This window comes from Mus caroli, unplaced genomic scaffold (assembly GCF_978045245.1).
Source record: "Mus caroli unplaced genomic scaffold, Mus_caroli_1 scaffold_19, whole genome shotgun sequence".
Taxonomy (NCBI): Eukaryota; Metazoa; Chordata; class Mammalia; order Rodentia; family Muridae; genus Mus; species Mus caroli.
The window spans coordinates 18218642-18286915 of record NW_028227274.1 but is presented as its reverse complement, the minus strand read 5'-3'; the positions used below and the strand labels follow the sequence as shown (position 1 = coordinate 18286915).

General features: G+C 41.8%; 1 protein-coding gene and 2 pseudogenes across 2 annotated transcripts; 1 reads left to right on the top strand and 2 right to left on the bottom strand.

Annotated features, from left to right (window-relative positions):
• LOC110284825 (protein ECT2 pseudogene) overlaps window positions 1-260 on the bottom strand; it is a 2886-nt pseudogene extending 2626 nt beyond the window's left edge.
• A 35579-nt stretch (window positions 261-35839) lies between these two features.
• On the bottom strand, window positions 35840-61150 carry Rnf138 (ring finger protein 138). 2 transcript variants are annotated; one of them, XM_021150968.3, is made up of 8 exons: window positions 60886-61150; window positions 60255-60473; window positions 53191-53356; window positions 51309-51424; window positions 44285-44341; window positions 41206-41317; window positions 37643-37750; window positions 35840-36022 (listed from the first exon to the last, which is right to left on the bottom strand). In XM_021150968.3, the coding sequence occupies exons 2-8, from the start codon at window positions 60362-60364 to the stop codon at window positions 35954-35956; spliced, it is 738 nt and encodes a 245-aa protein (XP_021006627.1). In that variant the 5' UTR covers window positions 60365-60473; window positions 60886-61150; the 3' UTR covers window positions 35840-35953. The 2 variants fall into 2 exon arrangements, with proteins under 2 accessions (XP_021006627.1, XP_021006628.1); XM_021150969.3 differs by lacking the exon at window positions 37643-37750 and having other exon boundaries at window positions 60886-61148.
• Window positions 49276-49598, top strand: LOC110284958 (small nuclear ribonucleoprotein E pseudogene; annotated as a pseudogene).
• Window positions 61151-68274: the final 7124 nt, after the last annotated feature.

Genomic DNA, 68274 nt, shown 5'->3' with positions numbered 1-68274 from the left:
AACACTGAAGAGTCTGCCAAGCTAGTTATCTCAGTAGGAGATGGTAGCACGATATCGTCAGCCATTGTTTGCACTACTTTACGAAGGCACGCTCAGAGATTCTAAAAAGTAACTACTGCGGTGCAGTCCTCGTAGTCCTCCCTTATCATTCTCAAACACTGAGTCTCTTCACAGGTTCCGCCATGGCTCAAGGGATCGGGTGGACTGCCGATTGGTCAATCTCAATGTACCACTTCGGGAGGCGCCGGCTGATTGGCTGTGAGTGTGTTTCAAACCCGGTAAATGGCTGCAGAGTGCGAACGTTGGCAGGGTGCCCAGATGTGGGCTTGTGCGGGCGTGGCTCCGCAGCACCTCTGGATGCAGCAGGTGTTTCTGTGGTTACCACTTGTTTACTCCATAAACAGCCCAGTCCCTGATGAACGGTCTCTCTACCATCACCTCTAACTTCAAGAAAAAGTACCAAGGCCGGGCGTGGTGGCGCACGCCTTTAATCCCAGCACTCGGGAGGCAGAGGCAGGCGGATTTCTGAGTTCAAGGCCAGCCTGGTCTACAAAGTGAGTTCCAGGACAGCCAGGGCTATACAGAGAAACCCTGTCTCGAAAAACCAAAAAAAAAAAAAGAAAGAAAAAGTACCAAGCACCGCAAACCGATCCGCTCTCACTACTAACCAGATTTTATTTTTGAAGACAAGCTTGCATCTGTCTTAGTCACTCTGCTATTGTTGTGAAGAGACGCCATGACCAAGGCAAATCTTAGGAGAGAGGAGGGCTTGCTTACAGTTTCAGAGGGAGAATTCATGGAAATCGTGGTGGGGAACCCAGCAGCATGCAGGAAAGATGCTAGAGCAAGAGTTGAGAACTACATCTTCATCCCTGGGCAGACCGAGTCTGCTCTCTTGATTTTTCAGACACCACTACCACCACCGCGATGGTACAAAGGAGCCAAAGCCTCTAGGCACAGGAGGTCCCTGAGACCGCAGCAACTCATTGTCAGTGGAGCTGCACTGTGGTGGGTTCCAGGGTGGGTGCCTGGCCTTATTGAGTATTCACAAGGCAAGTGGACTGCTGGAGGCAGTCAATGCAGGTTTTTGATAAGAATGAAAAAAAAAAACAAAAAACAAAAAACCCACTGCTTCCAAGTTCAAATGTCCTCATTTAAGTCCATCTAAGCAAAAAGTTACACCAGGGCCCAGAGGCCAGTAGAGGATTCCCAGTCAGACACAAAGGACTCCACCTTCATTATTTGCTAAAGAAAGTGCAGATCACTGCTCTATCTACATCTGAGAGGGAGAAAAGGAAAGAGACAATTAGCAACCATGTGAAGTGTGCCCACAGGTACACATGGGAGAAGAAACTTAATGATTAGAATTCAATATTCTCCACTTGAGCAGCACAAACCAAACACAACCTGCATCTTTCTCAAATTAGCCCCAAAACAAATTCTTCAACATAGTGAAATGACTAGATTTGCTCTAATTGTGCTATAATTATCTAACTGGTATGGTCATTGATGGTCTTTTTAAATTTTATTTATTTATTTATTTTACTTATTTACTTCACATCTTGTTCACTGCCCCTCTCCAGGTTGCTCTCTGCCACAATCCTTCCCGTATCCCTCCCTCCCACTTCTTCTCTGAGTCAGCCGGCCGAGAGTTCCCCTTGGTATCCCCCAACCCTGGGACTCTGCCAGGCTAGGCACTTCCTCTCCCATTGAGGCCAGACAAGACAGCAAAGCTAGAAGAACATATCCCACAATCAGGCAACAGCTTTTGAGATAGCTCCTGCTCCACTTATTCAAGACCCACATGAAGACCAAGCTGCACATCTGCTTCATATGTACAGGGAGGCCTAGGTCTAGCCCATGTATCTTCTTTGCTAGGTGGTTCAGACTCTGAGAGCCCTAAGGGTCCAGGTTAGTTGACTCTGTTAGTCTTCCTGTGGAGTTCCTATCCCCTTCAGGGCCTACAATCCTTCTTCCTATCTTCCATAGAGTCGCCATGCACAACTGTTTGGTTGTGGGTGTCTATATCTGTCCGAGTCAGTTGGTGGGTTGGACCTCTCAGAAGACACCTATGCTAGACTCCTGTCTGCAAGCATAACAGTACCATTGAAAGTGCCAGGGATTGGTGTCTGCCATGGAGTTGAACTCAGTTGGGCCCATTATTGGTTGGCCATTCCCTCAGTCTCTGCTCCATCTCCAATCCCTGCATTTCTTGTTGACAGGATAAGTTTGGGGTTGAAAGTTTTGTGGGTGGGTTGGTGTTCTTATTACTCTACTGGGGTTCCTGCCTGTCCACAAGAGGAAGCCTATCCAGACTCTCTATTCCCAATGCTAGGAGTCACAGCTAAGGGCACCTCCATTGATTCTTGGGCACCTGCCCTATCCCGGGTCTCTGCCTCTTCTTGAAGATGCCCCTACTCCTCCTAACTGCCATCAACTGCAGATTTCCATTCATTCCCATGGCCCTTCACCCATCTCCCATGTCCCTCACCACACCTGACCCTGAGCCCCTCCACACCCCTCCCCATCCCCTCTCCCACCCACTTCCCTCTCTCCATCTGCCTTCCATAACCATTCCATCCCCCCTTCCAAGTGAGACTCAAGCATCCTCAATTGTACCCTCCTTCCTGTCCTGCCTCCTTGGGTCTGTGGGGTGCAGCATGAGCATTCAGTATTTTATGACTAATATCTACTTATAAGTACCTACCATGCATGTCCTTTTGGGCCTGGGTTACCTCACTTAAGAGGATATTCTCTAGTTCCATCCACTTGCCTGCAACATTCATAATGTCTTTGTTTTCTATAGCAGAATCGTATTCCACTGTGTAGATGTACCACATTTTCTTTATCCATTCTTCAGTTGAAGGGCATCTGGATTGTTTCCAGTTTCTGGATATTATGAATAAAGTTGCTATGAACATAGTTGAGCAAATGTCAGACTGTAAAAGTTCTATAAGGCAAAGGATACTGTCAATAAGACAAAATGGCAGCCTACAGATTGAGAAAGGATCTTTACCAACCCTACATTTGACAGAGAATTAATATCCAAAATTTATAAAGCACTCAAGAAAGTAAACACCCAACAAACCAAAAAACCCAATTAAAAAGTGGGGCACAGAGTTAAACAGAGAATTCTCAACAGAGGAATCTTGAACAGCCGAGAAGCGCGTAAAGACTGCTGAAATGGAATTCCCGATGAATTTTGAGCTGCCACGTTGGTACCAGGAGTTGAACCTGGGTCCCATGGAAGAGCAGCCAGTGCTCTTAAACTTCGAGCCCTGTTTTCAATCTTCCCAATTTGCTCTTTATTTAAGAGTTTTGTAAGAAGTCCATGGCTCAAGAATCTTGAGGAGAAGGCTGTCTCCTCCCATCATACTGCCCTTCCTGGATGAACACTGCCCTGAATTTCCACAGAGGGACAGAAACATTTGCTTGATAGTTCCAGGGAGCAGTCAGGGCACCAAATCAGAGGACTTAAGCAAGCTGCTTTATCCATTTGGTACCATAGAAGCAGGGCCTAGGGCCAAAGAGCCAGCACAATGGTGTCCACAAAACCACATAAGATAAACAAAGGCATGAAAAATAGCTTTAAACTGAAAATAGAGCTACAGTTGTAAAGTCAGCGCATGTCTAACTAAATGTTGTACCAAATATCATATGATAGGCTCATCACCAAATTTAATATTCATAAATATTTTTGCACTCAAAAAATCCACAGATCAGTTTTATTCTCACTTTTCAGGCAATTGCAAGTAAACTGCTTATGAAGAAAGGTAGAACAGATTTTTTTTTAAATTGCAGCCAGATAGTCCCAAAGCAGAATTATGAAAACACATCAAATATTTTATGAGGGGGTAAAAACTACACTTGCATCATGTGGAATGTCTGGATTTAAAAAAAAAAAATAGCTGATAGGGTGTGCGGTGGGAATAGAAGTTAAGAGCAGATCCGCCAGCAAAAGTGCTAAGCCCTGATGACCAAAATTATAACTTGTGCTCTTGCCTCCCACACGCAGCAAGGCTTCCAGACAAGGATGCTGAACGTTTTGACTTTATGACGTGCTGCAGGGTCTATAAGTCTGTAGGGCTGCATGCATAGCCACTGTGAGTGTTTGAATAGATACGACCCCCATAGATTCATGCGGTTGAATGCTTGGCTCATGGAGAGCAGCATTATTAGTAGGTGTGGCCTTGTTAGAGTAGGTGTAGCCTTGGTGGTGGAAGTGTGTCACCATGGAGGCTGGCTTTGAGGTCTCCTATGCTCAAACTTCACCCCATATGAGAGTCCAGACCCCTTCTACTGCCTGAGGATCAAGAAGTAGAACTGCCAGCTCCTTCTCCAGCACCAAGTCTGCCTGCACACTGCCATGTTTTCCACCAGGATGGTAATGGACCGAACCTCTGAAATTGTAAGTCAAATGTATAAGTCTGATGTAAGTCCCATTATAAGAATTGCCATGTTCATGGTGTCTTTCCACAGCAAGAAAGTCCTAACTAAGATAGCCATCCTGGGATAATAGTTTCCTTTACGTTGCTGTCATAAAAATACCCCTACAAAGAGCAAAACATGTTGCGGGGTGTCAACCAGAAAAGATTGCTGGGACACAAGTTTAAGCCAATAGAAAGTCTTCATCATCCAGCCAGCAACTATATTGTGTATTCAGGATCCCATGTCACACCAGACCTTTCTCAGGGTCAGCTTTTAAGCATACACACACACACACCAAAAAAAAAAAACCATGTCTGGGTTGACATACTTCAGTTAACAAGAACAGTTAGCCAGATGCAGTACTACAGAAGCTAAAAAAGCAAGGTTAGTAAACTTAGAGTCGTTCCCAGAACTACCGACTTTGATGGATTAGGTCTTTGGTTTTATTTTGGCAGGTGGTGCTGCCTGTGTGCTGAGTTTTACGGCCTGAATGGTACTTCCACCATGGAGTCAGTTGTGCTAAGGTCTGGGGGGCTGTTACATTCCCCAGGTTACATTCCCCAGTGGTCTTAGTGAATGACTCAAACCATGACTCATCCTTTACATAATTGGTCAAATAGTGTGAGATTCAGGGCCCCACCATTAATCAAACAGAATGAGAATCAAAGGCCCAGCCAGTGCTGATAGCAGAGTTTCCAGGGGGCCAAGAGAGCAGAGACTGGCATCAATTATCTGATTCATGTCTTTATCTCTTTCTCTTTTTGAGGTTTTGCCCAACTATGACAATATTTTCTCTAACTATTCCTGATCAATTAATATAGAAACAAGAGGTTTTTTCCCAAAGCCATACACAGTCCCCACTATATCATGAGAAGTAAGTTTCTCTCTGGTTTTGTTGGACCACTTCTGTGAGGGAATTTAACTGTTTTTTTTTAATTCAAAGATGGAAATATTTAATACTTCTTGGTCCTGACCAACCTGCCTACTGACTTTTTAACATATTTAACTCCCATGATAAAGGCTAGTGTGTCTATGGCTGTTGCCAGCTCCAAGCATGAATGGGATGAAGATAAACAGCTCTCTTTCTCTCTTTCTCTCTCTCTCTCTCTCTCAGATATATATATGAGAGTCCATGTTATACAGGTATACCTGGGGCAGAATGTGTACTAAGAAGCACAAAAGAAGTTTCTCAATTTGGAAAGCATTAGTAGAGACACTTTGTAGTTAATCTACTAATATATGCCCATCAAGTAGTTTCAGAGGCCCAGGAATATTGCTATTGCCCAGATGAGTTAACCTATAAGACACAATAGCAGGCAAGAGAATAAGGGGAGGTTCCTAAGTAAAAGATTTTGGATATTACACAATTTTCAACCCCTTGTTATTTCAGGCTGTCCCCCAACCCCCAGTTACAATAAGATTGGTCTGTCAATGGCTAACTGTCTGGTTAGTTCCTATCCCTGTGTAGTATGGGGATTCAGGTCTAAGCATTTCGAGCAGTCCTAGCTGGTTTCTGACTGGGAATGATTAACTAAGTGGTGGACCATGTCAGGAATGAAAAATAGGGATGGGGACACCTCTGCTTCCTGGACGGTAGAAGATAGGACTCTGGCCCTGGGTGTGTTAGGTGACTTGGAGGAGAGAATTGGTCAGAGCCTTGGCATAATTAGGAGATCTTTGTTAGGACCTAAATGTCTGGAGACCTTGAAAGGTGGTTTAAATCTATCCCTAAGATTCCCTTGCTGTGACATAAAGCCTGATTCCCATGTTTCTCCCTGTTTCTCAAAGGCTAGAATCTTTCTTAAGGAATTTTCCAGAAAGCATTAGTTTCATGACCCCAATTTTTACAATGGAAACTCCCTTGTTTCTGGCAACCTGAAGGCCCAGCCACAGGGCACACATAGACTTGTAAACTCTGTATTCCTATCTCAGAAGATAAACTCCAATATTTTTCCTTATTTCAATACATCCAGACACTTAATGTGAGCATCCATAAGCAAAGGTCAGGATGGAGTGTAGGTTGCTAGTCTGCAGTCACACTAGCTAATATCTTCCTGGTGTGAGGACAGTGGGGATTGGACCATAACCCTCTATTCATACCCATAGTGCAAAAACAAGACTCAAGAGGAGGCAGAAGGGCAAGGCCTGGAAGACCCTAGGAGACCAAAGGAACTTTAATTTTAATGGACTCACAGTCCAGAAACAGTCAATTTGGCAGCAACATCTGTGGCTTCCACTTTCTTGACCTAGTTGTGGTGTATGCATGGTGCAGTGCCAGCTACCTTCATGGTTGTAGGGATGGAGAGACTCGCCATGCTGAGTCCTTTTCAAGTTGGTTCTAGTGCTCCTTTGGCTACCTGCTTGACCCAGGCAATATCACCATACTCAAATAAGGGGAAACATGTGGTGGACTCAGAGGATGGCTGGGTCTCTCAATTAAATTAATAGCCTGTATAGAGGACTGAAGGGTCTGTAGTGACTTGAGAAAAAAACCGGGTTAGCGTTTTTTGTCAACTTTTTTTTTTTTTTTTTTTTTTTTTTTTGGTTTTTCGAGACAGGGTTTCTCTGTATAGCCTTGGCTGTCCTGGAACTCACTTTGTAGACCAGGCTGGCCTCTAACTCAGAAATCCCCCTGTCTCTGCCTCCCAAGTGCTGGGATTAAAGGCGTGCACCACCACGCCCGGCTTCGTTTTGTCAACTTTAGGCCTCTGAGGCAGATAAACAGTAGAGGAGGTCTTCCAAAACATAATCTCATAGAGGGGTCACCCTTCATTGGACTCTACTAAGAGTTTCATTAGGTGGTTGTTGTTGTTGTTGTTTAACCTGCCCAGGACTCAGAGGTGTGTCTGCACAATGAAGTTTTCAATTTGTGTCTAAAACTTTAGCTATTAATTGAGGAGGTCTTATCCATGAAGGCCGCTGTCAGACTCCATTGCTAGGGGGAGGCCAAATCAGGGGATCAGTCCACAGAGGAGGTTTTTAGCTGTTTGAAATGGATGAAGAATACTCCTATCCTTTCAGAAATGGTATCAATAAAAACTAGCTAGTACTGTATCCTCCCCTAGCAGGCCAATCTCAATGAAGTCAGTTTCCCAGAGTTCACTGGGGTGTTGGTCTCTCACTCAAATCCCTTCCTAGGTAAGGGCTCTCTGTTTTAGATTCACTTGAGCACAAACCTGGCATCTGGCTGAGACATTCCACTTTAAACTGTCTAATCTACGTATAGCATACCTTGGTCTGAGCAACTAAGAAAGTTCTGTGGACCCCAGATGAGCAACCTGGTAAAGGTTCATTACCAGAGTCCTGACTGCTGGTTCTGGGAGAATGACCTTCCCCTCTGGAATCTCCACCAACCTGGAATTTGAACTGTCCACATTTTCTTTTGTCATCCCCTATTTCTTCTTATAACATGGAGTCTCAGGCAATGCCGGGTCAGGGTATGTCCTCATTGGTCTTAGGGCTATCTGTTGGGCAGCCAGATCAGCACTCCAGCTATCTCTTCCCTCAGTGAAGTTATCATTTTTATGACCTCAAAGTGGAGCAGTAGAGGATAACAATTCACAGGGGAAGCCTATTCGGAGGAAGAGCAAGATGTTCTCTTTGTTTTGGGGTTTGTTTGTTTGTTTGTTTGTTTTTTGTTTTGTTCTCTTTTGTTTTCACTTTTTTAATCAAACTAAAAAATTTTATTTTAAAATATACAACTCAGTATTGACATTTTTTAAGTCATCAAAAAAATTTTATAATAGTTAAATGCCGTTCTCTTTGTTTTTAATGTCTGTTCCCCAGTGAGGAAACACCCTTTTTGCTCATACCATAGACATGCACAATAGTAAAATCATACCAACTGATGGTCTGTGTATATGGTGGTGGACTTGGCTCTTTCCCATCTGGGAGTCAGTTCTGCTCTCTGGACTGAAGTCCTGGACCTGGCTTGGGTCCAAATCTTTTTGGTTAAAGTAACTACTGTATCTCCCACATACCTGGTTTCATCTCATGACAGTCATAGATGAGCATCTATAGGTCCTCTTAAGGCAAGAGTGTAGCAAGATTAATGGTGGTGGGTTTCTTAAGCTAGACTCAAGGGTAGTTCAGGAGTAGAGACATATACTGGGTCACACAGGCCTTAGCCAGCCAGCGTTCTGGTGTTCCTTAGAGGAGGGCCTCAATGGAATGAATGGGATACTATGAGTATAAGATCTTGACCAGAGTTAACATTTTCGTTGCCCCTCAACCCCATCCTGCTCCTCCATAAACAATCCTCCATAAAAGGGACGGGGTTTTGCCATTCGCCCCTCTTCGCTCTCTGCCTCCTGAAGAAGTAAGCAATAAAGCTTTTGCCGCAGAAGGTCCCCACCACACAGGGACCCAGACCTACCAGGATCATGAGCAGGAGTCAAGCAACAAATACATGCAAGTGCTCTAGAATGGGACAGGCAGAGGGTTTGTAGGCTTCTCTGGGTGACCTGGGAGAGCCAGAAAGATTTAAGTCCACATCAAGAGTCACAGTTCATAAGCTAGGGTGGGGGTGGGGGCTCTCATATCAGAGAAATCCAGTGGTCAACACAGGAAAACAGAACTGTCAGAAACACATAGTAAAGACAACCAGGGGTGGCCACCACACATTCATACATCTAAAACAGACAGGTGGAATCCAGTGACATTTCACACAGATCCTAGACATTGGATGAAAGGCCATGTCTGACTTTCTTACCTGCCCAAACAGAAGATAGCAGAACCAGACCTATCCAGAGGTGACAGACCAGGTGACTTTTTTTTTTTAATTCACTTTACATCCTGATTGCTGTCTATCCCGAGCTTTTGTCCCCACCGGCAAGAACACGCTCAGGACAACCGGAATCTTCTGCGGCAAAAGCTTTATTGCTTACTTCTTCAGGAGGCAGAGAGCGAAGAGGGGCGAATGGCAAAACCCCGTCCCTTTTATGGAGGATTGTCCTCCGCCTCGGATGTGTCCCTCCCTGATTGGCTGCAGCCCATCGACCGAGTTGTCATCACGGGTAAGGCAGAGCACATGGAGTGGAAAACTACCCCGGCACATGCACAGATTATTTGTTTACTACTTAGAACACAGGATGTCGGCGCCATCTTGTAATGGCGAATGTGAGGGCGGCTCCTCACAGCTGTCCCCTCTCCTGGTCCACTCATCATATAGTTCTTCCCCATCTTCTATCTCCTTCTCCTCTGAGAGGATGGAAACTCCCCACTGAATGTCCCCCGCACCCTGGCATATCAAGTCTCTGCAGGGCTAGGCACATCTCCCACTGAGGCCAGACAAGTCAGACCAGTTAGGGGAGCATATTCCACACACAACAGCTTTAGGGATAACCCCCACCCCACTTCAGTTGTTGGGGGAGCCACGTGAAGACCAAACTGCACATCTTCTACATACATGCTGGGGTGCCTAGGTCCAAACCCCTGTGTATGCTATTTGGTTGGTGGTTCTGTCTCCGAGAGCCCCCAAAGGGTCCAGGTTGACCAGACTCTGTTGGTCTTCCTGTAGAGTTCCTATCCCCTTTGAGGTCCTCAATTCATCCCCCAACTCTTCCATAAAAGTTCCTGACCTCTATCCAATGTTTGGCTATGGGTATCTGCATCTGTTTTAGGCTCCTGCCTGCAAGCATGACAGAGTATCATTAATAGTGTTGGAGATTGGTGCTTACCCGTGGGATGGATCTCAAGCTAGGCCAGTCACTGGCTGGCTGTTATGTCAATCTTTGCTTCATCTTTATCCCTGCATTTCTTGTAGACAGGATAAATTTTGGGTTGAAAGTTTTGTGGGTGGGTTGGTGTTTCTATCATTCCAACAAGGTTTCTGCCTGCCTACAGTAGGTGGACTTTTTAGGTTCCATAACCCCACTGCTGTGAGTCTCAGCTAAAGTCACTCCCATTAATTCCTTGGGAGCCTCCCCATTCCCAGGTCTCTGGCATGTCCTAGAAATGCCCTCAAGGTGACTTTTTAATGTTTTCTTTTGTTAGACAGCGGTTGATCAAAGGGAGTCCTGGGAACCTGGAACATCTCAGGTTGCACACCCTGTAGAAATCTCCTGGCCACCAGATTCTTCCTCGCTTCAAGGGGCTCTGAGACCCCCAGTGTGTCTAGGTCTAGCCTCTGGGGATCTCTGTAGGACCTCCAGAACTGTTATGGGTTATCCACCAGGGAAGACTGGTTAAACCTAGATGTAAGCCAATAAATAAACTTAGCATTTTGACAGCACCACCAGCCAAAGTAAAAACAAAGACCTAATCCATCAAAGTCCACAGACATGGGAAAGTCTCTAAATGTGCTAACCTTGCCTTTTGGCTTCTGTAATTCTGCTTCTGGCTAACTGTTCTTGATAACTGAAGTATGTCAACCCAGGATATTTATGTGTGTGTGCGTGTGGTGTGTGTGTGTGTGTGTACACGTGAGTGTGCACGAGTATACACTTAAATGCTCACCCTGAGAAAGGCTTGGTGCTACACTAGGATCCTGAAAACTCAACACAGTCACCAGAGGGCTAATAAAGACTTTCTATTGGCTTAAGCCCATGTCTCAGGAGCCTTCTTTGGTAGACACCCCACAACAGTAAGAACTCACTGCTCAGACTGCTGATCCTGCTGTGGAGAGCAGCCTGCCCTCTGCAAGTTGGGATTCTTCTGGGTCCTCCCTTCGGGGCTTTTTCTATCAGAATTGCTCTTTGTTTGTTCCCTAACAACTCCAAACAAATCCATCACAGACAGTCACCTCCCACAGTGACAAGTTCCACTGAAGGGACAAATGGCTATGCCTGTCTCTCCTCCACTTGCTTGTTCCCAGCTGTCTCCCTGCCTGCTCTCACATCTTTCTGTGTAGCATTAATAAAATGTTCCTGCCAAGGGTGAGATAGAATATGGATGGCCCCAATACTGTGTTGAAGGCTTGACTCCCAGCTGTTGGCACTATTGAGAGTTCACTGCATCACAAGTGCTAACCAAGAGGATGGATGAGTCTGCTAGTGAGTGCATAGCTCCACTGGCTATTAACAAGTGGGGCCTGGTTGGAAGACTGTTGGTAGATAGATATTACTAGAACTGTATGATGGAGAGAGGGGAAGAGAGAAGGCCTGGGAAGAATGTAGAAAAGTGGGGAAGGGAAAGCTCAGATAATACTCTAACAGCAAGTTCTTTCTTTTGTAATATTTTTTTAAATTGTATTTATTTAATGTACAATGTTCTGTATGCATATATGTCTGCACACCAGAAAAGCTGACCAGGGCAGGTTCTGAGGCCTGGACTTTCCTGGAATCTCCCAGTCCTTGGAAATAGATTTAGGCCTAGTCTTTTTTTTTTTTTTTTTTTTTGGGGGGGGGGTTGAGACAGGGTTTCTCTGTGTTGCCCTGGCTGTCCTGGAACTCACTCTGTAGACCAGGCTGGCCTCGAACTCAGAAATCTGCCTGCTTCTGCCTCTCAAGTGCTGGGATTAAAGGCGTACGCCACCACTGCCCAGCAGATTTAGGCCTGGTCTTATCTGCCAATTTGAAGCCTCTCATAGAATCAGCCTAGCCTTCTCTCCAGCAATAATGTATGTTTCCAAGAGGACTGAAAAGAGTCCTCTTTACAAAACAGATAGATTTTATATATAGATTTTATATATATATATATATATATATACACACACATATATACACACACATATATACACATACATATACATATGGTGCTTGAAGTCAGCAAGGTCAGGGATATATAAGGGGGCAGGGTGGGGCCATTGATGCAACTGGGAGGGAATAAAGAGAATTTCTTTGGAGCCAAGTAGGAATGGCTATGGCCCAGGAACATAGGTTCCATACTGGTAACAGTGTCATGAAGTTCTTAAAGTAAAAGAACAAAGACAGTCATAAATCAAGGTGCCTTAAAAATATATGTAACTTAGCTGGGCGTGGTGTCGCACGCCTTTAATCCCAGCACTCGGAAGGCAGAGGCAGGCGGATTTCTGAGTTCCAGGCCAGCCTGGTCTACAGAGTGAGTTCCAGGACAGCCAGGGCTATACAGAGAAACCCTGCCTTGAAAAACCAAAAAAAAAAAAAAAAAAAAAATGTGTAATTTTAATTTTTCACACCTTATGTTTAATGATGGTTCTTAAGCACTTTAACCTCACTTGTAGCCCACTACCCACCAGAGGTAGTGGAAAAGAAAGGTTGGGGGGGGGGGGTGGACCTGTTTAGAAAGGTTTTTTGGAGCAACTTCCATCTATGTTGTCCGGAAATCAACAGTTCAGTTCACAGGTCAGCAGTGGCAGCTCGATCCATCTGTAAACATTTCATAGAAATATCACCAGCCCAGTTCAGTTAGAGTCAGGTTAGCAACAGCAGTGACACAACTAGCAGACAGGCCTCAGCCTCAGCTCAAGTCAGCAGGAGGGGCCCAGAGGGTCACCAGAAGTTCTCAGCTACGCCTCAGGGAAGTAAAGATCGGTGAAGACTCCAGACCCACAAGCATTGCACAACTAGCTGTATCAGCAAGCCAAGCTCTGTCTCTATCATTCCGTGGAATCCTATGTATACCCTCCAAACGTCATGTGTCCTCCACAGCTCTGGTCTCAGCATGTACATCCAATCAGCCCAAGTCCAAGGAAGCCGCAAGAAACTGCAGCACACCTCCAGAAGCTTTTTGGTTCATTTCTCTCTATGGCACCCTGAAAAATGCAGCTCAACTACACAATGTAAGGCAGACCAATACATGCAAGTCCTCAGCAAGGACTCCTTCATCACGTGTCCTTTCATGTGATGCTTTAGTAGAGTATCCTCTCTTCTGTGTCTGCTTCAGTGAAACCTTCCTTCACGTGTTTGCCCCAGCAAAACACCATCCAACCAACTTCCCAAAGAACCCTTAAGTTTCCACTTCAAGGGCTGGAGAGATGGCTCAGCGGTTAAGAGCATTGACTGCTCTTCCAAAGGTTCCAAGTTCAAATCCCAGCAACCACATGGTGGCTCACAACCATCTGTAACGAAATCTGATGCCCTCTTCTGGAGTGTCTGAAGACAGCTACAGTGTACTTACATATAATAAATAAATAAATCTTTAAAAAAAAGTGTCCACTTCAAATATGTTGATGGTAAAAAGATCATTATCAGCCCAGAAGCCCCAAGAACCAAGTTCTCAGCACAAAGGAATTTGTGTACCCTAGAAGGGCAGAGGACAAGAATAAGAAACAAAGACAGGAGACAGAGGACTAGGGACACGGGAGAGAGGGAGGGATATTTGTCCTGGAGGGGACGAAGGACTGCCTCTGGATAGAGAGGAGAAGAGACAGACATGGCACATAGGAAAATGGCAGGTTTTTAGAGGTAAAATGGGAACTGTTGAGATGAGGTGTTTAATTTTACTTGGGCATGTTAATTGAGTGAGCTAAAGGGGGGCTTTTGATTGCTGGACTTTGATACTTTAACAGCTGGACCTTGGTAGTCAGCCTCAGGAAGAGGAAGTGGGCAAATAAGGGAAGTCGATTTTTATGGCTAGCTTTAGGAATGTAACCCAACAGTTTTTAACAAGGCAGAGGGAATGGGGGAGAAGAGCAATGCCTGCCTGAGCCATACTCAAGCTGACCAGAGTCCCTTCAGGTAAAAACACCAGGCAGTTTCGTCAAAGCTAAGCGGGCAGGTAGGTTACAGGTGGTCTCTGCTCTCTGCCTTGATGTCATTTGATGGCATTCTCAGCCTTTGGACTGGTGGGAGTTGGGGGTCTTCTTATATTCTAAAACGATTTATGTAAAAGTCAGGAAGGTGTTATCGCGAGCACAGAAGAAGACAGCGACTGCCCTTTTTAGCCAGGGCTCTGACTCCACAGCCATGGAAGTTCTTAACAGTCACATAGCTCTGTAGACTCTATACACAAGTGTATATCCCACCCCCTTCCCCAGGCCCTGCAACTTCACATCTGAGAAACTACACGGCGGAGCTGAAGACCAAGGGGACTGGGTGAAACACTGGGATATCCCAGAAGGGAGACACATAGATAACCCCAAAGGAAAAGCCCACTCCATCACAGAGCTGAGCGCAACCTGGCCCAGATCGCCAACACACTATGGGAGCGATCAGCTACAGTTGTGGATTCAGCCACTGCCAAACATCAACTAGGTGATCCAAGAGGTGAGATGTAAGCCCACGGGTAAGTCACTACACACACAGCCACACCACTGTGTTCTGCCCCGTTTGGGTTTTCTGGATGAAAAACAGTAATACCTCCTTGATAGACTTTTTCTCTCCCTCAGTGATGCTGATACAGGCCAGATTAGAACAGATTAAAAGCTGATAAAGGCAGATTTATTAGGCGCTGCTCCAGCGAGGGTTCACCAGTCCCAAAGAACGGGGATGAGGAAGTCGCACAACCAGTAGAGACGTTTTATATACTATTGGTGAAGGATGATGACTACGTGTAAACCATAAACCAGGTTGTTTGTGCTCAAGTATGGTCAAGAGCTGAGCACTTAGGCAGGGACTTGGGTAGCTGGCAACGGGGGGGGGGGGGGGATGTTGCAACAGCTGCCAAGAATGCCAACAACTGGGCTCTTGGCACCTTTCCTTTGTTCAGACGTTTCCCAGTGTGGGCAGGGTTGGGCAGAAAAAGAGGGCAAAGGGGTTTGCCAGCTTGTGCAGGGGTGAGTAGGACTTCCAGCCGAACACCCCTCACTTCATACTTAGCACCCCTAACTTCATTCCGTGCACGTGTGACCTTGGAACTCTGGAGGGAAGAGAATCTGCCAAATATAACTTAGCAGCTCAGCTGTCACAATACAGATCCGCCATGGTTAAGGAGGGATAAGGAGTGCCGGGGAATGCAATTAATTTTCAACGCGATGGTCAAGGAAACATTTACTACGAAGGTGACATTTTAGCCGGGCCAGGTGACATTTTAGCCAGGTGTAGTGGCCCACAACCTGGAACCCCAGACTCAGGGAGACAGCAGCCAGATGATCAAAAGTTCAAGGTCATACCTGGCTACCCAGTGAGCGCCAAGCCAAGCTGGATTGCATGAAATGGAGCCTTGTCTTGCCTGGTGGCTGCCCCTGCCAGTGCCACGCAAGCAGCCCCAGTTTACCTCAGTGGTGACAGATCAGTCCTCAGTTGTGGCTGAATCTAGTTGACAGTTTCTCTGGGGCTTGCCAATGCCCCTGCAGAGACCCTAGCATCAACTACACTCCACCCCCACCCCACCCCACCCCACCCCACCCCACCCCCGCCCCTTAAAATTTGCTTTGGTACTGCTTCTTTTAGTTGCTTCCTTTTCTATAACTTGATACATAGTTATTTTTATTAAACTCTGCCTTCTAAACATCAACAGCGAAGATGACTTTCGAATATTGGAAGGGAAGTTGGAATGCAAACACTAGAGACTTTACAGCCAGGGGATTGTGACTAGAGGGCAGAGTGCATGATGGCTCTACAGAGAGCACGCTCAAAGAATCGTAAAGATGGTAAGTTGCTGTAGAGTTCGAACAGCAGCAGGAGGGGCTGAGTGAACGGTGAGGAGAGGACGTGGCCAAGACTTTGGCTTCAGCTCAATGGCATAAATACCCACTGAACGATCTTGAACAGGGAGCAACACACAAGTTTTATCAGGACTTTTCTGGATGCTGTACTGGAAAGTACACTGAAAGATCCACAAATGGAGATAATTCAGTTATTGTAAAAATCTCCAGAAGAGCTGGTTTGAACCAAGGGAGTAACCATGAAGGTGGTGGAAAAAGGATCCTGGGAATATATTATTTGAGATTTATTTATTTTATGTAAATAAGTACACTGTAGCTGTCCTCAGACAAGCCATAAGAGGGCATTGGATCCCATTACAGATGACTGTGGGCTGGAAATTGAAGTCAGGACCTCTGGAAGAACAGCCAGTGCTCTTAACCACGGAGCCATCTCTCCAGTCCCCGGGAATATTTTATAAGTGGAGTCAATTGAACTTGGACAGGACATGAGATATAAGCGAAACAGAAATCAAAGGTGAGGACTGATTTTTGATCATTGAATTATTATTGGTTAAAATTTGAAAAAAAAAACCTGAAGAATGCATGGTTTGGGTGGGATGGAAGGAAATAGGGGTTCAATTTAGGCAGAGTAAGGTTACATTATTATGTTGATGCTGTGACGGTTCATCTTCACTGTAAATGTAATTTGAAATCACCTAGGAGACACATCTTTGGGCATGCCTGTGGGATTGTTTTCACAGAGGTCTGAGTAGGGAAGACTCGCCATGAATGTAGGTGGAATCTCACTGGCTAGAATCCCAGACTAAATAAAATGCAAATGAAGAAGAAAGCAAGCTGGACCTACACTGCCTTCTTCCTCTCCCACGATTGACTGCGTCCCCTCAAAGCATGAGACAAAGGAAACCTTTCCTTTATTAAGTTGATTTTGTCAGAGTTATTGCAGACTCCCTTAACTACAGACATTCCATTTTGTATATAGTCTCCATTCTCTTCTATGCTAAATTCCCAGAAATGGCTTCTAACTCAAATGTCCCAGATGCTCCAAGTCACAATATCACACTCTATGCTTCAATGCTTAGTACCCAGCTGGAACAGAGACCACAGCTTCAAAAAGAGCTCTGATTGGCTGGCCCCAATCCAGGCCAAACTCTCAAGGAAGCAGCCTGAGATACATGATACATAGGAAGCCATTTAAAATACCAGGTGTGAAATACCCAATGCATGCATGAACCTAGTTGGATGGCCCTACCCCACCTAATCTGTGGTTTTGTTTTGTTTTGTTTTTTTCTTAGAAAGTTGTTCTGTTCTGCCCTCAGGTAACACAACTTGGATCCCAAACCCATCTGTCTCCCTGATATATATCAGCTTTTGAATGAAGATACTTTTTGCTGGATAGAACTTGGTTTTTGTAGTGGGTTATTCCCAAGTTCTTGGACCCTACCAGACGATTGTCACAGTAATGAGAAAAGTCGCTAACAAAGTAGCATAGAAGCTATGAGGTTACAAGCGTAAATTGCATCTCTGAGGCCTCCTTGCAAAACTATTCCTCAGTTGTCTTAATACCTCCATGCCACCTCTACAGCTTTCATCTCTTGGCTTAAGCTACCTCCTCCGAGGAGCATGCCTGACTTCCATTCTGAGCCAAATACCTTTACCAAGGGCTGTAGCTGTCCAGCAGCCATGGATGAACTAGGTCTACCTGAAAGGGAGGCTGGAAATGAAAAAGGACAGGCTGGCAAGAGAAAGATGAAGCAAAGACAAAAAGTTTCTGATCAAGGCTCAAAGTTTAATTTTCAACTCTGCCTTTATATAGGTGGAAACCCACAAACCCATCTTTGTTTCAGCTGGATTGAGTTGCAAAGCAAGCTCAGCAGGCGGTCAGCTCCTCAAAGCTCCAGTAGGAAACTGCAAATGCAGTGAGGCTAAACTCCCACTCCAGCCAGATTGTAAAACCATCCGGGGGTTTGTTTAGCCTACTCAAGGCTAGGGGAAGGGCACACCGGGCTGCTAACACACCTCTGGGTTCTCAGCTATAAAAGTATTTAACAATTTGGTTGATATTAGTTAGATGACCTATATCTAATTAAGCTATATTTGATGATATCGTGAAGTCCTTTCTAGTATTGTGAGGGTTTTTTCCTGATAACTGTGACATTAAGATATAATTATGCTAGGTGGTGGTACCACACTTTAATCCCAGCACTTGAAAGTCGACAGGTACATCTCTATGAGTTTGAAACCAGCCTGGTCTACAGAGTGAGTTCCAGGACAGCCAAGGCTATACAGAGAAACCCTGCCACAAAAACAAACAAACAAACAAACAAACAAACAAACACCATATAATTTACTATATAATTCACTCTAAATATGTAATGTACAATAACTCAATATAATCACAAATTCTTAGCCACAGCCCAGATACATTTTAGAATTTCCATTACCCTCCCACCCACCCACCCCCCAAAAAACCTATAGCATTTAGCATCAATATTCTATTTCATCACCATGTCCCCAGACCTCAAATCTCCTGTCTGTTTTCTGTGGAGTTCCTACTGTGAGCATTTTGTATAAACGGAATCATGTGATATGTGCTATCTTGTATCTGGATTATTTCCATTATTGTGTTTTAAATACCCATCCATGCTGGCGGATATACCAATACTTTGTTTCTTTTTATTGACAAATAACATACTTTACACAGTTTTCTGAAGCTCTTTATCAGCTAATGGCATTTGAGTAATAGGCTATGGGATTTTGGGTTGTTTATTGGTTTTGTTTTGTTCTGGTGTTTTGTTTAATTTGTTGCTTGGTTAGTTGGGTTTTTTTTTGTTGTTGTTAGTTGGTTGGGTTTTTTTATTATTGTTGTTTTGTTTTGGTTGGTTGGTTTTTATTTTTTTGTGGGTTTTGTTGTTGTGTTGTTGTTGTTGTTGTTGTTGTTGTTGTTTTTGAGACAGAGTGTATGTAGCCTACCCTGGCCTTGAACTTACAATTGACTATCTCAACCTCCTGTATGCTGGAGTTAAAGGCATGTGCCACCATACCTAGTTTATGAATTTTTTGTACAATTGTTTTTTACCCTTCCCCATTGTACAAATTTTTATGTGGATATTTGTTTTCACTTCTCAGAATCCATCTTGGAGTATAATGCTGGTTACATGATAGTCTTGTGGTTAACCTTATGAATGGACTGACTACAGCAGGAATATATTTCCATTACCCGGGTAAAAGTGTTTCTCAGTGGTAGAAGACTGAACCCAAGACCTTGAGTACAGTAAACAAATACTCTACTGAAGCCTTCCTCCAACCTCCACCCTATAGAATGTCTACACATTTGTCTTTTTTTTTATGTCGTGGTTAGATGGAAATTTAATGAAAGAACTTTATATTTGGGTTGGCTGATCCTTTTAAGGGTCAGGTTGTACAGCAAACATTGCCCGCTGACACACAAAAGGTTATAACTGCAACACTCCAGCCAGCAAGATAGCTTAGCAGGTAAAGGCACTTGCCACCCAGCTTTGATCCCTGTGGAAGGAGAGAACTTACTCCCTGCAAAGCAGCACTCTACACTGGGTACTTAAGGTGGGTTTGGAATCTGGCTTCTACACGACATCATTAGCATTTTCAACTTCTCTCACCATCTCCACATTTTAAAATTATGCACTTAAAAGTGATTTAGTAAAATTTATAACATATTTAGCCATTCAGTCTTAAGTAGGTGATCAATTTACTGTCCATATTTATAAACACATAGTAGCTGCAGGAGTATTTTATGGTGTTTAGATTACTTGTAAGATAGCATTTTATTTATTTATTTATTTATTTATTTATTTATTTATTTATTTATTTATTTGGGATGTATGTATGAAGAGCAGAAGTACACTTGTGCCATAGTATGAATGCGGGGGGGGGGGGGGGGGGGGCGGGGGGGGGCAAGCAGAAGAAAACTTGTAATGTCAGTTTTCTCCTTCTATCACGTATGCCCAGAGAACCGAACTCAGATTGTCAGCTATTTTGCTGACATTTTCCTCCTCTCTCCCTCCCTCCTTCCTTCCCTCCTTTCTTTCTTTCTTTCTTTCTTTCTTTCTTTCTTTCTTTCTTTCTTTCTTTCTTTCTTTCTTTCTTCCTTTCTTCCTTCCTTCCTTCCTTCCTTCCTTCCTTTCTTTCTTTCTTCCTTTCTTTCTTTCTTTCTTTCTTCCTTCCTTCCTTCCTTTCTTTTCTTTCTTTTCTTTCTTTCTTTCTTTCTTTCTTTCTTTCTTTCTTTCTTTCTTTCTTTCTTTCTTTCTTTCTTTCTTTTTTTTTTTTGGTTTTTCAAGACAGGGTTTCTCTATATAGTCCTGGCTGTCCTGGAACTCACTTTGTAGACCAGGCTGGCCTGGAACTCAGAAATCTGCCTGCCTCTGACTCCCAAGTGCTGGGATTAAAGGCATGTGCCACCACCGCCCAGCTTCTTTCTTTCTTTCTTTCTTTCTTTCTTTCTTTCTTTCTTTCTTTCTTTCTTTCTTTCTTCTTCCTTCCTTCCTTCCTTCCTTCCTTCCTTCCTTCCTTTCTTTCTTTCTTTCTTTCTTTCTTTCTTTCTTTCTTTCTTATTCCTCCTCTTCCTCTTCTTTTTTCTACTCCTCCTCCTCCTCCTCCCATCTCATGTAACCTGAAGCTGGTCTCAATCTCTGTAACTGAGGATTACCTTGAATTTCTGATTCTCCTGCATCTGCCTCTTGAGTGCTAAGATTATAGGCTTGTACCTCTATCCTTGGTTTGAGTGACACTTGGGATCAAACACAGGGCTTTGCACATAATAGGCCAACTACTAACTATATCCCTCATTAATATTAATTGCCAACTTGACAGAATATAAAATTAATTGGAAGAGAAGCCTGCAATCATGCCTTTGGGGGATTATCTAGATTACACTAATTGAGGTGGGAAGACCTGCCCACTTTGGGTGGCATCATTCCCTAGCTAAGATCTAGAACTATATAAATGGAGAAAGAGAACTGAGTAACAGCATGCTTATCCCTTTCTGTTTCCTGATTGTGGGTGTGATACAACCACCTACTTCATTCTCCTGCTGACTTAAGTCCCTACCAAAACAGACTCTGTCCTTCAACTGTGAGCCAGAATAAATCCCTTCTCCCTTGCTTTTGTCAGAGTGTCTTATTGCAGCAACAGAGACTAAAATACCCTAGATTATTTTTTTCTACATATTTTTGTTGATTCTTTGGAAATTTCACACCATGTACCCTGACCACAATTCTCAGTCCTTCCATGTCCACCCCAACCCCTTCATACCTCCCTCACCCAAAAAATTAAAAATAAAAACAAGTTTTAAAAAATACGAAAACAAACAAACAAACAAAAAAGCTAGGTTCAATTTGTGTCGTCTATACTCATTAGATTATGGTCAAACTCTCAGTGGCCTTGCCCCTTAAATAGAACTGAGTGCTTCCCTTCCTGCACCCCTGCCAGAAGCCATCAATTGTAGAGAGCTAACTTCTTCATCCTTAGCACATTTTTTAAGAGTTCTCTTCCATAGTTTCCTGTTTAGGCTGTTACTTTTGGGGTGTGGGGATAGGGTAGGGTTAGGGGTTGTCACAGAAGCCTTCCATGCCCCTCTTTATCCGTGTGTGTCTGCAGTCGTCCATATCATTGTAAAAGTAGCCTTCTTGCTCTTTACAGTCGGCAGGAACATGGAGCAGGAGTCTCCACGATGAGCTTCCACTGACTGTCTCTTGGATGACTTTTTAAATAAAATTTATGTATTTATTTTATTTTATGTATGTGAATACACTGTAGCTGTCCTCACACACACCAGCAGAGCCACCATGTGGTTGCTGGGAATTGAACTCAGGACCTCTGGAAGAGCAGTCAGGGCTTTTAACCACTGAGCTATCTCTCCAGCCACATTTGGATGATTTTTTTTTTTTTTTTTTTTTTTTTTTTTGGTTTTTCGAGACAGGGTTTCTCTGTGTAGCCCTGGCTGTCCTGGAACTCACTTTGTAGACCAGGCTGGCCTCGAACTCAGAAATCCACCTGCTGGATAACTTTTTAAAAACAAAATATTATTTCTACTCTTATGCAGAACACTATATTCTGCATATCTCCAAAGTTTATAGTACCCAGGTCACTACCTCAATGAAAGACCGTTGCTGCTAAGTTAAATGATACAAACTTGGGCTTGCCTCCTAGGAATCTTCAGATTGCACCATCTGTATCTCCAAATCTCCCTCCAAACCCCCCATGAATATCTGCTCTGCTCACCCTCTTCCTGAATCTGTCTCCTGGCCCCAGATACCAGGTATATTTCACCCCTCTATTATCATCTGGATAAGCTTCTGCCAGTGTCCAGAGCAGTGCCAACCCAATCGATGAAGGCTTCATCCCTGAGATTCCATAGCATTTACCTTTCCATTTAGTTCGATGTGTCGCTGGAAACTCGTCTCTCTCCTGACTAATGTACAAGCCTGGAAGTATAGACCTGAAATCCCAGTACTGAGGAAGCAGAGGCAAGAGGATCCCATCGAGAGCTCTGGGTCATTCTTGGATACATAAAGAAGCTGTTGCCAGCCTCTATGAGACCACTGTCTTATACAGATAAGTGAATGCTAATAAAAAGCTGGCAAAAGGACCATGAGTTTTGTGTAGTAGGTGTTTGCTCTAAAAGGGGGACAAGATGCAGGTATGTTATTTTTCTTCCCTTTCCCCTCTTTGTGACCCTCCACATTGTGCTGAATTTTCACTCTGGTACCAGCTCCACATCTCCCATTTTCAGACCCCCTTTTCTCCTTCAGTCCAGTCAGCCAACATCTCTTGAGCACCTACTGTGTGTGAGTCATGATGGAAAGCACTGGTTCCCTGACTTCTCAATGGAGGGTATGTATTATTAGGAATTACAGATAAATCTCCAAAACTGCACAGCTCTGAAGTTTGAGAGCAAGTATCTTAGGTGAAGACTGGAAGGTTAACTAGCCTGTAAAAGCATATCAGAGAGGCTTGCAGAGAGTGAGGCTTTGAGTGTCTTATGTGTATGATAACATACTGTTCCACAGGGAAAACAAAATGTGAGATGAGTGTAGCAAGTACGCAAACTGTAGTCTTTCCTCCCTTCTCCACCGACTGTAGAGTGGCCAGATTCCAAAACTGCTGCATCTTTAAATGCCCTGTCGTGTCATAGTTCTAAGATGCCATCTAGTGGCTCCTACATGTCTGTTCTAACCAGTCTGTGAAGGGAAACTTGATTTCAGTCTGATGCCACATCCTTTGTGCCCTCTTCTGCTCCTTCTGCACTCCCTGAAATCTAGGAGCAATGCATCTCACATACAACAGAAGGAATAGATGCTCCCTTCTGCACCATTGCAAGATTTCCTGTAAGGATCATGAAAATGGGTTATGATACTTCATATCTTTCAAGAAAACAAGTTTCCCAAGACTTCCAAAGCCAAGGTACACATACTTACAACTTTTTGATTACCATTGAATTTGCATTTTAAAGGCTCATTATTCCACATGTAATTCCATGTGCAGTTATTGAGCATCTGTGAGCCAACCTCATAGAGTAGTGTCTTCTAGAAACATCCAGGCTCAAATCAGAAATTTGGTGGAAAAGCAGATATTTTCTCTCTGTCTCTGTCTCTGTCTCTGTCTCTGTCTCTGTCTCTGTCTCTGTCTCTCTTCTGGAACTCTGTCCCAAGCTCCACAAATCTATGTATTTCAGGAATGCATTTAAATGCTCTTAGAGGAAACACCTTTGCTCTTATTTTCTTCAAAACAAAATCCTCTACTGGAACTGGGGAGATGGTTCAGTGGTTAACCTGCTGCTCTTTCAGAGGATCCAAGTTTAGGTCCTGGCACCCACATCACCTGGCTCACACCCATCTGTAACTCCAGCTCTAGTGACATCTAATGACTTTTTCTGACTTCTCCAGGCACCTGCACTCATGTGGATATTACCACCCTCCCCTAACACACACAAATTTAAAATATCTTTTAAATAAATATATATATAATCTTGGGGCTAGAGAAGTGGCTTGGTGGTTAAGAGCACTGCTACTTCTGCAGAGGTCCCAGGTTCAATTCCCAGTCGCCACAGGGCAGCTCACAATCAACTCTAACTCCAGCTCCCAGAGACCCAATGCATTTGGCCCCCTCCAAATCTGTACTTGTGTTCACATCCCCACATGCACATACACAAAGCCATCCATAACTAAAAATAATAAAAACAAAATTAAAAAAAAAAAACAACCTATATTAACCCATAAAGGATTTCTGGGATAAAACTTGACCGATGGCAGGATTATCCAACATTAGTTTTCTTTAATACAGTTCTTCCATTTCAGAATTACTAATTCCTTTCATTATTAAGCTTTGGTTGTTTTTGAAAGGGGGGTGTATCTTGCTCAGGCCAGTCTCGATCACTTTATATCCAGGATAACCTTGAATTCTTCCCTTCCACTCACATGTTCACCTCACTCAGCTGTATTCTGGGATGAACATCAATTCAGGGGCTCTAGTGTGTTAAGCCAAGAGTTTATCAACTGAGGCATATCCCCAGCCCTCAAAATCACTAATTCTAGAGTAAAATAATATATTTATAGCTCACCTGTCCCTGAAGCTGGAGTGAACATAGCTACAGTGATATCTCCAAGGAATTCTTGGAGTAAGTACATGTTTAGTGCCTCACAGGAAAGACAAAAGAGAGAAGGAAAGGGTCCTATTTTCTCCCATTCTGATTACATGCCCACAACCTGGCTTAGAGAGGGATCATCCCTAGAGACCTTGAGAAGCCCAAGAGAACATGATGTTGATCATACCAAGGCAGGCATTATCTCTGTAATAATTAATAAATGATACTCCACCAAACAATGTTTTTGATGCATCTAAATTGTAGATTTGGATTATTGTAAACCAATTCAGTCTTGTCCGATTTATAAATCATATATTTGTCAATCCTTAAAAATGGTCTTCATAGTCCTGGGAGTATAGTTGAGTGGTAGAGTGGCCTAGTGTACAAGTCTACTGCTCAGTGATACCACATATGCTTTGCATGCATAAGCTCCTGGGCATAATCCCAGGGGACAAACATTAAAGATAAAATAGTTCTAGGCTGGAGAGATACAGCTCAGTGAGTAGATAAGCATTTGCCATGCAAGGGTGAGGACCTGAGTTTGAATCTCCAGAACTCATGGAAAAGCCACATGCAGGGGAGGCACATCTGTAATTCCAATGACCCTATAGGAAGATGGGAGGTGGAAGCAGAATCTCCAGAAGCTTGAGGGTTAGCTATCCTGGCATTGGCTGTGTAACATTTGCCTCTGAAATTGAAATATTCTATCCTACAGTGAGAGCTTCTTAGGCCAAGGGAAGCCATTACGGACTCCCTGGCCAGCCCGATGTATATCTATTCCAGGCAGTAAACAAGCCCATATTTGGTGGGTGGCACGCCCCTAATCCCTGATTGGCTGAGCAAGCCTGCCTGGTGAGGTGATGTAACCTGTGGTGATTGGTGGGGGCGTGGTTGTGGCTGGAGTGGAAAAAAAACACTGGTCGTAGAGAGGCGGGGGATTTTGGAGAAGCTACCTGAGTAAACTGCTTAAAGAAGAACTGGTGGTTGCGTTTTCCTTGCTGGTTGAGTTGGACGCAACATTAGGCAAGAAGATCAGCAAACAAAAAAAAAGCTCCAGGAAGTCCCTGAAACTGACCAGATTGACTATCCACTCCCTGCCAGAGGAAGTAATGAAAGCTGTGAGTCCCTGATACTAGTACGCCACAGAAACAAACATTCTCAGGAGAAAAGCTACAAAGAGACTCTGAGCCCAAACCAGCTGTCTAGAAGAAGCAAAATCAGCTGAGCTGCCCTGAAGCAGAGGAGTGTCCTGGAAAGGACACTCTCCAACCTGCTGAGCTGTAGGCTCTAGGTTCCCAGCTTTGTGAGCTGTCACCCACGCTGGGGTGGACCTTCATAATGCAGCTGTCCTTGAGCCATTTGTGCTCCTGTAAGTAGCCTCAATAAAACTTATTGGTTCACCAAGCTGGGCTTTTGTAGTATCCATACTTTGGTCTGTTGTGGGTTCCCTATCTGGGGTGAGCAGACATGTGTTGTCTACTCAGGAAAATTTTATCACACAAGAGATGAACAATAAAGAGAGAGATGAGAAGCAATACCTGAAGTTATCCTCTGACCTCTATATGCACACCATGGGACTCTCAGGCACGCTCACACACAAAATGATAAAGATGAAAACTAGCTTACAGCTGAAGGCATGGCTCCATGGTAGAGTGCTTGCCTGGCATTTACAAGAACCTGAATATAATCCCCATGAACCCCAAAAGTAAACACAAAATTGAAAGTCGGCTACTCAATGTGACATCAGAAAATCACTTATCTCACACATACTTCAGAGACACAGCAAAGAATCAATACATCTTAACCGGTGTGCTTGAGGCAGTGCACTGGAGACTAGAAACACATAATGAGATTCTTGTGACGAGCAGGAAACCAAGACAGGAAGGTAAGGAAACATGCCTCTCCATTTCTCCTCAGCCTGACTGGGTCCAGACTTCTGATGGAAAAAAAGCTGAAGACCCAATTAATTGTAATACAATCTGCACAGATTTCTGTTACTCTCACAAACCTCTCAGTTATAAGGACTTCATGTGGCTGTATCACCAGCAATAGTGTGGACTCATTTTCCACAACAGGTGGCGAACCAACATTTTGAGCAAGAATCCGCTAGAAATTTAAGATTATTAGCCTGAGAGTTAGAGTTTTATTTTCTAAGTGAGAGAAAGGTGGCGTTGGGATGAGACATGTGGACTCAAGCTTAGAAACCTTGAAACAAAGCCGGGCATGGTGGCACACGCCTTTAATCCCAGCACTTGGGAGGCAGAGGCAGGCGGATTTCTGAGTTCAAGGCCAGCCTGGTCTACAGAGTGAGTTCCAGGACAGCCAGGGCTACACAGAGAAACCCTGTCTCGAAAAAAACAAAAAACAAAAACAAACAAACACCCCCCCCCCCAAAAGAAAGAAACCTTGAAACAAAGAAAGGGCTCTGAGGTCCTCTGCTGTGGAAAGAGACAGGATAGCTGCATTGAGTCAGAGAGCCAGAGAATGGAAGCTGCCTACATCTTGGGGCAGATATTGATTTAACTGTGAATTTATAAAATTGGGATTATTTGCTTTTAGGATAGATTTACATACAGATTTTGTCCAAATCACATGGGAAATTTTGCCCACCATTTGGAACTGGGATAGGGAAAATTAGTCACTGACTCCAAGTAGAAAAGGCAGTGATAATTGCCTGCTATGAACAGGTATTAATAAATGTCTTCAAATGCATCAGAAGTCCACAGAATATGACATTTATGGACATTTCTGTATTAAAGATCATTTGACTGGAGACCTGTCTGCTCCGGACAGCATCCCTTTCTTGGATTCAAAGAAGAAACTGAGCATCAGTGGAGTTGCTCCAGTTGTGAAAAGACAGCCACTAAGCAAGAATTGCTTCAATTCATCTACAGACAAAATTATGTCCAGAAAAAGGACACACTATGTGGAGCAGTCGACTGATAATCTCTGCCAAGACAGGGTAATCAGCCCTTCAAAATTCTGCATTACAAAGGTCTGTCAGATGACCCTGGGCCAGAAGACTGAAGACTGATGATGCTCCAATGTTTTGAAGTATAAGGGATTGATTGTCCAGGTGATGAGCAGTCTCCATAAATTGGCTAAATTTTGGAAGCTATGTTTCGTGTTTTCATATTTTCAGATAATATTTGTCATTCTTGGATTTCTGACAGGGTTGAAGACTTATACAGTCTATATCAGTCTTATAGCCTAAACAAGCTGTTTAACACTGTGAAAGATGATGTAGATTTGAGAGAATGGTTTTCAGGTGGCATACAATGTAAAGCCAGGACATAAGTCAGGTGTAGAATTATAAGTCGTTTTAGTTAGGGTAGATAACAATGTTCTATTTAATTGACCAAAATGATGGACAGGGTGTTAGGTCTATCTTGTACTTTATAAATTACAAATTGGTAATAATTGTGCTCAATTTATATCTGAGATAAAAGAGCCTTTTAAGTGGACAGAAAGGGGAAGTTTTGTGAATGGCCCTGGTGCTGTTTGTATTTTGATGATAATTCTGCTTTCCCAGGAGGGGTTGTCTGGAACAAGGAAGGAGTCAAGTACTCCGGTGACTTCTAGTAAATAAAGGAACCAATCACTGGGCAAGTAGGCGGGACTTCAGGGTTGGACAGAGGAAGAGAGGAGGCAGGAGAGAGATAGGGACAGCGAGGACAAGATGTAGCTACTAGTGTCTCCTGGTTTAGATGGCGAATCCACCAGGATTTGCCACCAGAGGATTTAGATTGTGTTTTAGTTAGGATTTTACTGCTGTGAACAGACACCATGACCAAGGCAAGTCTAATAAAAACAACATTTAATTGGGGCTGGCTTACAGGTTCAGAGGTTCAGTCCATTATCTTCAAGGTGGGAGAATGGCAGTATCCAAGCAGGCATGGCGCAGGCAGAGCTGAGAGTTCTATGCCTTCATCCAAAGACTGCTAGTGGAAGACTGACTTCCAGGCAACTAGGATGAGGATCTTTTGCCCACACCCACAGTGACACACCTATTCCAACAAGGCCACACCTCCAGATGGTGCCACTCCCTGGTCCAAGGATATACAAACCATCACAGATTGAATATGACTTGCAATATTAGGATTCTAGTTGATGTGCCCAGCGATTGAATTACCATTGATTTTAACTAAGTTTGTGTGGTGTTTACCTTCAAGCAGCAGCTCGACAGGGCTTCAGAGAGAAGGGTACAGCTGCAAAGCACGGGTTTGCCTGAAATGCACCATAAAAGGCCGTGGGAGTTTTGAAGCACAGGCTGGTGTGGTAGCGACCCCACCAGTGAGAATTTAGGGAGCGAGGTGGAGAGATTTCGGTGCTCTGAGTCAGAGGGTCTCCACGAGGGTGAGAACAGGCTAGCCATTGCCCACCAGTGCCTTGCAGGCAATAGCATACGTGGATTCATTTTTTTTTATTATTTCCCGCAACAAAGGCTATGCGGCCACCATGACATAAGCTTCTGAGACTCAATGCCATTTCAAAACACCAAATGGCAGAAAGCATCCAACCTTAGGGTGTTAGGGTCCAAGAATCCCTTAAGGAAGAACCCAGAGTCAAATAGTATGCAAAGGCAAAGAGCATTATTCTGCAGAAATTACCTGCATGTGGAGTCAGCCATTCATCAAAATGGCAACAGCTCAAGGGGCTCATAGGCCCCCTTTTATGCATGGAAATTTTACAGGATTAGGTAACGTTTAATATGATTGGTAGGGGACAAAGCAGTGACATTAGTATAATTTTGATTGGCTATTAGTTCTATTATATTTAGTGAGACCTTGAAGAAATTTGGAAACCAGCTCAGTTCTGGCCTTGTCATCTCCTCTGGCCAGGTGTTTCAGAAGCTGACTCAGCCCCAGAGCTGCCCTCCCTAGTTCAGGATCATCACTAACTAAAGACCCATTTGTCAGTGGCTCCCTCTGAGAAGTCCAACTTCCTTCCTGGGGAATTGAAAATTTATTCCCAAGGTTCCATGACCACTCATGGAGCTAAAAAGCTACAGTGCAGGGCTGGAGAGGAGGCTCAGTGGTTAAGAGCACTGACTGCTTGCTCATCTAGAAGTCCTGAGTTCAATTCCCAACAACATGGTGGCTCACAAACATCTGTAATGGGGTCTGATACCCTCTTCTGGTGTGTCAGGGTTCTCACATAAAATTAAATAAAGAGCCACAATGCAGTCCCATTCTTAAAACTCTTTCGTTTCACTGTAAGGCAGGACCTCACCCCCAGTTACTCAAAACACAGCCCAGTAAAAAATATGAGGTCCCAGCTCAGAAAGACCCATTTCCATACATGGAACTTAGCTTCTGGTTTATGTGTTTGTGTGGAAGTGAATGTAAATATCAAGGAACCAGAAAGGGGTGTAGAGGGAGAAAGAGGTAAAGAGGCTTTAAGCAAAACACACATGAAAAGAGGAATACTGGTGGTGGAAGAGTTTAAGTATGGGTTGGGATGGAGGAGGGGAGAGGTTCTTCTAAAAAGTATATGTGAAAATGCCAAATAGCTGAAAGACATTTTGTACCCATGGAGGTTGAGTGACATTAATAATTTGTTCTACAACTTATTTTTAGTCTTAATATTTATACAACTTTATTAAATATGCAAAACAAACCCAGGAAACAAGAGGTTCAAGTCATACCTACCAAATGGTTTGAAGACTTGAACCTTGTTACCAAGATGTCTCAGCTGGTAGAAAGCGCTTGTCCTGCAAGCCTGATGACCTGGATTTGATCCCCGGAACTCATAGTGGAAGGAGAGACTTGTAAAAGTTGTCCTCTACCCTCAAGATCCAAGCACTCACATTTCCATTCTTTCTCTCCCCCTCCTCCCTCCCAATTTCTCTCTCTCTCTCTCTCTCTCTCTCTCTCTCTCTCTCTCTCTCTCTCTCTCACACACACACACACACACACACACACACACACATTTTTGTTGAAAAGATATGTAAACAAAGCTATAAAAAGTCAGGTAGAAACACCAGAGCATTGTCAAGCCATCTGCACCTTTCTTCAAACAGCTGGTTTTGGGTTTTCATTATATACAGCATCTCCAAAGCTAAGACATTGCCTGTGCAATAAAATGTCCACAAAACCAACACTTTATTTAGGTGTTATGGAATGTGCCTACAATCCCAGTATTCAAGAGGTTGAAACAGGATTCGAGTTCTAGGTAGCCTGGGCTACAGAGGAAGATCTTGTGAAGAAAGTGAAACTCCACATTTCTAATCTGAGCAAAAGACAATTACGGGGAGATACATGAACACAAGCATGCACACACAGACACACACACACACACTGCAAAACAAAACAAAACAAAAAGCCAAAAAACTTGCTGTGAATATGTCACTTTATGCTTTTGTTCACTTTGTGGATACTGGTCATGTCCCATCAATGCCCATGGATGGACCTGTAATTTCCTTGCTGCTCACATCCAGTGTTGAAAAAAATTAAAATTCAAGGTCCCTGACTCATGTAGCTTGCTAGTTAGGAAGGCTTTTTGGGCCTAGAGCAAAGAACAAAGGCTGCAAAGTCATCCCAGGAACTGACTAGCCATAAAGATAGAGAAGACATACAAGAATGTCCGAACTGGCCCGGCTCCTCCCTATCTCCTGCCCTTCTGACCTGGGTTAAATGTTAACCAGATGCTCTGCTGACTTAGATAAGCACCCGGCCCTCAGAATTCCTGATGCCCTGACCTGCACGTACTCATTTTCTGATGTGTAATCATTCTCCTGATGTATAAATGAACCAATCGTGTGAACCCGTGCCAATTCCTCCCCCAGCCCCAGACCCTTTTCTATAAAAACCCCTAGCTTTCGAGCCTTGTCTCCTGTGTGAGATACGTGTCAGTCTGGAGCTCCGTCATTAAACTACCTCGTGTGTTTGCATTAACATGGTCTCTCGTGATTCCTTGGGTGGGCGCCAACTCAGAACACAAGTGGGGGGTTTCCAAACTAGGTTCTTTCAGTGTCTCCTGCTCCATCCCCTTCCATTTAATAGTAATTCAACTAATCATGTCTTGTATCCACTCTCATTCCCTTCCCTTACATACTCTACTCATCAACTACACAGTATCTTTTCTCTGTCTCATATAGATGAGGAAGGCCTTGATTCTCCTGTCTCCATCCCTCAATTGCTATCATGACCATTTTTTTTTTTGAAGATTTTTTTACTTGTGCATGGAGATTGTGCACCATATTCATGTCTGATACCTGGTGAGGCAAGCAGGAACATCAGATGTCCTGAAACTAGAGTTACAGGTGACTGTCAGCTGACCTGTGGGTATTGGGACTTGAACCCTGATCCTCTGGAAAAGCAGTCATCTGTCTACACACAAGCATGCAGTTTTTAAAAACTAGACTGGCTAAAAACTCCTAACCCTCCTGCCTCTGCTTTGCAAGTGCTCATATCTTTTTAAAGACAGGATCTTGAGAACAGCATGGTCTCCACTACCCCAGCAACGGCAGAAAATACAGTCTAATACACTTAGGAAGAGGTTGATAGGCTCTAGATCAGGCTGTTCTTGACATTGCAGCAATCCCTTGCCTGCACTTCCCCAGAACTCATTACCACACTCTTACGGATCCCTTATACAGGAGTTGAAAGTGTACCCTAGCTGTAGAGCATGTGCTTCAGTGTCTAGAACAAAACAGATCAGAAACATACTGGTTTGTACCTAAGCAAGATTGGAATACACAGTTATCTTTTACTAGCGAGGATAAGTGTGGATGGCCTCTCTCAAGCCCACAGCAGGCAAGTACTGTTAGATGTGGAGGGCAGGTCATTCTCTTTTCACAAGGCCCTTGTATCTGTCATTAAAAAAATTAAATAATGGGGTATTTGCTTGCCACACTGCTGTGGAGGTCAGGGAACAACTTTGTGGAAGTTAATTCTTTCCTTTTAGTATAAAGTTCGAGGAATCAAACTCTAGTTGCAAAGCTTTGTCAGCAAGTACTTAGTAACTACCTTGTGAGTCACATCCATGACCCTCTCTCTATCCCCCTTTACTCTCTAAATCTATGACCTTTTAAAATAGATTTGTAAGTGTGTTTTGCCTACATGTATAACTTCTACAGATGCCCTGAAAATGGAGTTATGTATGAGATATGAACCACCTTGAGTCCTGGGAACAAAACCCAAGTCCCCTACAAGAGCAAGTGCTCCTAACTACTGAGCTATCTCTCCAACTCTCAATATACAACCTATTATGCTTTGTTTCCATTCTCCTTTCCCCAGTCATGTACTGTAGAAATGAAACTACAAAACAGGTATAATCATGCAATATACCCACCTCCACTACAAACTGTACATGGATCTTTGGGTGTTTGCCAGGACAAACCTTTTCTACATAAGCTACAATAGCATTAGTTTGATGAATCTATTTGAATATAAGATCTACAATTCTTATAGAAGGAATGGTTCACTGAAGATAGCAATACTTACCAAAAGCAACCCAACACAGAGATGCAAAATATTCTTACAGCCCTATTTTTGACTATAGCTGATTTCTTCACATTAAAGATGTCAACTAGCTGACTTTTTGCTTGAATGCTAACAGGACTTTGTAGCCTCCCCCAGCCTTGAGTAGGCTGGCTTTGACCTTGTTGCCACTGAGAATGATACCACCTGGGGTGGAACCTTCCAATTTAGATGACTCTATTGTTCTGTCACATGCTGCTGCTCTTCTCCAAGACACTGCTATCTGCTGAGAGGCCCTTGAGATATTCAGGAGACAGCACTCAGCAGATCTGCCTACAGGCTGGCAACAGGCATCAAGAATGGATTGGTGGGGGATGGGCTTCCCCCCTTTATAAGCACAGACTCTTAGTAAACTTTGGGGGGCCTTGAACAGAAACATGTCTTGGCCTCCATTATTTCTCTCGCCATTTCCTTCCATACAGCTCCTGCCTCCTAGTTAGTGTGGCCACAGGCGGTTACAGGACTTGAAATATCTTGCTGAATGGACACTTTATGAAATGGCTTAATGCAGATGTTTAACACTGGAAATACATAAAAACAAAATCTTATACCCACTGTGTATTAAATTTCAACCCGCCGGGCGTGGTGGCACACACCTTTAATCCCAGCACTCAGGAGGCAGAGGCAGGCAGATTTCTGAGTTCCAGGCCAGCTTGGTCTACAAAGTGAGTTCCAGGACAGCCAGGGCTATACAGAGAAACCCTGTCTCAAAAAACAACAAAACAAAACAAAACAAAAAATTAAACCCAATGTACAGTGGTAATATCAGCACTTAGCCTGACAACTTTTACAAGTGAAAATAATGGAAAATCTCCTACATGTTTTGCAGGGTCTTATGAGACCTAAAAATGTTTGTCTGAGGACAAATTTTAATTAAGACACACAAGTAGGAGAAAACCATTTTAATTGAAAAGTAAAGCAATACATCTCAATCAACACTGTGTTTATGGACATAAACTAAGTTGAAGGAGAAGGGGCTTTTCTAACTGGTACTGTGAAACTGATGTATCAGCATATTGCTTATAGCTTCTCTCCTTTATCCTGATAGCTATTAAACATGACTACTGAGGTGCCCCCCACACATGAATTAAATTGTAAAGTCAATCCTTATTCTTAATCCACTGACAAAAGAAGAATTTAAAAGTTTTTTTTCTATATTTAAGAAGCTACTAATGCAAAAAAAGATAATTCTCATGAAAAAGCTATTATCTATTAATATAACTCATCCACAAGACTTCAAAACAGGATCCCCAAATGATCTCTAGTACAAGTTTCCCTTTAAGTTTGTACATCCCAGGATGATTTAGGAACACACTGGCTAAATAAAACTTTAAAAGTATCCAAGTTATTGCTTTAAACTAGAGGACTGTGGACAGAAGTCTCCTTTTAAAAAGTTCATTATATAGATGTTCCTAGAATTACTCTTGCATGTCAACTCAAAGTGCTAGAGAACACAGTAAACATCACGCTCAAGAAACAACAGAAAAAAAGGCATTAAGATGTATGGCTTCTTGTGAGTCTATATTACTGAACATAAATAAAGTCATTACCGTTTAACTGAAAAAGGTTTTTTACAAAACTGCACATCCAAAATTAACATTTTTATTAAATCAAGTTTAAAAATGTTCATTGTAGAAAAGTCAACAAGGGTATTAAGAAAATCAAAATATACCTTTTTTTTCTTTTACAATATATGTATATATTAGCAGCAAACTACTTCAGAGATTTTCTTTTGCGTTTAGTTATTTTAAAGAAAGCGTAACAGTGTTATGTTAGCGTGGAATGTCAGAATTCCCCCTTCACCCTTTACTTTGTGACTTGGCCTTCTCTACAACACTTTATACCAAAGATTAAGAACAAACTTTGTTTTGACTAAAATGTAGTGAAACAGTAGCTGGTAAAATCTCTCACCACACATCAGCTATGCATCATTTTCAAACGTAACAAGTGAGCACCATTTAACATTTTTCAGGTGTAATAACAGCCAACTGTACCACGTAGTATTTGGCTTACTGTTTTAAAAACTTGGTAACATACAAAATTTTAAACAAAGGAGATAAATACTTCAATCCTATATTGCTTGTCCATTATTAAAACTCTTTAATAGAAATTCTATACATAAACCTGACAAACTCTAGGCAAAGATATATATGTGTATATATACATGCAAAAGTCTATGTACATATCCACATACATCTGCAACTTTGGATTTTTAAAAAACTAATTGAATGTATCATTCACTGGCTGAAAAGTTTCATCAGCTAGTGAGAAATACTGACTACAAAGAACTGTGTATAACATTTAGGCTTACAAATTATTCAACCTAGATTGAAATAACAAACTGACCACCAAAGAAAACTTCTCTTGATGTTCTTCTAATAGCAAAAGAAGAAACATTTGTACAATACTCTTTCAAAGTAAAAATTATTAAAGAAATCTCACTAGTCTTCAAAAATACTAAACATTACATAAATACAATTTTCTTATTGTTGAACTCCTCAGCTAGAATCTATACTTTTTTAAAAAATCCCTTTGGATTATCCCACAGCACTTCAAGTTTCCATTCTACAGCTCTGACAAATGGCTCAGGTTTATTAGCTTTTTAAGAATCACATCGTTCAGAATTTGCTGTTATCTCTGTACTAAACAGAAGGAACTATATCAAATACCAAAAACAACTTAATGAAACATTGAGAATATGTAATACAAGGAAGAAAAAGACAACAGAGATTCTCTTTTCACCACACAAGTGAAATACAACCCTTTCCATGCTGTTAAAGTAACTGTCTAGAGAATGGTATTAGGGTGGCCCACCTTTATTTTCAATTAAAAACCTAATACAGTAGACTGAATTATTATTTTTATTAATATGCACAGCAAATTACTGAAAGTGGTGACTTCATGTCTTCTCCTTAAAGATGGCACTTGTAGGTTGCAAGGAGGCAGACATGTCTATGCACGTCACATGTTTACTTGAAAAGACTCTTCCACAGCAGTTTGATATTGGGTTTCCTCATCTAGCTGAAGATTCTTTAAAAAAAAAAAAAAAAAAAGTAATGTGTCAACAAGAAAGTTATCAACTATTCAATTTTATCTAATGCATTACAAATCTTCATATACATTTGCATACAAGGGAGTTTATGGACAATAAACTTTTTATGCCTTAAAATGCAAGACTGAACACCATGGTATGTGTCATACTCTCAGCCACTCAGGAACCTGAGGCAGGAGGATACCTTGAGCCTAGCAATTTGAAACCAGCATGGACATAATGGGACCCCATCTCAAAAATTAATGTAACGAAATATAAGGTTTCAATACATGAACTTTAAAAAGTTAAAGTTCAGCTATAATTATTTAGTAATAACTAATAACTGTTCTGCTCAGCAGAGGATACTTTATACTAATCAAAATTATGCTTAATTATAACTAATAATATGGTAAATATGTATCACTTCTACAAAACATTTCTATGTTGAAGGGAAAGTAATTTAATTTAAGAAAAATAAGCATTTAATGAATTAACAGTTGAGTAACAGCTTCTTAACCACAGCATGGAACTAAGCATGGAACACAGCTTTCAATTATAAAGTGACTCTTTAGGACTTGGGGCTTAGTACCTCAGTGTAGAATGGCTGTTTAGAATGTACTGAGTCCCTGAGTCCAATCCTCAGCAGCAAAACAAACACACCAGGCAAAACAACAGCAACAACAAAACCTTTATCTTTAAAAAACATTATTTGCTGTTAATTTTATGTCACATGGGTTAGCTTTAAAAGATATCAAGACTTTGACTTGACAACTGAAATAGTTTTCTACAGCAAGGTAAAACAAAAAATTATAGATTAAAATATGGTTGAAAAAAACTACTATGCTCTTCTAAATATAGCTCTCCAGACGCAATAATTGCTCCTAAAATGGAAACGTAATAGTAAAATACAATTACCTCCTAAAAAAAAAAAAAAAAAAAAAAAAAATCACTGAAGTGGCACGTGTAAATTTTATGAACATTTAAATTATTCCAAAATAGTAGACTAAAACTGCAAATTCCATAAAAATAAAAATTATGCATGCTTGTGTTTACCCAAACAGGAAAACAAGCATCTGTTATTCCTTACTGGAATTAACCGTTTATTAAATAAGCCTTAACTACACATAAGCCAAATAAAGTACAATTTTACAACTAATAACAGAAAATTTTTCATGAATATGAGAAGAAGAAACTGGCCCATTTTGGTCCAAGGGCCCTTGCTGCCCTTCCTAAATGGACAACCTGGTGATGATCAGTTTCTTTGGTTTGGTTTGTAATTGTGCCTCACGTGCTTACTCTATTTACTCTATATTTGAAACATAACTTCCCACACAGGTTATGCCAATTTTACTTTCAAGGAGGTATAATTTCTCTTAATTCTAAATGATTTTTACTTAAACCTTCATTTTGCATTAAGGGGTTTATTTTTCCAGTAATTATCTCTCTAGTATAAACAATAAATTCAATTCTCAGAACTTCCACAAAGCTTAACAATGTTACTACTAAAATACAGCAACTTGCTCTTTATCCAAGCAGTCTGATTCCACAACTTGCTTGAAAACTCAAATCCAGATTGAAAGAGTTAAATTAACTTTCTTAATCTTGAAGAACTCACTTACCACAAATTCTCCATAATCAAACTGATGTCTTTGATTTAGATGACTAACGAAATTTCTAGTAATCTGGCTAGGATCTCCCCAAGGAAGAGACACACAAATAGGACATGTCTATGAGAAACAGATTGTTTTAAATAAAAAAATAGCAAAAATAATGAAACATTATATAATTATTGAGAGCATTAAATACAAGCTCATGTTACTGAAAACATCGGGTATACTTTCTTGTGCTTCAGTTTGCTGCATTTTGCAGATATTACATTTCTTTAAAATTTGAAAATTTGTATCTACCTAGTGTGCCTATTTGACACCACTGTTCCAATAGCTCAAATAACCATTAATACTATTTAGCAATGAAGCATTTGACTCAGATAATATATATATACTTTAGACATAACACTACTGCATACTTAACAGACACAGTATACAGACTAACATTTACATTCACTAAAAAACTCAAAAAGTATAGCTAAATTCACATCAATTTTTTACTTTATTTTTTGACTTTTGAGACAGGGTCTTTCATGTAGTTCCAGCTATCCTGGAGCTTGCTATCTAGACCAAGCTGGCTCAAACTCACTGAGATCCTTCTGCCTCTGCCCTCGATGTGCTGAAATAAAAAGCATTCACCACCACACTTGGCCTTCATCAATAATTAATTTAATACTGAGATCTGTACTCAAATCTAAGATATCTCTAAGGTATGACTGAAATAAAAAAGCACTGGATGGTATACAGAGATTGGAACAGGATCTCACTCTGTGTGTGTGTGTGTGTGTGTACAGGATCTCACTCTGTGTGTGTATGTGTGTGTGTGTGTGTGTGTGTGTGTGTGTGTGTATCCCAGGCTGGCCTTGACTTGGGATCCCCAAGTCCTGGGAGTTCAGACACGTGTTACCATGTGCCTTTTAAAATCATTTCTAAAAGTCAAATCCCATGACAACATCATTTCTCAAGCAAATTACCATAGAAAATGACACTAATAACAGAGACCATGGACATTCTATTATACGACTAAAAAAATCATATATAGCATATATTAACATCAATGTAATGAGTTTTTATTAACTACATACCATATGTATAACATATATTATTTGATCTAATTAGTAACCATTACAGAATTATTACTAGCTTGATTTCATTTATATGTAAAATAAAGATGGAGCAAATTATAAAGTTTAAATTAACCTCAAAGTTTTAATGAATTACATTTTAAAAAGTGACTAGATGACAGACTTAAAAGGACATAAAAAGAAACTTTAATAACTGGATTCTAACCAAAGCTGACAATACACAGACTGGTTTGTTCCCACCCCACCCCACCCCTCCCCACCCCACCCCCGAGACAGGGTGTCTCTGTGTAGCCCTGGCTGTCCTGGAACTCACTTTGTAGACCAGGCTGACCTCGAACTCAGAAATTCACCTGCCTCTGCCTCCCGAGTGCTGGGATTAAAGGCATGCGCCACCATGCCTGGCTAATACACAGAATGTTATGCAGAAAAAAATTGCCAATTACGTAATATAAAACTAAGCATGATGTCTTTTTTTTTAACATTTATTTACTTATTATATATGAATACACTGTAGCTGTCTTTAAAAACTCCAGAAGGTGTCAGATCTCATTACGGATGGTTGTGAGCCAACATGTGGTTGCTAGGATTTGAACTCGGGACCTTAGGAAGTGCTCTTAACTGCCAAGTCACCTCTCCAACACCCTAAGATGATATCTTAAATATGAAGCATACTTTTCTGATAGCATATTTGTTTATTTAACTCCTTCCATTCTAATGAATGGTTGCAGTAATTGAAAATCCAATAGTTTTCCAAATCCAAAAATCTGGGCTTTTTTTTTCTAGTATATTCACCAAAAAGATAATGTTATTAATAATGTTATTAATACATTTTATTCCTTATTTTGAAGAAGCTGGTTGTTGCTGCACAAACCTGTAGTTCCTAGCCCTATTGTAGACTGGTCTACATTACCTTTACCTCACAATATTATTTCCCTTTATATGAGGTAATAAAAATTTAATGTCTCATTTTGTCATCAATCATTAGTAAAAATATATTGTATTAATAACTTAAATCCAAATTTTAATCAACAACCTTTTTCTGTATACATGTAGAGAAATATATAGAACCACTTCTTCCCGAGCCTGAGGCAGGAAGAATAATACAACTGCACAGTCTGTTTGGGCAACTAAGTGAGACTTCATCACACATATTTATCAGAAAAAAACTTAAAGGGCTGGAAATGGGGGCCTGGTTAAGAGCACCGACTGCAGGATGGGGAGATACCCTCTCAGAGGAGAAGAGGAAGGGAGGATAGGGAAAGGATTAGCAAGAGGTGACACGGAGAGAGGGAGTGGCAGTGAGCGGGATGTAAAGTGAATAGATAAAATAAAATAAGATTATTAACTATTAAAAAAAAAATGCTGGCTGCTCTTCCAGAGGTCCTGAGTTCAATTCCCAGCAACCACATAGTGGCTCATAACCATGTATCTCTAGGGCCCTCTTCTGGCCTACAGGCATCTATGCATACTGTATACATAATAAATCTTTAAAGGGGATGGAGCTGAAGATGTATTTTAGTAATAGGATGCTTCTGGGGCAAGTGCAAGGGAAAGGAAATTAAAAAAAAAAATTTCCAGCTTAATATCTCCTCTTTTATTTTCTAGAGTTAAAAATCACTTATCTATAAAATATATACTTCAAATGACTTCTTCAGGGACCATAATTTTGGAACCCTGCAATCTACATAAACCTACCTAAAAATGACATAAGACAAGTATGCATCAAAATAAAAACTCTGACTTCTTGCTTTTATACATTCATATAAAAGATTCTTCAAAGATACAATCAAAACTATTGGTTTTAATATACTCTTTGGTTTTTGAGACAAGTCTCAATGTGTACCTCTGGCTGGCCTAGAACTATCTGGAGATCAGACTGGTGTCAACTACCTCTGTTTCCCCAGTGCTGGTATTAAATACATGTGCCACCATGCCCAGCCCAGCTTTTTTATACTTATACACACATACATTGCAGCAGATTTGCATGAATGGATCCAGTCCTCTGCATCCAGCAGAACAAAGTGCCCAACAGCACTGGTTCTGCCACAACACAGCAATGACTACCACTTTTCATTCTTTCCTAGACTAGTCTACATCACCTCACAATAATTTTCTAGATGACATGAGGCAATCAAATTTAAAAAAATTTTTTTTTCTTTTTCAAGACAGGGTTTCTCTGTGTAGCCCTGGCTGTCCTGGAACTCACTCTGTAGACCAGGCTAGCCTCGAAGTCAGAAATTCACCTGCCTCTGCCTCCCAAGTGCTGGGATTAAAGGCATGTGTTACCATGACTGGCATTTTTGTCTTTTTTTTTTTTGGTTCAAATTTTAAATCTTATTCTTGTATTACAATCAATTATTGGCGAAAACCTACCATTTTCATCATTTCAATATAAATTTTTATAAAGAACCCTCCCCTTTGTATACATAAAGAGAAATACATGGAACCACATGCTTTAAACAAACGATTCTTTTGAATATATGTACTCACCACAGGAACTATCTGAAATAGGTGGTTACTATTACAGTGATCCAATAAACGTTGTCTGGTGAAATTTGACTCTTGACATAAGGGACACTTAAAGGTGGGATGCCCAGAAGAACTAAAAAGCAATTCAAATGAGACATATTGAAATTCAAAACCATCACACACAAAAAAATTGTTCCTGTTTTTTAACCCATTGTTGTTTAAAACTCACTGTTGTGCTGCTGTGTTTTAAAACAGTCATAGTTATGAAATTATTGAACACTTGATTCAGAGTAGAATTTCTCATACAGTCTCACTTTATACACTACTAGTATTTATCATTTCAGTCCGTTTTCCCCCCTAGCACCAAGGGAGGAAAAAAGCTGGGTATGATAGTCCCTGTCTATAATCCTCAGTATTCAGAGGCTGAAGCTGTTGGGATAACCCAGACATTGCATCAACAGGCTATGACAGTGTATTTTTGAGTTCTCAATTGCTAATTGCTGGGTGGGTGGTGCAGGAAATGCAAATATTTGCTGCTTCTTCACCTGACCAAAAAGAAAAAGAAAGACAAGCTGCCCGAGGAAAGGTCACCTCCAATGCCAACTGGAGAGCAAGAACTGGTGGCTGGTGCTGGGGCAGAAGGACTTCGCTAAGAGACAGACTGGGAGCAGGAAGAAGAGCAAAGAGAGCAAGCTACATGGCAGAGACACAGTGGCAGAAGCCAGATTAAGTTTAGATAGGCTAGCTGAAGAACTACCCCAGCAAAGAGGTCAACAGCCTTATACTATATAGATATCTCGATCTCTTTATTAAGGTTCCCCAAAAGCCCCTGCAATATGAAACAGCATGATCATGAGTTCAAGATCAGCCTTACCTACCTAAAGAAACCTATCTCCAAACAAACAATTACAAACAAAATACAGGACCAAGTTTAAGAAGTTAAATCCAATTTTAATTGTAATCATTCATGTGATGTCAAGTCACTGGGGCCCATTCAAGGTTCATTTTAGAAAGTTCCTATGTAAAGAGGCTAGAGAGATGATGGTAAGAGCACTGGCTGCTCTTCTGGAAGTACTCTGAGTTCAATTCCTAATACCCACATGGTGGTTCCACAACCATCTATAATGAGACCTGATGCCCTCTTCTGTGTGCAGGCATTAACTGCACACACAGAGACATCTAGATAGATATCTAGACAGACAGATAGCTAGATCTTTAAAAAAAAATTCTTAAAACAGTTTCCACGGCCGGGCGTGGTGGCGCACGCCTTTAATCCCAGCACTCGGGAGGCAGAGGCAGGCGGATTTCTGAGTTCGAGGCCAGCCTGGGCTACAGAGTGAGTTCCAGGACAGCCACGACTACACAGAGAAACCCTGTCTCGAAAAGCCAAAAAAAAAAAAAACAGTTTCCAGACTCCATGGACCACTTAGAATGCTAAATAAAGTAAGTAAAGGGACAAGTAGTTATCTGACCTGAACAAACGCACAGTGGAATACACTTTACTCCCCTTCCCAAAGCACACAAAATAATGTAGTTTAAAAAGGATTTCCATCAAATTCTAACTTTGATCTACTTCAGATTAACAACCTAAAACAAAATTCACCAAAAAAGAAAAACAAAACAAAACAAAACAAAACACCCACAAAACAAAGATATTGATAGCAAGAATGCAGTGGTCTGGTCAGGCAGTGGTGGCACACACCTTTAGTCCCAGCACTTGGGAGGCAGAGGCAGTCCGCCTTCTGAGTTTGAGGCCAGCCTGGTCTATAGAATGAGCTCCAGGACAGCCAGGACTATACAGAGAAACCCTGTCTCGAAACAACCAAAAAAAAAAAAAAAGAATGCAGTGGTTTAAATAACAACTACCCCCAAAAACTCACATGTTTAAATACTTGGTCCCCATCTGTTAGTACTACTTGGAAAGGATGTGTTAAGTGTTGCCTTGTTGAAAGTGTGTCACTGGGCAAAGTCTGAGTTTCAAAAATTTGACAGTGTGCTTTCTTTCTGCTTCCTCCTTATGTATCAAGAGGAGAGCTGCTCCAGCTGCCAATAGCCAGGACTCAGTACCCCACTTCAGGCTCTAATCCTCTAGAATATAAACCCCAAATAAACTCTGTCTTCATCTTTTTTAAGATTTATTTTATGTATGTGAGAACACTGTTGCTGTCTTTAGACACACCAGAAGAGGGCATCAGATCGCATTACAGATGGATATGAGCCACCATGTGATTGCTGGGAATTGAACTCAGGACCTCTGGAAGAGCAGCCAGTGCTCTTCATCACTGAGCCATCGCTCCATCCCAAACTCTATCTTCTTTAAGTTGCATTTGTCATGGTGTTTTATCGTAACAATAGCAACCCTAAGACTTTGTACGTTGAAACAATCTAAGAATTAAGCACCACTGGATCTAATACCTCTAAATGTCAAGCAAGGAACAGTTCAATATTGACACCTTTGCCTGACTCATGCAAGGAAAATATCTGACCAAGAAAATAGATAAGTTCTGATATATTCTTAAAAGCAATAACTATTTAAGCTCTGTTTATTTCTGAAGCATTAACTTCTAGCACTATAGTTAATGATTTAACTGAATAAATGTTTGTTTTAAAAATATAGTACCTGGGCTAGATAGAGAGGTAGCTCAGCAGCTAAAGACATTTGCCACCTGAGTTCAATCACCAGGACCAACATTGTGGAAAGTGAACCAATTCCCGCAAGCTATCCTCTACATCTCTATATGTGTTTATTACACACACACACACACACAAGCACAAATCACACAATAAAATTTTTAAATGTTTAAATAAAAATCTAATAAGTAATCTATTGTTATAACTGATAGGCCTGAAACTCTAAGCACTCTGAAGGCTTAGGCAGAGTATCATGAGTTTAAGGCCAGCCTATGAGTGTGCAAAACCCTGTCTCAGAGAAATCTATTATGAGGATTCAAGGTTACAGTTAAACGGCATAGCGAATGCTCAATGTATTATACATGCTCAATCCTGAATTAAATTCTTAACCACCACAAATAAAAACCTTCTATATTATTCAACAGTATTACTTATTGAAGTAGAATTTTTAAAATTTTTAAAATTTTACCTTGTATCCTCTTGATAAGTTTCTGTGTTATCAGATGCAGATGTTTCACTCCTATTACTTAAGAAGCACAGGGGGGAAAATAATAACATGTCAGGGTCATTAATGTAAGCTGCTTAATAAAAATGACCAGCCTGAACTTCAAGGGCTGGCACTTAATTAAGAACATTTGTTGCTCTTGCAGAGGACCCAGGTTCAGTTACCAGCACACAACCATATTTACCTCCAGTTTGAGGATCTGATACCTTTTGGTCTCTATAGACATCAGGCACACATCTGGGTACACATGCAGGAAAAACATACACCCTTATTTTAAAAAAAAGTCTAAACTTCAAGTAGTCATAAAATACTAAATATTCATGGCACTGCTTTCCAAATCAAGTAAGACTGTTGGAATTTCTATTCATTCATGTTTTTTTTTCTTAAATAGATTACAAAAGGGCAGGAGGCTGAGGCAGAAAGGTCATAGATTTGAGGACAGCCTGAACTACAGAGAATTCCAGGCCAGCCACAGGCCAGCCAATGAAACCTTATCTCAAAAACAAAAACTTGAGCAAAAAAACACAAACTTCTACAATATTCAGGTACAAAAGTGTAAATTAGAAAACACAGAATTTTAATTACATAAGATCTTCTTCCTCAGTGATGTTCTTTTGGGGGTGATGAGGGGAAATGAGGGCTAGGATAGGGTCTAGAAATAGTGCTCCTGACATATACTATCATACTTGGCCCTTGGTAATTTTTTTTTAAAAATGTGTGTGGGTGTTTTGCCTGCATATGAGTCTATGCAGTACATGCATGTAGTGCAGAGGCCAAGAAAAGGTGTGGCATCCACTGATTCTGAAGTTACAAATGGTTGTGATTCCTCTTGTAGGTACTGAGATTCAAACCTAGGTCCTGGGAAAGCAGAGGCAGTACTCTTAACTACTAAGTCATCTCTCCTTGTTAAGTTCTTAAACCCTGGGATTGAAGTAAGAACTTCTATCATGTAGCTAGGATATGGTAGAAGACCTTCAAAGGTGACGTTTCACAAAATATATGAACTTTTAAAATGTTCATTATTCCTTAAAAAGAAAGAAACTAGGCTTCATTAGCACACTTCTCTAATACAAACTATCCTGGCATATTTACTTGTACCCTATGACAGAAAGTCAGTGGCATATGGAATATTAGAAGGAGCACTGTATATAGAAACTGCAACTAACATGCCACAGAATTTGATAAATATTGTCAATATTATGAAAACAAGTACTTGCAGGCTTTGGGATTTCTTTTCCAGTTCACTAGCCTTCTTTTACCATGGGAGAACACTTTCTCTCTCTCTCTCTCCCTCTCTCTCTCTCTCTCTCTCTCTCTCTCTCTCTCTCTCTCTCCCTCTCCCTCTCCCTTCCTTCCTTCCTTCCTTCCTTCCTTCCTTTCCTTTCCTTTCCTTCCTTCCTTCCTTCCTTCCTTCCTTCCTTCCTTCCTTCCTTCCTTCCTTCCAATATCATTATACGATGTGTGTCAGAGTGCAGGAGGTGATCTCAGAGGCCAGAGACATCCTCCCACCTCCCCACGGATCCAAGCTGGAGTTATGGATGGTTGTGAGCCCCACCTAGTGTGGGTGCTAAGAACCAATACAGGTCCTCCAGAGGGCAAAAACATGCCTTCCCAACCTCTGAAGCAACACCAATAAAAACAAAAACAAAAACAAAAAACAAAAAACATTTCTCTTGCCAGGCATCATGATTCCTATAATCCTATATTCAGAAACCAGATCACCAGTTCGAGGCTTAGCCGGGCGTGGTGGCACACGCCTTTAATCCCAGCACTTGGGAGGCAGAGGCAGGCGGATTTCTGAGTTCGAGGCCAGCCTGGTCGACAAAGTGAGCTCCAGGACAGCCAGGGCTATACAGAGAAACCCTGTCTCGAAAAACAAACAAACAAACAAACAAACCAGTTCGAGGCTTGCTCAAAACTACCTTAAAAAAAAATTCACACAGCAAAATCCTGTCTCAAAAAAAGCCCTAAGCTTTCAGGATGTAGCTAGGTAAAGCCATGGGTCCCAGTCTGATCCCTAAACACAATAAAACCAACCAACCAAACAAACAAACAAAACCTTTTTTATGGGAATGGTGGCACACACCTTTGATCCCAGCACACAGGAGACAGAGGCAGGCAGATCTGAGTTTGAGGCCAGTCTGGTCTACAAAGCAAGTCCAGGACAGCCAGGGCTCTGTTACACAGAGAAACCTTGTCTCAAAAAAAACAAAACAAAGGTTTTAAAACTTGGCCATTTCCATACTGAAAATTCATTAAGCCTTCTATGGTAATTCCAAACTGCATAGGATATATATTAAAAAACAAAAACAAAAAAAAAAAAAAACTAGATTCCAAATAAATACAACCAGCACTTGGGAGGCAGAGGCAGGCGGATTTCTGAGTTCGAGGCCAGCCTGGTCTACAGAGTGAGTTCCAGGACAGCCAGGACTACACAGAGAAACCCTGTCTCGAAAAACCAAAAAAAAAAATAAAATAAAATAAATAAATAAATACAATAAGGTTGAAAGGCTCTAATTGGAACATAAACTACAGTTCTATCAATAGGAAGAAATTCTAAGTAAGGAAATCTTTCACAGGGTAGCTAAGAAGTCTAAAAAAAGAAAAAGCCAGAAAAATAACAAAGGGGTTAGAAAAGCTTTCCACACAGGCCAGAAACCTGAGTTTGATCTTCAGATTTCACAAGGTGGGATGGATGGATGGATGGATGGATGGACAGACGGATGGGAGAGAAAAGAAAGAAAGAAAAATGGACAGTCAGATGGATAGAGGAGAGCTCTCAGGAGCTGGCTCTCTGATAAATCAACGGTCTACCAGCTGATGAGGTTAGGAGTACTGACTGCTCTTCTACAAGATGTAGGTTCAATTCCCAGCACACACATACAGCAGCTCACACCTATAATTCTAGTTCCAGGGAGATCTGACACCCTTACACAGACACATATGCAGGCAAACACCAATCCACATTAAACAAAGATACATCAAAATTTTGCTGGTCGGGAGTGGAGAGGCCTGGGGGTAGGGGGTGGGGACGAGAAATGGGATGAGGAACTGTGGAAGGGAGGACCAGGAGGGGGAACAACGACTGGACTGTAAAAAAAATAAAACTGAAAGTTTTTTATGTTGGTCATGGCAGTGATGCACACCTTTATTAGGGAGGCAGAGACAAGTGGAACTCTGAGTTCAAGGCCAGCCTAGTATACAAAGCAAATTCCAGGTCAGCCAGGGCTAAACAGAGACATCTTGTCTTGAGAGGGAAAAAAAAAAAAAAAAAGTCTACCAGCCGAGCTTGCAAGGTATGGTTTGGGTGCTAAGGAAAAACAAAGTACCACTTACAAAGGATGGAGGTGAAGGTGTGAACACCATGCAAGTCATTATTCAACTTAACCTTACCTACACTATCAACCCCATTTTTACAGAGGTCAGAAAACCAAGGCACAGTTTCTTGACAAAGTCAAAAAATTATGAAATGACAGCTTCAATCTGAGCCAAGACATTCTCAAATCTAGTGTGCAAGCAGGCAGTGTATGTTCATTTGCTCATTCATTCATCTTTAAGGTACTGGAGATCTAATCTAGAGCATCACACTATAGCCCAGCCCTATCCCACAGCACTTGGGTCAGCATCTTGCTAAAGTTGACTTGTCTGGCCATGAAAGCCCAGGCAGGTCTTGAATTTGTGATTCTCCTTCAACCTCTGGAGTAGTTGGGATTAAAGCCCTATACCACCAAGCCTATCCCTATAGTTTTTATTTTCTTGTATTCATTCACTTACTTTTAAGTAAAGCACTCATGAAAGCTAGTGCTCAGGGGAGACATAGACAAACAGATCCCTGGCCCCTCGTCGTATCAGTAATCTCCAGGTCCAGTGAATGACTGTATCTCAAAAGCTAAGGTAAAAAAGTTACTGAATATGGAATCCAACACAGGCCTTTGCTCCTGTCACCCCCACTGCTGCCACCACTGCCACCATCACCACCAGAACGAACACACACACACACACACACAAAAGGGTCAAATAAAGGTGTCTGGGGGGGGCTAGAGAGATGGCTCAGCAGTTAAGAGCACTGACTGCTCTTCCAAAGGTCCAGAGTTCAAATCCCAGCAACTACATTGTGGTTGACAACCATCCATAATAAAATCTGATGCCCTCTTCTGGGGTGTCTTAAGAGAGCTACAGTGTACTTACATATAACATCCTTCTTCCTAAACACTAAAGAAAATATACTAGCAAGGCTGGAAGACAATACAGTAGTTAATCATCCAAGAAAAAAAAAAAAGAGGACCTGAGTTTGGCTGCAGCAGCCACAGCAATGAGCTCATAACTTCCTGCAACCCCAATCCAGGGGATCTGACACCTTCTGGCCTCTGCAATCCCATGTACATATACACAAAGAGATACAGATTAGAGTGCCATCAGGCAGATTCATGAGCTACCAACTAGACTCTAATACAATTCAGAGAAATATGAGGGACTGAGGGAAGTAATATCAGAAAAGAAAAGAAAAAAGATAAGGAATATTGTTATTAGGACTATACACTGTCTGACCAAATGAATCTAAGGAACCAAATGAGCAAGGTCTGCCTCCTAGGGATGGGATAGGGAGTTGTCATTTAACAAGCAGTACAGGGTATGACAGTGTATATATCTGCAATTCCAGTAGTCCAGCAGCAGAGGCATCACAAAGTTTGAGGTCAGGATAGTCTACATATCAAGGCCACATCAGCCAGGGCTACAGAGTGAAACTGAGTATCCAAAAGTCAAAACAATATCAAGATGCCCAATAAGCAGTGACTGTATATGGACACTCTAGGAACTTTGCTGAGAGCTTGAGATACAGTGTTGAATAAAGCTAACAAAACACTATCCCATATTAAGAAAAATTGGGCAAAAAAACCTTAAATAAGTATATACTTATAATACAGCAGAAATACACTAAGCATAAAAGCATAGGGATAAAAGAACCCATGGGGCTACTCGTGTGGTCTTTGTGACTTCCACCATGGCGTACCGTGGCCAGGGCCAAAAGGTGCAGAAGGTGATGGTGCAGCCCATCAACCTTATCTTCAGATACTTGCAAAATAGATCTCGAATTCAGGTGTGGCTGTATGAACAAGTGAATATGCGGATAGAAGGTTGTATTATTGGCTTTGATGAGTACATGCACCTCGTATTAGATGATGCAGAAGAGATTCATTCTAAAACAAAATCAAGAAAACAACTGGGTGGGATCATGCTAAAAGGAGATATTACTCTGCTCCAAAGTGTTTCCAATTAGCAGTGAATGGTGAAGCCTGTAGGATGTTGAGAAGGCCGCTTGGGCATGTTTAAAGATGTCTGTTGCAAGCTGCATTTACTCAACTTGTTTTACTTGCACGTTATTATTAGGTGACAATAAATGCTGTAGGAAGTTTTTGTTAAAAAAAAAAAAACCCTTGGGGATTTGTTTGAAAAAAAAAAATCACTAAATGGAAATGACAATTTCATCTACTGATAGTAAATCAAGCAAAATGAGAACCTGATGAGTTCTGCTGAGCAGTGAAACCATTCCTAAACAATTTACTGGAGATTTCAGTAAACGGGTGGTTAAAGTACGAATATTAGCAACATGGATCAAGTACTGAAATTAAAATTTTATTTGTTCATCTTAGCACACTGATTTCCACAAACTACTATAAAATTGAAGAAACTGTTGGCTCAGACTATTGTACACAAGCTTGTTAATTTTCTAAATGAAGCAAACATTTAGTAATACATGTGGGAATGACAAAATATAAAGAAAAACAAGAGATTAACTATCCAAATGAAACAACAGTGGTTACAGGAATATGGAGTTCATATAGGACACAGTTCAGAGGAAGCAGATCTATTTCTTGAGCTAGATTAATGGCTATACATCTTATCACTATAATTTACTTGAACAGTGTTTACTAAGCTTCTGTTACTATTCAGTATTGTACCTGGGTGTGGAGAATAACAAGAACAAATTACCAAAGTACTTTTACTCCATATTAGTTAACATTTCACTGATCTGCTAATATAAATTAGGTACCTAAATTGAATTTTAAAGGATGCTAACAGAAGAGCCTGGTGTTTGCTCAGCAGGTATTAGCATGTGATACTAAGCCTGATGATCACCAGGACTGATGGTACATGCCTATAATCCCAGCAGAAACAGATTGATCTCTCGGAGTCTCTGATGCCAGTTCTCTAAGGCCAGGGTCTGAGTTCCTGCAGAGCCAGGATGATATGTAGTCCAAGACCCTGTTTTATTTTATTAAAAAAAAAAAAAAAGGCCTGATAACCTGAATTTAATCACTAGGACCCATATGGAAAAAGAAAACTAACTCCTCCAAGTTATCCTCTGACCTTTAAATATATGCAGCAGTGCACAAACACACACACACACAAATAAATGTAATAAATATTTTTAAATGATGTAACAATTAAAAAAAAAAAAAACAGTAGGTGCCAGGTTATACCCAGTCTCAAAATAATAGTAAGAAGAAAAGGTAGCAGCAGCAGTAGTAGAATAGATCTGAGAAAAGACATAAAAGCTTTAAAAAATTGTAGCTAAAAAAAGAACTAAAATGTTATCAGAATTACCTTCAAATACTAAGCCTATTCCTTAGAGAGCAATAAAAAAATCCAATGTTTAAATACATTATTTAAACTGATTTTGCCTAATTTCCAAATTCTTTCATCAGAAAAAAATCAATTAAATCTTCAATTCCTAGTTATAATTTTTGTTCCCTCCCAAATTTTGCTTTTGTTGTTGTTGTTCCAAGAAAAGCTCTGGGGAAGATAAGCTTAGGTATATCATGAAGTTGGTCTCCAAGATACAATACTATATCTACCTAATAAATTTTGAAGACAAATTCTAGTTAGGATACTAAGTATAATTTGTTAACCATATACATACCATAATTCCCCAAGCAATTCTCATTTTAGTAATTAAAATTTTGCTTTTAAAATAAATGCTGCTTACCTGCTCCTTACTGAATCTTGAGAAATCTTAAAGTTTGGAATGACAGAAGAAACACCATATTCATCCTGATACTTCTTACAAGATTTGTAATGATGTCTCATGCGATAGAATTTAATCTGTAAATTATTGGTTAAAATATAATCTTTAAAAACAGAATACAAAAAATTTTGAGATACTGTTAATAATAGGAAAAAAGATAAAGACAGATAACTAAATATTTAAGCTCAAAATTGAGATCAGGCAGGGTGGCACACACCTTTATCCACAACACTTGTAAAGCGGCTCTCTTAGAGGTCAAGGCCAATCTAGTCTACACAATCAGATCAGCCAGGGCTACATAGGGAGACCTTGTCTCCAAAAAAACATAAAACAAAACAAAGTAACTACAGGTAATATATTATTTTTCATCAGATCCACAGAATACAGATTCCATTAACTCTTTTGGAGGGTGGGGGAGTTAACAAAGTTTTGAAATGATAATACTAAAGAGAAAAAGTCAGGCAATAGGAGTGCATGTTTATAGGCTCAGCATTTGGGAAGTGGAATCAAAACAGTTGTTCGGGCTGACAAGATGGCTCAGTGGGTAACAGCACTGAAAGCTCTTCCAAAGGTCCTGCGTTCAAATCCCAACAACCACATGGTGGCTCACAACCATCCATAATGAGATCTGAGGCTCTCTTCTGGTGCATCTGAAGTCAGCTACAGTGTACTTAGATATAATAATAAATCAATCTTTGGGCCTGAGCGAGTACAGAGGTCCTAAAAAATTCAATTCCCAATAACTAAATGAAGGCTCACAATCATCTGTACAGCTACAGTGTACTCGCATAAATAAAATAAATGAATAAATCTTTAAAAAAAAAAAAACAGTTGTTCAAGGTCATCCTCAGCTACAACATGAGGTCAATGCCCATATGAGCTACCAAACACCCTATCTCAGAAAATCAAATGCAAAAGAATACATATTAAGAGGCTGCCTCAGGCTGGAGAGATGGCTCAGTGGTTAAGAGGTTCCACAGGTCCTGAGTTCAATTCCCAGCAACCACATGGTGGCTTATAACCATCTCTAATAGGGTCTGATGCCCTCCTCTGGTGTGTCTCACCTACATAAAAAAAAAATCTGGCTGCCTCATGGTGCTGGGCATGTCTTTAACTATTAGAAGAAGTAGGAAAAAAAATAATTGATGTTCCCATGGTAACACTGGGAACATTTTTTGGTTCCTCTCTCTGTGTTTTCAGCTTTATTTCACTTCCTTTTCAATTCAACACCTTCTTCAAAGAGATAGAAAGCAGATCTGACTTGGGTAAATGCTCAATAGACAAAAAGATATATTCAAGGTCTAACCACTCCTCACCCATTTAGCTTTCTTCAAGTAGAATAAATTCCAAATTAGACAATGTTATCAACACCTGATTATCCCATGTGCTTAAAAACTTAAACCAGTCTTCTGTGAAGTATTTCATGATTTCTTAAATTCTTAAGTGGGCAGCCAGGGATTTCAGTACATAAATCTATTTGACTAAATTATTAACATTTGAAACTTAGGTAGAACTTTTTTTAAAAAAAGTTTTGTATATAGATCTTAAAAGGCTGTCAGCTTATTGAAAAAATTAAAATTTTTATCTTAAAGATAAAACTCTAAATTCAACAAGGTTTTTGATATATGAAACTTTCTGGTCTTTTCTATATAATTCTCAACTGAAATAACATATCTTGTTTATTTCGTTTTTGAGGCTCTCAATTTGTAGCCCAAGCAAGCTGTGAACTTGCAATCCTCCTGAGCAGAGATTATAGGCGTTTAACGTAACGCCCGGGAAATGTCTTTCTTCTCAAAGCCATGTTCACCAGGAAAATTAAAACAATTACATAGCATAACCCTACCTTTTTTGAACAGCATCTGCAGCTACCAGAAAACCTCCTCATGATATTTTCAAGATCTAAGGCCCGTTCCGGACATGCTCTTTCTCTTCTAGTCACACTTCCACGACATAGGGGACAATGTATTCCACTTTCTCTCATTGCAGTCAGGAAACATTTTCTACAGAAACTAAGCCAAACATTTGTGACAGGTTAATTACAGAAAAAAAAAAAAAATCAGTGAAACACAAACAAGTGATTATGGTTACCTAGTCAGGCTATTCAAAATGCACACCTCAGTTTTAAAAGTTATGTATGTGTTCTCTGGCAAGAAGAGTGGATGAGATAGACAGTAACAAAATGAAACTACACATGTCCATTTTACAATTTGTTTTTTTTTTTTTTTTTTAAGAAAGGATCTTACTCTGAGGAGACTCAAGCTTAGGTTCAAACATAGCAATCCTACTTTAACTGCCTGAGCACCGGGAACCACAGGGATGTGTCACCACACCCAGCTACAGTTGTGTTTGAAAACTATGAAACAAAGACAAGCTTGGTAGGGTAGTACAAGCCTTTAATCCTAGCATTCAGGAGGATGAGGCAGAAGGATCTCTGTACGTTCAGAGCGCCAGAACTACATTTAAAAAAAAAAAAAAATTCCCCATTACCTGATTTAAACAAACAACACCCAATAAATAGATAAATATATATTTATTTCCAATCTTACAGTTCCTACTAAACCACAAGCTTGCCTCCTCAGATATAAACTTATTATCTCCCTTTTACTAGACTAGATAAATCTGCTAAGCAGAACTTATTTAAAAAAAAAAAGAAAAAGAAAGTCTTGATAGAAAAAAAGGAAAAGGTGCACACCAAAAAATTACTGAACTATTCAACATCAAAAGAACCTACAACCTCATCAGAACAGTACATATAGAAAGGGAATTTGTTGGTAAGAGATTTGGAGTTACTGAAAAGGAAATGAGAGAGGGTAATTGAAGATGAAAATGAACAAATTATATGTATTGGACTATCAACAAATAAATTTTTAAAAACTCATAGTGGGTTCCCAATAAGCTACAGCTACATAGCTCAAACTTTATCTCAAAAATAGAAAAGAAGCCGGGCGTGGTGGCACAAGCCTTTAATCCCAGCTCTCAGGAGGCAGAGGCAGGCAGATTTCTGAGTTTGAGGCCAGCCTGGTCTACAAAGTGAGTTCCAGGACAGCCTGGGCTATACAGAGAAACCCTGTTCCAAAAAAAAAAAAGAAAGAAAGAAAGAAAGAAAGAAAGAAAGAAAGAAAGAAAGAAAGAAAGAAAGAAAGAGAAAGAAAGAAAGAAAGAAAAAAGAAAGGAAAAGCCTGGTATTTTGGCACACATGCTTATCATCTCAGAACTTGAGACAGGAAAATCAGAATTCATAGCCTTAGTCATATAAGGAGTTTAAGGCCAGCCTTGGCTATATAAAACTGGGTCTGGTCTCAAAGGAAGTGTAATGTTTCCCAGAATTGTTAATCTAAATTTTCATTTGGATTAGAACTTAATCCTAGCAGTGCACAAATATTACTTGACATTTTACAAATCACCTAGGTAGAAAAAGTCAATTGAGGTTATTGCCTAGATTAGGTTGGTTGGATCTGTGGGTATATTTTAGGATTGTCTTGATAGTTATGGATGTAGGAAGACCCAGACCATTTCAGACAGCAACATTCACTGGTTTCCAGTCCTGAACTAAACACCTGACAAGCAAATTTATATCATCAGCTAGCTGAGGAGCAAGCAAGGTTCTGTTCATTTATTATGTCTCTGCTCTTGACTGTGGATGCAATGCTTTGAGTTCCTGCCTTGATGTCTCCAAAATAAGAGACTATAATTGTAAATCAAATAAACGCCTTTTTTCCCTGTTGCTTTTTGTCAATATATAATCAAAACAACAAAAATAAAAAAACTAAAATGTTTAAGATTACAAAGTAAAGTGAGAGAAATTAACCTTATCAATGCCCACTCTATTTTCTCCTAAAATGTTTTTTGGATACTTGCACATATACACACATACTTTATGACCTTTTCAGGAACAGTATTGCTATGTGGCCTATGCTCATTTCAAATCATGGCAGTTCTCTTACCTAACCTTCCAAGTGCTGTTTTTATAGACGTGCCACTATGCCTGGCCCAACTTCAATAATCTTGGGGGAGAGAATTTAACAGAACTCACATAGGCTAGATAACTATGTTAATACCGGGCTATATATCCCCAGTTCATTTTGGTGATTTGAGGCAGATCTCAGTTGCAATAGCCTAGCCTTAAAATTCCAACTATCCTTTCTCTGTCTTTCCAGATGCAGGCCTGTACCACCCAAGGCCTACTTTGTTTTTCAGTGCTCGGGATTGAACCCAGACCCCTGGGCATGCTACGCAAGCACTTTAGCACTTACCTCATCCCTCACTTTGTTTTTACTTATTTTAAAAGCATTATATCTGACTACTCTTAAGGTCACTGCTGTGGTTTGGATGTTTTGTTGTTGCTTTGCTTGTTTTTGTCTTGACTGTTTTTCTTCCTATCACGTCTACTCCTTCTCAGAGTACAGCTCTTTCTACTTCTAGTTATGTAAGTATTTGCCAGCACTTGGGTCTAAGACCTCTTCTTGCTTTCAGTTACATACTTACCTTGATGAATACACACACAAAACAACTTTACCACCATTTATTCCAGATCTATATGCAGTATATACATTTAACTACTTGATATGTGTCACCAAATCTTATACAAAACCCTTAAAATGTCAGTGGTCTCTTCTCTGCATTATCACTATTAGTTTAAGGTTCTAATCATTTTCTTCCCTGACATGTCAACATTACTAGTCTCAACTGACAACCTGAAACTTGACACTAATATAAACTTTCTAAAAGTGAAAGAAACCTCACCATGCTGCTCCCCTGCCAAAACAGATAGGTCTCTAATTTCTAGGAAAACATTCAATGGCGTTGCCCAGTAAGTTCCTGCCAATATATGTAAACTCCCGTTCCACCACACACATTTTTGGCTTCTACACTCCTCCTTACCACTTATGGAGATATATACCACCATGCCCAAATTCAGACCAATAATTTCATCAAGGAAATCAGCATTTATGTTTATATTCCTAAACTGATTTTAGACACTTGCTGGTAAGTACCAAAGTAAAATTTTCTACCCAAAATCTTTTAAATATCAGTTAGCATTCATTTATAGGTTTTCTCCACTAGACATCAACAGTCACCCAAGAAAGTGCACTGAGTACGCCTTTTGGCAAATAGAAAGCCTTAGACAATTCCTTTTTGAAGAAATAAATGAAGATTAAAAGGACATTTATATTTTTGATAAAGTAACTATGATGATGATTTTGCTCCTTCCTGTCATTAAAACGGCCACGAGAACGTATTTTTAGTGTCTACAAGATCCCCAGTGACCCAAATCCTTAATCCTCTCTATGAATCAGAGTAATTGGTACTCTTTTCTTCTTCTTCTTCTTCTTTTTAAAGACAGGGTTTCTCTGTGTAGCCCTGGCTGTCCTGGAACTCACTCTGTAGACCAGGATGGCCTCAGACTCAGAGATCCACCTACCTCTGCCTCCTTCCTGAGTGCTGGGATTAGAGGTGTAGCCACCACTGCCTAGCATACACTGGTATTCTTTTCCTTCTATGTTTGCTTTGTCCAATTCTGATGTTAGTTTTGTTTTATTATATATTGCTTATCTTTATTATCCCTTAGAAGCCTGCTTTCTTTGTTTTGTTTTGTTTCTCAAGACATGCTTTCCCTGTATAGTCCTGGCTACTTGGAACTCACGCTGTAGATCAGGCTGCCCTTGGACTCAGATATTCACCTGTCTCTGAGTCTTGAGTGCTCTACTGTGCCAGCACCTATTTTCTCGTGAGACAGAGAGAGGAAATGGATCTGGAGGAGTTGGGAGGTGGAAGGAACTGAGTAGTAGAGAGAGAACTGTATTAGAATATAGTACCTGAGGGGAGGTGGGAAGGATCTGCTTTTAATAAAGGGGGTAAAATTTGGTAGACTGGAGTATGTCCATACATTAAGGCACTAAGCTCAATTGTAAGCCCCACCTCAAACACATAACCTGATTTTACAGAAAAATAGAAACTTGTTTACAATTCTGTGAGAAAAAAAAAGATGTAGTAAACTAATAAAGTACTTTAAATTCTAGTTATAAAAACGAATCAATTTCTACACCCCATTCAATCTAGTCAATCTAGACCAAATTCCAACATTACCTACCTTCCCATCTATATAAAACATTTCCTCACTCTTTTTTCAAATTCACTGTTCAACAAGAAATACAAAGCAACTTGTTTTATATCCATGTCCTTACTTATTACATTTTCTGTTTTTTTGTGGTTTTGTTTCTTGTGTTTATTTTTTATTCTGGTTTGCTCGAAGTTTTTTTTTTTTAAGATTTATTTATTATTATATCTAAGTATACTGTAGCTGTCTTCAGATGCACCAGAAAAGGGCATCAAAACTCATTACAGATGGTTGTTAACCACCATGTGGTTGCTGGGATTTGAACTCAGGACCTTCAGAAGAGCAGTCAGTGCTCTTAACCATTGAGCCATCTCTCCAGCCCCTCGAAGTTTTTTTGATTGTTTGCTAAATACTGAGATAAAGAAGTAGCAGGTGGCAATCTAGACAGGAAGGTAGTCAAAGAAAACTGTTTAAAAGAGTGATATGCCAGGCAGTGGTGGCTCTCGTCTTTAATCCCAGCACTTGGGAGGCAGAGGCCAGCCTGGTCTACAGAGTGAGTTCCAGGACAGCCAGGGCTATACAGAGAAACCCTGTCTTGAGAAAAAAAAAAAAAAAACAAAGTGTGATATGGACACTGAAAACTAGCTTTTTACAACTGAAGGCTTCTGGTGGCAGTGTGGGAGGGGAAAGACTCACTCAATTCTATTTAAGAGGTGGGAGGCAGGCCATTTAAGAGTTAGACCATGTTCCAATGAGTATGTGAATAACATAAATTGGACTTTCTTTTCTGTATTTTTTTACTTTTCACAGGGGTGGGGTAGGTCCACAAAGGTTGGGCACGGATATGAGTTCTAGGTCTAGGCAGTGAGTGTGATTTGGGGTGCATGATGTGAAACTCCTAGAGAATCAATGAAAATGTTATGTTTAAAGAAGGGGCAGGTGGGAGGGGAACCATCATCAGAATATATTGTACAAGTTTTTTGTTTTTGTTTTTGTTTTTTAATTAAGATTATCAACGTCGGGGCTGGTGAGATGGCTCAGTAGGTAAGAGCACCCGACTGCTCTTCCGAAGGTCCAGAGTTCAAATCCCAGCAACCCCATGGTGGCTTACAACCATCCGTAATGAGATCTGACTCCCTCTTCTGGTGTGTCTGAAGACAGCTACAGTGTACTTACATATAATCTATAAATAAATAAATCTTAAAAAAAAATTATCAACGTCAAAAAAATTTATACTTTTTGATTAAGGCCCAAAATTCTATCCACCACTTCTTTTTTATTTTTATTTTTTTAAATGTTTCTGGAAGGGAGATTGTCAGAATATTGGTATTGTTGGTTGATTGTGTTTTTTTGTTTTTTTTTTTTTTGGTTTTTTTTTTTTTTTTTGGTTTTTCGAGACAGGGTTTCTCTGTATAGCTCTGGCTGTCCTGGAACTCACTTTGTAGACCAGGCTGGCCTCGAACTCAGAAATCCGCCTGCCTCTGCCTCCCAAGTGGGTTGATTGTGTTTTGAAACAAGATCTTGCTTGGCGTGTAGTCCGGTAGCTCCAGTGGACTGAAGTTACTAGGTAACCAGGCTAGCCTCAAAGTCAAAATCTGTCTGAGGCTCCCAAGTAGCATGTCACCTGGCTTCTACCTGCCTTGAAAAATTAAGAATACCATCACTTAAAAAAAAAAAAAAAAAGTGTGTCTATGGCCTGTGGGAGAGGCAGCAGAACAGGCCTTTACTCCCAGGCCAGCCTGGTCCAGGCCCTAGTTCTAGGATACCGAAGGCCACACAAAGAAACGCTGTCTTGAAAAAACAAAAACTATAACAAAACTAAAATAGTGGAAGGAGGGCCTTATCTAGAAATTTGAATTCTTTTCAGCTGTTTGAAAACACTGAACTTTTTCAGGCCCCACCTGCCAAAAATTCATTTCTAACTTCGGGATGGAGCCTAGGAACTGGTTATCTTTGCTATAAAGAGTCCCTCTGGGGAGCCTAGCTTTGATGGCCCATGCGTTCAATCCCAGAGGCAGGTGGATTACTGTGAGTTGAAACCAGTCAGAGCTACATGACACCTTGTCACACACATTAAAGAAAAAGTTCCTCGAGGGCTCTGATCATCACTCGGGTTTGTCAGATGCTTAGCATACGTTCTCATGGGCTGGTTCCAACTCCCACTGACACTGGTTGTCCAGAAAATGACTGAAATTCTTCCTATGCCAACTAAGACCTACCTCAAGTCACCTTGCCCAGCCCAGCCAGCGCCTTTGTGCTCCATCCACCTCATCCCTGGAGGAAACACCTCCTCTAACTGAACGGTAGGTATCTTGCCTCCATTCTTGTCATCACCCAGCAATAATAAACATAAGGAGAGCACAAAGGGAGCTATCTCGAGCCCCGGAAATCCTGCCGGTTCGGGGAGGGAGATGGAAGCTAACTCATCTTGGACCGTTTTATCACTGAATTGTTAAATTTGCTTAAAGATGGGGCTGAGCGGGCGTGCGAGGGGGCGGGGACGCTGCTGCTCGCCCCGACAGGGCTAGGGGCTACAAAGCCAAGGAAAGCCAAGAAAAGCGCGGCACCCCCGGCAGGTAGCCCGGCGGGCCCGCACACCTCTGCAGGGCCCAGGCCGAGCACCCAACGCCCCGGCCTCCGCAAGGATTGCTAGGAAACAAAAAAGGCTCCACGTTCTCTGTGATTCCTCTCGGGCCTGGCGAGGACGCCGAGGGATGCCATCTAGAGGGCCCGAGCACCGCCCCCGGGCGCAGGAAGCAGGCGACCAGGACGAGGCCAGGCGGTGCGGGGCACGGGTTCGGAGGGGCCGCGACGGGCCGGGGCGCACGAGGGAAGGGGCGTCCACTCACACGTGCTGACAGGCCGCGGTCCGCACCGGCGTCTTGAGCACCTCCTGACAGACAGGGCAGTAGAAATCATCTTCCGTGTAGGACGTGGCCGCCGAAAGTTCCTCGGACATGGCGAGGGGTGGGCGGGAGAGGCGCCGGCGCCGGCAGGAGCCGAGGTGGTGGTGGTAGTGGTGGTGGTGGTGGCGGTGGCGGCCCTGAGCCCGACGCCCGGAGAGGGCCCTGAGGGGGGAGGGAATCGAGTCAGGAAGCGGCTCGCTCAGGAAGCGGCCTGCGTCAGGACGGGGGCGGGACTCGGGGGCGGGGCGGAACCCAGAGACAAGGCAGCAGCACGAGCAGGTCCCGCCCATTCTCCGCGGGGGACACCGGCGTGAAGGCGGAGCTTAGCGGGAGGTGAGGTAGAAGACGCAGTCATTGGTTACGCCGCAGCTTCTATCAACGGCGCGCGCCGAAGCCCCGCCCCCCAGTGCCGCCATGGAGCCGCTGGCCCCGCCCCCGGCGGCCCGGCTCCACCTCTGTCCGCTCCGGCGCCCGCCGGCGAGCCTGTCCTGCGCGGCTCTCACAGGCGCTCTCGGGCTTCCCACGCCCTCCCCGGCCCGCCCCCTGTCTCCTCTACTCGGCCCGCCGGCGTCACCTCAGATGCCCTGAGCCCCGGCGCCCCTCACGCTCGGTCTCTGTCACGGGCCCGCAGAGCTGTGGTCCTGCGCCGTCTCCTGGTTTCAGTGCCGGGGTGAGCAGGCCTCATGGGACTAGGCCCGAGTGAGGCTCGTGCAGCACCGTGAAGCCCCCACCCCCGGAGCCGCAGTCTGCGACATTGCGCGGCTCGCAGCCCGCCCTCGGGCCACTGCCCACGGCAGGGCGGGGGCGGTGATGGCCTGCACGGCCCCTGTGGCAACCCGGGCAGGCGCGGCGGCGGATTGTGACGAAAGCAATGGGCGGTGGTCTCCGGTAGCCTCCAGAGCTGTCCCGCCGTATGGATTCCGTTTCTTATCCCCCTTACCGCAGAGATTTTTCTTCCATACAATTTCTTTTTTCATTTCTTCTTTTTCTCCGTGTGTGTGTGTGTGTATATGTGTGTTTTGGTTTGGTTTTTTGGTGTTGGAGTTTGAGGGGGGGGGGGGGGTGAGGGGACAGTTTTTCTTTAGCCTTGGCTGTCCTGAAACCAGCTCTGAAATTAGACCAGGCTGGCCTGCCCCACGATCTCATTAGACTCTGTAATGTACGTACTCAGGGAGACCAAGGCAGGAGGATCTCAGATTCAAAGGTCAGCCTATGCTGCTGTGGAGTTTGAATTTTCATTTTAAACAAAGTGACAGATGCAGTCTTCTATAATACTTTTTTGTTTAAAGAAAGTGAGAATGCTAGATCTGAAGAATGAGGTAGAAGCATGTACCTGTGCATCCTCTCTAAGCCACGAATTTGATATTTTTGCACTCACTGCGGAAACAATAAGTGTGTATTCTTGAATGGGCCTAATAAAGGCCCATTTAATTCCTAGTAAAGCCATATGAAATAGGAAAGTTTGTGGGAAAGCAAGTAAGGAAAATCCAGATTATATTAGGGTATCTTCCATTAACTTTGGGGGAAAGTTCCAATTTGTTAAAACCCTTAAACACAGTCTAAACAGGTGGTATTTAAGACACTAGTTAGGGGACTGTAACTAGTCCAGGAGTTGGCCCGGTGGTTATGAGCACTACCAGCTCTTCAAGGGGACCCAGATTCAGTTCTTAGCACCACATGGCAGCTTACAGCCATTTGCAAATCCAGTTCTAGAGGATCTGACTTCCTCTTCTGGCCTCCTTGGGCACTGAACATATGTGATGCACAGGCATCCATGCAGGCAAAACATGCACAAAAGGAAAATAAAATTGCAACAATATATATATATTTAAAAAGAAGACTCTAGCCAAGCATTGGTGACACACATCTTTAATACCAGCACTCCAGAGGCTGGGAGGATCTCAAGTTCCTGGCCAGTCTGGTCTCCAGAGTTCCTGAACAGCCAGGAATACACAGTGAAACCTTGTCTTGAAAAACCAAACCAAACAAAAAGCCACTAGTTGGGTTTCTTCTGCAGTTTATCACATTCATGGTCCTTGGCATTGTTAAGTAGAATCATTGATACTTGGTACACCAGGCTAGACTAAGATGGACACCTTCAAAGTCCTATGCCATCAAACTTGAAATTAAGTTATCTGCTCTTGGTGAAAATCAGGAGGAAAAGTGAGAAATAGCCAAATTCTCATATAACCCAATTTTTAGCTAATATCGGGAAGTCCCCTGCACTTTAACCTTAGCAAGAAAAATGTCTCAGCAGACTATATCCTCCTTGTTCTAATTTTGCTCTTTCAACCCTTTCTGTTTACAAGGTCAAACACTCCTACTCATAGCAACACCAGTTTACTTTATGGAATGAGATGTTGCAGATCTCACAAATTGCAAGTAAAAGCTAATTGAGATTTTAAAATGTATGATTTTTCTAGTAGTACTTAGGTATTTTGCAGACGTCATGAGTTTTATTACCAACTAATTTCACTCATATAGCTATCAAAATGATGCTTCAAAAAGAAGCTGGAGGAGCAAAGCATGGTATGTGGTGGTGTTAAATTTCACCTTAATAGTGGCTGTGAGGGTAGAAACTGAAATGATGAGAGCCTGTACAGTTAGAGAACACCTTGAGGAGAGGAGTCTCAATGTGCAAGATCATGCAGGGAGGCACTCCCAAAGTCAGCATGGGAGAGGCTGAAGGAGAATAGAGAGTTCAAGGCCAACCCCGACTACAGGCAAGACCTCTCTCAGGAGTGGGCTGCTAGAATACTTGATCCCTCTACCAGGATATAAGCAGCTGTATTCCTATTTTTACTCCTCAACAGGGAGTACGATAGAAGGGGAAGCAGGGCAAGAAAGCGAATATTAGCTTTAGATTTCCTGGGAGGGGAAGCATGAGAGGAGCCCCCTAACTTCACAGATTCCCAATGTCACTGTTTTGATAGTATTTTAACTCATTCCTATGTAGTATACTATATAGGAACTATATTGTCTATATGATACTGTTTTCTATTTAAAATTCATAGAATAAATTCTGATCACATTTCCCCCTCCCAGTTAGTCTCCATCTCCCCACCTATAAAACTATAAACCTCTCTATTTACAAAACAAACAGGGGCCGGGCGTTGGTGGCACACGCCTTTTCGGGAGGCAGGCAGGTGGATTTCTGAGTTCGAGGTCAGCCTGGTCTACAGAGTAAATTCCAGGTCAGCCAGGGGCTACACAGAGAAACCCTGTCTCGAAGAACCCCCCTCCCCCCCAAAAAAAAACAGGGAAAAAAGGAGGAAGAGAAAAGTAAATAAGGGTCTGGAGATGAAGTGCTCAGTGCCTAAGAGCACTTGCTGCTTTTACAGAGGACTCAGGTTCAATTCCAGCACCCACATGGTGGCTCACCATATGGACCTCCAATTTCAGGAGATGGCTTCAATTTCAATTTCGCTTCCAAGAGCATCGGGCACACTTGACAGTACACAGACATACATGTAGGAAAAACAAAGTAGCAAGGTTATTGTTTTTTGTTTTGTTGAGTTAGGGTCTATCTGGAATTTACTCTCTAGAACAAACTGGCCTCAATCTCAGAGATCTGTCTGCCTCTGTCTCCTGGGTTTTGGGATTAAGACCTACCACCATTATTTTAAAAAAGAAAAGAAATACAGTGGGGAAAAAGCACAAGAAACATGCACACATGAATGAAAAAGAATAAAAGTTAAGAACATAACTGCTCTCATATATGGTGGAGGGGCAGACACATCTGGGCAATTCCCAAGTGTTCATGACCCTGAAACCATGTAGGGAGAGGGTTTGGAAAAAAGGGGGAACCAAGTACAGCAACCAGGAGGCCAAAGGTACAAAAAGAGCAAAACAGAGGCAGAGAAGGCAGGTAACCAGCATGTCTGGATTAAATAGGTCAGAGCCTCTTGGGGAAAGGGCAGCCCAGCCCCTGGGCTATAAAGTTCAGGATAGAAAGGCGAAGAGGAAATGCCAGACATGCCTTATATTAGTAGGAACTGAGGGATGCTGGGAGAACCTGGAGCCAGGTCCACTTTGATATATTAAAAAAGCATCTCAGCTGCTTGTCCAGGGTATGAACTTATTGAGCCAGTCTATCAGCATGGGCTGGCTGGTTTTAAAAATCATTCCTAAGAATACCGAACAGTGAAGCTGATTGTATGACTATAATTTTGTCGGCAACCCTAACTTTCTACATGTCTATTACAGATAAATGTATACTACTCCCACCTATAGTCCAAATCGTTTGGTGTAGCTGAAAGCACATAGTTGGTAGCATGTATAAATCCAACAATAAATTGGTTGTAACAGCTAGACATGGTGGAACCAACCTGAAATCTCAACACTGCAGGTAGAGAAAGGATGTTCAATGCCAGCCTCAGTTACAAAATGGGCTCCTCGTGAGACCTTGACTCAGAAATTAAACAGATAAGACAATAGTTTTCTTTCTTGATGGAACCTAGCTTTGTCTCATTACAGAACTTCAAAAGTCTATTTTGTTGGTTAAAATGCCTTAGAGGAAACAACTGGAAAGCTACAAGAATGAGAGAGAGGCCGGGCGTGGTGGCGCACGCCTTTAATCCCAGCACTCGGGAGGCGGAGGCAGGTGGATTTCTGAGTTCGAGGCCAGCCTGGTCTACAAAGTGAGTGCCAGGACAGCTAGGGCTACACAGAGAAACCCTGTCTCGAAAAACCAAAAAAAAAAAAAAAAAAAAAAAAAAAAAGAATGAGAGAGAGGTTCAGGTCCCACCTTTTGCTTGTTCCAGGACCTTAGGCTACTAATACCTTACTGTCTTCTTAAATTGAACTTGCTCAGGGAATGAACTCCTTAGTTGAGCTTGCTTAGGAATAGACATGACTCTCTCTCTCTCTCTCTCTCTCTCTCTCTATATATATATATATATATATATATATATATATATATATATATATATGCCCCTGAAGAAAATCCCCATGATTCCTTTGTAAAAGGAGGGCATCATGGTAGAAGTACACACTCACACTCACACGCACACACACACTCTCATCTCAAGCATCGTGCTGCTGAGATAAGACACCTCTCTCCCTCTGTTACTTCCTGGCTGAGCTTATTTTACTTTTGCACTCACCCTGAAATGAACTGCCAGTTTCATCTTAGGGAAACTTTCAAAGTGCAAACACTAAAAACTTTGTTTAGCCAGCAAGATTGAAGAGCCAGGGCTGAGGCTGGGAAGGTGGCCTGGTGGTAGAGTACTTTGCAGGCATGGGTAAGGCCCTGAGACTCCCAGGGAGGCAGACGGTTAGAGAGATGGGCCATGACTAGGTAATAAAGATGACCAACTTCCAAGGCAGCCTGGCTTCTTCCTCACCCTTTTGGGCTGAGACAAAAACCCTTAGAACAAAGGCTTTGTAGGCCTCTGTCTCCAACCAGCCAGCCCGTTGCTGAAGGACTGGCTCAACAAGTTCATAGCTAGGACAGGGCATGTTTACACAACACTTGTGGGCCAATCAGCCATCGGGTCTTTCTTTAAACTGATCAACTCTAAATGAGGGAAGGAAAACTAGAGACCTTAAACTTTCAGCCCTCCAGAAAATACTGGGCTTCTTGCATTCCTAAGTGACCCCTCATACAGGAAAAATATCAGTTTAGGACCCGAGACCAAGTTCTCAGCACAAAGGAGATTTGCCACAGAGGGCAGGGGATAAAAGACAAAGACAGGAAACAGAGGAGAAGGGGAAGGGAACAAGGGAGAAAGGACAGGATATTTGTCCCCTGAGGGAAAAAGGACTGCCACTGGATAGATAGATAAACAGACCTGGAACATAGGAAAAAGGCCACTTTTTAGAGGCAAAACCAGAGTGTTTGGATGAGGTGTTTAATTTTCTTGGGCATGTTAATTAGGTGAGCGGGAAGGGGGCTTTTGATTGCTGGACTTTAGTACTTTGACAGCTGGATCTTGGTAGTCTCAGGAAGGGAGAATCAGTCAAATAAGGGAATAGATCTTGGGGGGCTAGCTTCAGGAATGTAATCCAGCAATTTTTAGCAAGGCAGAGGGAATGGGAGAGAAGGGCAAGGCCTGGCTGAGCCATGCTCACCTTGCTCCAGCTGGCCAGAGTCCCTTGACTCTGCAAAGCAGAAGGTTTTTTTCTGTATGTCTCCTGCATGTAGGTCTTTCCTCACATCCAATAGCATCTTTCTTCAAATGTTGGCTCTTGTCTATTCCTGTTGAGGGCTTTGAGATTTCTCTTATGCTACCTGTATTGTTTAAAATTTTGCCTGTCATTTTATTCTTTCATTGCCAGAAAGGATAACCCCAATAAAAACCCTCCTAGGAGGCAGAGGCAGGCGAATTTCTGAGATCGAGGCCAGCCTGGTCTACAGAGTGAGTTTCAGGACAGAGAAACCCTGTCTCGGAAAAAAAAAAAAAAACAAAAAAAAAAAAACGAAGACCCTCCTACTAGAATCTTAGCCCCAGACGTACCTGGCAACAGCCAGGTATGCCTGACTCACTATAAAAGGGAACTCACTCTTTCTTTCTTTCTTTCTTTCTTTCTTTCTTTCTTTCTTTCTTTCTTTCTTTCTTTCTTTCTTTCTTTCTCTTTCTCTCTCTCTCTCTCTCTCTCTCTCTCTCTCTCTCTCTCTCTCTCTCTCCCCTTTCGCCTTCTTGCTGTAACTCTGTCCTCTTGCTCTTGCTCCTGCTCCCCCTCTCTCCCCAGTCCCCTCACCCTCCCTCTCCACGTGCTCATGACCAGCCTCTCAACTTCCTTCCCCATGTCCTAAATAAACTCTATTCTAATCTACACCATCATGTGACTGGTCCCTCAGGGGCCTTTCCCCACACCTTACTCCATCTCTACCAAACATATTCTCTCTATCTTTTTATAAAACACAACAGACTGTGTCAGCCCAACTTCAGTTCTTAGTACCAAAAGTCCATAAAGGAAGGAGGAGGAAAACTGAATACAGTGGTGCACTTCTGTGATCTAGCTCTTAGGAGGCTGAGGCAGGATGAACCCGTTGGGGGCCAGCTAGTAGAGGTGGAGTTAGGTGTGGGGGAAGCCCTCTGAGGAATCAGTCATATGATGGTGTAGTATAGAATAGAGTTTATTCAGGACAAGGGGAGGGGAGTTGAGAAGGTAGTAAAAACTGAGGAGGGCAGAGAGAATAGAGGCCGGCCATGAGCACATGGAGAGGGTGGAGGAGAGGAATGGAGGGAGACAGAGATCTTGTCAAAAAAAAAAAAAAAAAAAAAAAAAGGAAAAAGAAAGAAGCCGGGCAGTGGTGGTGCATGCCTTTAATCCCAACACTTGAGAGGCAGAGGCAGGCAGATTTCTGAGTTCGAGGCCAGCCTGGTCTACAGAGTGAGTTCCAGGACAGCCAGAGCTATACAGAGAAACCCTGTCTTGAAAACTGAAAAAGAAGAAAGAAAGAAAGAAAGAGAGAGAGAGAGAGAGAGAGAGAGAGAGAGAGAGAGAGAGAGAAAAGAAGAGAGAGAGAGAAGAAAGAAAGAAAGAAAGAAAGAAAGAAAGAAAGAAAGAAAGAAAGAAAGAAAGAAAGAAAAAGAAAGAAAGAGGATGGGGGTTAAGTTGGTGGTGTGCTGATTGATGCCCTGGGTTCAAACTCCAGCACCATAAAAATAACTATGTGTAGGGGCTGGAGAGATGGCTCAGTGGTTAAGAGCACTGACTGCTCTTCTAAAGGTCCTGAGTTCAAACCCCAGCAACCACATGGTGGCTCACAACCACCTGTAATGAGGTCTGACACCCTCTTCTGTCTGGTGTGTCTGAAGACAGCTACAGTGTACTTACATATAGCAATAAATAAATCTTTAATAAAAACAAAAACACTGTGTGGAGGTATACCCTTGAATTCTGTACTGAAGAGGAGAAAGTAGGAGGGTCAGAAGGTCAGGGTTATCTTCTTCCTCTCCTATATTGCCAACTCGATATCAGCCTGTCTGGATTACATGAAACTCTATCTAGAAAA

What these genes read in the sequence shown, in the direction of transcription:
- Rnf138 (XM_021150968.3), bottom strand. Translation starts at nt 60,364, where the DNA reads ATGTCCGAGGAACTTTCGGCGGCCACGTCCTACACGGAAGATGATTTC. An exon ending in ACCGCGGCCTGTCAGCACGT is followed by an intron (nt 53,357 to 60,254) that starts GTGAGTGGACGC and finishes TGTTTGGCTTAG; the next exon opens with TTTCTGTAGAAAATGTTTCC. An exon ending in ACTTATCAAGAGGATACAAG is followed by an intron (nt 41,318 to 44,284) that starts GTAAAATTTTAA and finishes ATTGCTTTTTAG; the next exon opens with TTCTTCTGGGCATCCCACCT.